We start from the raw sequence: 60,948 nt of genomic DNA on the forward strand, positions 1-60,948 counted from the left end.
GGGGGGGCAGGTGTCGGTGTGAACTGGTGGTTTTGCAGTAGAGACAGACGAGAAATGGCCAGACACACACAGACGTGTGGACGTGCATAGGTCGGTACACACGCATGCGCACACGCACATGCACACGCACATTTCCAAGCTCCATCTTTGAGAGGGCCCAGAAATAATGTCACCCCAGAAGTGACGCGCACGCCCAGATCCAGAGACCTTGGTTTCTAAACACCATCGTCCGGCAAAAGGAAGCAGAGCTCCTTGGGGAAGGCCGGGGGCAGGTGCGAGGTGGGCCTAGGGCGTCTGTGGTGACAGAAAGGGAGGGAGCCCTCGGCACAGGGCGGGCGTGTCAGGGACCAGGTGCCCACCTGAGAGCAACTGAGTGAGGACGTGGGGTCCCCACGTCAGCTGACCTGCCATGCCTGGGGGCCCACTCCTGAGACCCCCCGAGTGGGGAGCCCCTTCCCGTACACAGGCAGGGGCAGCTGGGCCTGACGCAGCAGTTTCGGGGACACGTACAGCCCCAAGCAGAGGCTCTGCCTTTCAGACACACCCAAGGCTGAAACCTGCTGAGCCACCTCGTCCCCATGGGGGCCCTGACCAGGGGAGTCACTCCAGGATGAGGCTCTGCATTTACAGTGGAGGTGACATGTGTCGTGGACGGGAAGCCGTGGACGGCAAGCGCTTGGCTTCTGCACAAACTGCTCCTGTGTTCTCAGGGCCAGGGAGATTGTCTCCCGCCCAGGGAAACGCTTCCTAGCCCTGGGGGGACAGGAGGGCCTGCGGGGTCCAGCTGAGCTCCCCGCCGCCCTGCGAGGTGCAGGGAGTCCTGCTGAGCGTGGGGGCCACGGGCCCAGACTGCCCCGCAGGATAAAGGACACGTTCATCCTTGGTGGCTCCGGGAGTGGTGGGATTGGGCCGGGCAGGCCGTGGGGATTGGCAGGAATGGCCACGCACCTTTGAGACCCACTCGCTGCCCACGGGGGTGACAGGACCACCTCGCAGCTCAGGTGCATGTTCCGTGGGCACTTGCGGGTGGCTGTGGGCGGGGACAAGGTGTCTGGGTTGTGCAGAGCGAAGGTGGGGGACACAGTGACTCGGGGCCCCCCTGCGGTGGGGGCGGGGGGGGGTGCCAGCAAACCTAACTCGATCTCCAGTGGGGCCACTTTCGACGAAGCAGAAACAGCGGCTGGAGAGCAGGTGCTTCCGCCCGAGGAGCCACCCACAGGCAGGAAGGAAAAGCCTGTCTCCAAGGGGTGACGTCACCTTACCTGTGAGACATCTGGGCTGCCGGCTCCCTTCCTCCATGGTGGCACCGCAGGCACACCTGTCCTCACCGCCTCGGGGCACGGCTCCAGGCTCTGGGCCAGGCCAGCTTCCACCCCGCAGTTGGTCTGTAGCTGGGGCCTGTCCTCGAGGGCCTTCCAGGCCAGTGGCACCTGGTGCCCGGGGCCTCCGTGGTTGGGCCGCGCTGCCTCCGGCGTCCCTGTTCCCCGAGGTCCTTCTCCCTCGGCCGGCTCTGCCCCCCTCGCCCTGCCCCGCCCTGCTCAGCCCGCGGTGCTCCTGGCTGGCCACTCCGGCCGGGGTTTCCGCCTTCCTGCCCCGGGGAGGCTGAGGACGCAGAGGGTTGCCGGCTCCGTTCGGCCAGCGGTGGCCATGGCTCTCTGTCCCGGGGAGACATGGACAGAGCAGGGCGGGTGTGGGGTCTGTTCATCAGCGGGCGCCCAGGAGCCCGGCAACGAGGCACCGCATGGGGCACTGAGGTGCCGGGGACCCTCCAGGGGTGGAGATCACCCCCAGGTCACAGCCTCCACCTTGTCACCAGGGACCAGCCCGTGCCGTTTCTGAAAATCTTCCTCCAGACTCGGTGATGGTTGCTGTGGAAACCGAGAGGGAGGGGTGCTCCTGCACAGAAGCGGTTCTTGCCCTGCGTGGCAGGGAACCCGCACGTCCCTGCAGCGGGACGGCAGCTGCTGTCGGGGGACCCCAGGGCTCAGCAGCCAAGGAGGCCTCTCCCAGAGAAGCCCCAAGAAGTCAGCAAACTAGTTCTAACTGGCTCGTCCCAAGTGGCCGGCGGGGCTCAGACAGCCCGCCCCCGTCGAAGAGCCATCTCCCTCCTCCTCCGCAGGACGGGCGTGAGGAGACCAGGTCCGCCGGGGGCTTCAGCATGGCAGCACCACGCCCCGATCTGTTGCCAGCGCCTGCTGCTCTCTGGTCCCGCCGGAGGAAAGGGGCCGCCGGCTCCTCGCGGGGCTGGGGGGGAAGAGATGCAGGGCACAGGTGTCAGGGGGGCTGCGGAGGAGGCTGGCGAGGCGAGGGGTGCGCGGCGAGGGCAACCCCTGCTCCCAGAGGCAGTCCTCCTGGGACCCTCTGAGGGGCGGGGACCGAGGGCCGGGACGAATGGTGGCCTTATTCTCCCCGTCCTCTCCTGTCGCTTGGAAAGGAAGCAATGATCAAATGCTGGCACGTGGGCTCCGCTGCAGGTGACAGCCCTGACCCTGCAGCCTGGTGCTGCTCCGGTGCCCCTGAGAGCCAGCAGCGTGGGGACCAGGGCACTCTGGACACAGCTTGTGCTTGGCACCACCCAGAAAAGGACAAAGAAAAATGACAGATCAACTTCGATCTGCCGGAACCGCTTCCTGCCAAGACGGCCCGGAAGCAGAAAAACCACCCTGGGCTCCTCGCACACGGCTGGTCCTGCACTGGGCGGTGCCGGCCCTGCCCCCTTTCTCTCGAGAAAGGCGAGTGCCCCTCGCAGCCTCTGGAAGCAGAAGGCTCTGAGTCCGGGCCCCAGCAGGGACGTCTGGTTTTCGGGGCGAGCTCTGCGGGGGCTGTGGGTGGCGCGGGCCGGGCGTCCGGGCAGCAGAGCCTGGCCGGGCCCAGTAGCGATACTCACCGGGTCAGGGTGCCGGGACTGGCTACGACCAGAGAATGAAAGCTAAGGAGAAAAATAAGAACAAAAATAAAAACTAAAAAGGACAAGGGAGGATGGAGAAACAGAAGAAAAGAAAGAGAAAGAAGAGTTTGTAGTGCTTCCGCCAGAGACGTGTGATTACAGACAGAGCGAGACGGCGTGGCTGGGGAGGAGAGGACACGGCTCAGGAATCTGGGCCGGGGACGCTGTGACAGTTCCCTGGGTCTGAGGTGACGGTGCTGGCAGCCCGGGGGATGCATTCGGGGACCCTGCACCACTAGAGCCCGGCCGCGGGTGCCGGTGGGGGGCCACACACCAGCATGCCCCCAGCATGGCAAAGGGAGCCTCTTGGGGACTCAGTTTCCTCCTCCTGTCTCAGGAGTGCGTGGCAAGAGCACCACACGGCTGCTAATGGCCACGAGAGCTTAGCTGAAGGGCATTCCAAGTGACAACGTCCCGGTCTCAGTCCCATCATGAGAATAAAGTACAGCCAACACCTGAGTCCATTTAACACCCGATGCCTCATCTGGGGCTGGGGGCTGGGACCAGCCCAATTCAGACACGGCAAGACGTGGCAACGGCACAACTGCCTGGAAACGAAGAGCTGCTTCAGCTGGGGCTGAAAAAGCAAACACCTGGCCGGGCGCGGTGACTCACGCCTGTGATCCTAGCACTCTGGGAGGCAGAGGCGGGAGGATCGCTCGAGGTCAGGAGTTTGAGACCAGCCTGAGCAAGAGCGAGACCCCTGTCTCGTCTCTACTAAAAATAGAAAGAAATGATCTGGACAGCTAAAAATACATATACAAAAAAATTAGCCGGGCATGGTGGCGCATGCCTGTAGTCCCAGCTACTCGGGAGGCTGAGGCAGGAGGATCGCTTGAGCCCAGGAGTTAGAGGTTGCTGTGAGCGAGGCTGACGCCACGGCACTCACTCTAGCCCGGGCAACAGCGCGAGACTCTGTCTCACACACACACACAAAAACCCAAACACCTAATTTAAAACTTTTCTAGTATTTAACCAAACAAATGCCCTCAGGCTAAGATACTAAATGAAACAGACATTTGACTTAGAGGAGAGACCTTGACCTCTTCGAGGCTCGAGCCCCAAGAGCTGCATGTCCCCTCCTGCCATCACCAGGCACCTGGCTGTGCCTGGCAATGTGTCCCCACAAGGCCTGTCCCCCTCTGGGGCGGGAAAGGTCATGCCCTGCACACCCCTCGGGGCTCGTTCCCCATGTGGCTTTGTGCCTTGACCAGGACGATTGCTCGGCTGTGAAGGGCCCAGCGGGGGCAACGGGGGTGGGGACGGGTGGGGGGGGGACAGGCCTGCTGTCAGAGGACAGCTGTCTGGAGGGCCCCATCTCTCCCGGCAAGCACAGGGCGTCTGTGGGCTGGTCCTGAGGCCGGGACCAAGCAGGTGCTGCCCACAGGATGCCCTGCCTGGCCCCTGCCTCCTGTTGTCCCCAGAAGGGACGAGACGGTGTGACCCCCTGGCCACTTCACTCAGCACTCGGTGGGAGCCAGTCGGTTGATGAGATCCACTCCGCAGGCGGGAGCGGCCACAGTCGGAGCCTAGAAACCACCAACTGGCTCCAAGTGGCAGAAAAAGACCTGCTGTAAAAGCCAGGAAGCCCCACAGGGACAAGGGTCTCTCTGGCGCCTCCTCCCCCTGGGTCGTGTGACTCGCGTGAACAGAGCTGGGAGACCCGAAGATGCCTGGCCCCGGTGTGTGGCCCCAGCCCAACTGCTCCTCAGCAGGAGTTTCTGGACCCGGAAGGAAGCGCTGGGAGGACCAAGACAGAGGAGATTCCTCCTGCACCCATGACGCATCTCGGGGGCGGGGGAGGGGAAGGCACAGTCCGGCTTTTAGGAATTTGATTTTTAGACCAAGGCACGTGGTGATCTTGGCGGGATCCGGTGGTTCTGCACAGCCCAGGGCGGGAGCCCTGAGACGGGACCGAGGTCGTCAGTCCAGCGCCCGGCTGGGGGTGGGGACCGGGGTGCGAGGGGAGGGGCTCCTCTGAGCCTGCACAGCGGGGTGTTGCGAGGGGCTCCTAAACCCAGGTCCAACCCTGGCCCCGAGCTCGCAGCCACCGCCCAAAACTTCCCTCTGCCCAACCCTGCTCCTGCCGCTGGCCTCTCCCCCGAGGCCCCATGAGCCATCTGTGTCCCCCCCACCACCACCACCCGGCAGTCCCCAGCGACACGACAGCCCCCGAGTGGCAGTACCTTCTCCTCCAGTTCCTTTATTTGTCTCTTCTGAGCTTCTATTCTTTCTTCTAACTCTTTGATTCTCTGCAATACCAAAAGCAAGAACATCTCAATCGCCAGAGTATTTGGGAAACCAGGTGGGAAAAATCCTTTCGAGACTTGCTCTTGTTTTTGTGGTGGACAGATAGTCACAGAGCCGCAGGCGTGCTGGGCACTGGCCCACGTGGCCCGTGGCCAACGCTGGGCACACGGGCGTCTCTGTTTGCTCTTGGCGCCAACAGGAGCGCGGAAGGCCTCCCCGTGGCTGTGCGTCCTGTGTGGGAACCGTATCCTCCTGTCGCCACAACTTCACGCCAGGAATCATAACGCCAGACACCCACGGACACGGTAAGGAGTTAATTCACCCAAACGTCACTACAGCAGAGGGACAAGAGGCCAGAAGGCCACAGACAGAGCCAGTCGCAGAGGAAACCCCCCTTGCGAGGTGACACCTGGGCCTGGGATCCCACACACAGCTGAGCTCCGACCACAGCCTGCCCACGGGACAGGGGGGCTGCAGGTGACTCTCCTCACCCCGACTGCCCGGGGACGAGAGGGGCCAGAGGCCACCGAGCAGCGAGGCTGGCAGCGTGTGCCCGACTTTCGCTCACCAACAGCCTCGGCAACCCCGTCCACTGTGCAGCCATCCCTCTGAACTGCAGTCGGGCCTTTGGGTCGGGGGTGCGACTAACAGGGACACATCCCTGAATGCCACGTGCAGGCCAGCCCGGCTCACGGAGGAGCCGTGTCCAGTCTGCAGGGCTCCTCCCTCCCACAGAACTGAGCAGGCCCCCAGGGCCTGAGGCCAAGAAAAGACCAGAAGCTGCCCCAGCCCACCAGCCGTCGCCCCCAGACACCCCGTCGCCATCGGGAAACAGCTCCTGGAAAAGACATGGCCACCAGGGTCCAAAGGAGGGGAGCTGCCACCTAGAGGCCCCCCAGGAGACCACCCTGGCAGGGCAGGCAATGTGGCCTGAGAGCCCTGCTGTGCACAGGCCACCGGAGGGTGTGGCTGTGGGGGGTGGGGTCCCGTAGGGCACAGCCATGGGAGGTGTGGCCATAGGAGGTGTGGCCATTAGAGACGTGACCATGGGAGGTGTGGCCACTGGAGGGCACTGTCATTGGAGGTGTGGTCATGGGAGGTGTGGCCATTAGAGATGTGACCATGGGAGGTGTGGCCACTGGAGGGCACTGTCATTGGAGGTGTGGCCATAGGAGGTGTGGCCATTAGAGATGTGACCATGAGAGGTGTGGCCACTGGAGGGCACTGTCATTGGAGGTGTGGCCATAGGAGGTGTGGCCATTAGGGATGTGACCATGGGAGGTGTGGCCACTGGAGGGCACTGTCATTGGAGGTGTGGTCATGGGAGGTGTGGCCATTAGGGATGTGACCATGGGAGGTGTGGCCACTAGAGGGCATTGTCATTGGAGGTGTGGTCATGGGAGGTGTGGCCATTAGAGACATGACCATGGGAGGTGTGGCCATAGGAGGTGTGGCCATTAGAGATGTGACCATGGGAGGTGTGGCCATAGGAGGTGTGGCCATTAGAGACGTGACCATGGGAGGTGTGGCCACTGGAGGGCACTGTCATTGGAGGTGTGGCCATAGGAGGTGTGGCCATTAGAGATGTGACCATGGGAGGTGTGGCCACTGGAGGGCATTGTCATTGGAGGTGTGGTCATGGGAGGTGTGGCCACTGGAGGTGCGGCCATGGGAAGGCTCTGCCCCGGGAGGCTCAGCCCTGCTCCTCACACCCCACCGGCTCTGCTGCCCCACAGCCGCCCGGCACACACCTGCTGTGCCACCTGCAGCAGCTCCATACGCTCCCGCAGGATCTGGGCGTCGCGCTCCCGCAGCTCACTCATGACCTGGCGCTTCCACTGCTCCACAGCCACCTTGAGCTTCTCCCGCTCCTCCTCCGACAGCAGCTCGGCCACTTTGGCCCCGGCCTCCTGCTGTAGGGCGTCGTACAGCATGGCTTCCAGCTCCAAGATGTGCTGGGCGGGAGGGAGACAGCTCAGTCCTCCCCTCCGCCGGGACGGGCCGAGCTCCCCGGGCTGCACAGCCCTGGCCTGGCAGGAAGGGCAGCAGGCGGCCACCGTCGGGGAGAGGGGCAGGCAGGGGTGTGCAGCGGGGAGGGCCACAGACCCGCATCCGTGACATGACCCCAAGACAGAGCTGCCCGGGCAAGTGAGGGCCAGGACGCAGAGGCCCCCGGTCAGGGCTGAAGCCGGGCAGCGGGGTCAGGGGAGGACGGAGCTATGAGCATCAGGACGTGGACCTGGAGGGCACGAGCCAGCCTGGCCACGTGGCGCTCACAGCAAGCCCGGAAGGAACTAGGCAGGGGTCCCCCCACGCTGCTTCCCAAATGTCCGATTCATGGACCGAGGTAAAACGATTCCTTTGCCATAACTCACAAGCCAAAATACACCTTTTTATAAATCCCCAGGGTTTACCGCTTTGGCCTGGAGTCCCGTTAAACTTTCTCCTCCAGAAATGTCATTGATACGACCTTTGAGAAAACTACAGCGGCCTTTTCTTACCCTCAAAATTGTAACACCTTCAAAAATTAATATTTCCTTTCCTTCAGGCAAAGTAATTACGAAAATTCCTTTGGATTCAGTAGAAATTTTGGGGAATGGGAAAAAAAAAAACCTTTTGTAGCCTCAGTTACAATTTATTGTTCTTGACAGCCACAAAATAAACTGTCCCCAGCTGTCACAACCGGCTCACACACCGCCACTTCGCAGAGCAGAAGAGCTCGGCGCCCTCACGACGAGCTCCGGCTTCTAGAAATGACTGGCGGAGCCCAGATCGGGGCAGCCTCGCACGGCCCCACACCTGCCGGGTGTCACCGCGCCCTTCCCTCGGCCTCCAGGAACGCGGCCCCCCCGTCCCCCAGATGTGGGGTCTCACTGGCCACTCTCTGGACAGCGCCTGTGTCCTTCACAGCCCCTGCGGGCCCCTGCTCAGGGCAGGACGTCCCCGGGCTCCCAGGGCTCCGTCGGCCCCACACTCGGGAAAGGCGGAAGAAACAGGGGCCAGGCTGCCGTCCAGAGGGAAGCGCCCCAGGTGGGACAGCCAATCAGGGGCCTTCCTGCCGGAACTGCAGGCGGAACCCCAGCAGCACACAGGAAGTGGCCCCCAGCACCACACAGGAAGTGGCCCCCAGCACCACACAGGAAGTGAACTCCCAGTGTCCTACAGGACATGGTCCCCCCATTGTCCCACAGGAAGCGGCTCCCCCAGCACCACACATGGAGAGGCCCCCCCCACAACCACACAGGAAGTGGTCCCCTCATTGTCACACAGGAAGTAGGCCCCCCAGCACCACACAGGAAGCGGCCGCCCCAGCGCCCCACAGGGAGAGGCTCCCCCCCAGTGTCACACGGGAAGTGGCCTCCCAGCACCCCACAGGAAGTGGCCCCTAGCGTCACACAGGAAGTGGCCCCCAGCATCACACAGGAAGAGCACCCCCAGCACCCCACAGGAAGTAGCCCCCCAGCATCACACAGGAAGTGGCCCCCCAGCGTCACACAGGAAGTGGCCCCCCAGCGTCACACAGGAAGTGGCCCCCCCAGCGTCACACAGGAAGAGGCCCCCCAGTGTCACATGGGAAGTGGCCCCCCCCAGCGTCACACGGGAAGTGGCCCCCCCAGCGTCACACAGGAAGTGGCCCCCCAGCGTCACACAGGAAGAGGCCCCCCAGTGTCACATGGGAAGTGGCCCCCCCCAGCATCACACGGGAAGTGGGCCCCCCCAGCGTCACACAGGAAGTGGCCCCCCAGCGTCACACAGGAAGAGGCCCCCCAGTGTCACATGGGAAGTGGCCCCCCCCAGCATCACACGGGAAGAGCACCCCCAGCACCCCACAGGAAGTGGCCCCCCAGCATCACACAGGAAGTGGCCCCCCAGCGTCACACAGGAAGAGGCCCCCCAGTGTCACATGGGAAGTGGCCCCCCCCAGCATCACACGGGAAGTGGGCCCCCCCAGCGTCACACAGGAAGTGGCCCCCCAGCGTCACACAGGAAGAGGCCCCCCAGTGTCACATGGGAAGTGGCCCCCCCCAGCATCACACGGGAAGAGCACCCCCAGCGTCACACAGGAAGTGGCCCCGCAGCATCACACAGGAAGTGGCCCCTAGCGTCACACAGGAAGTGGCCCCTAGCATCACACAGGAAGTGGCCCCCCAGCGTCACACAGGAAGAGGCCCCCCAGTGTCACACGGGAAGTGGCCCCCCCCAGCATCACACAGGAAGTGGCCCCCCAGCACCCCACAGGAAGTGGCCCCTAGCGTCACACAGGAAGTGGCCCCTAGCGTCACACAGGAAGTGGCCCCTAGCATCACACAGGAAGAGCACCCCCAGCACCCCACAGGAAGTGGCCCCTAGCGTCACACAGGAAGTGGCCCCCAGCGTCACACAGGAAGAGCACCCCCAGCACCCCACAGGAAGTGGCCCCTAGCGTCACACAGGAAGTGGCCCCCAGCGTCACACAGGAAGAGCACCCCCAGCACCCCACAGGAAGTGGCCCCCCAGCATCACACAGGAAGTGGCCCCCCAGCGTCACACAGGAAGAGGCCCCCCAGCGTCACACAGGAAGTGGCCCCCCAATACCACACAGGAAGCAGCCGCCCCAGCGCCACATAGGAAGTGGCCCCCCCCAGCACCCCACAGGAAGTGGCCCCCCAGCGTCACACAGGAAGAGGACCCCCTCTGGTCATCGCACATCAAGGCCGGGTCCCACAGCAGCCACTCGGCTCCCTGGTGGGCTGTGGCTGATCCACTGACGGGTCGGCTGCTGCGCAGGCCCAGGGACGGCCGTGGGGGAGGTGGCAGAGAGACGCGTCAGGGAAAGCTGAACTGCGCTGATGGGACCTTCTGAAACGTTAGCGGACACCCAGGTTTCCTGTCGGCTCGGGCGCCCAGTGGGCGTGTGCTCGCCCCGGCAGGGGAGGGGGCCCTCGCACACCAAGCGCCCCGAGCCTCTGGCTGCGTTCTGGACAGGTCAGGGAGGGGCCCCAGGACACTCTGGGGACAAGCCACCCGCCCCCTGGAGGGATTCAGGCCCTGGGCGATACTCGAACACAGTCTCACAGTGGGAATTGCGACATGTAGCCAGGACAGAAAAGCCGGGGGCCGAGGAGACGAGGGCAGCGCGGCTACTGTCTGGGTCAACAGCTCAGTTTCGTCTTTGCACCCCACACCCTGCACCTCACGGTCATGCTGGAGAGCACATGACATCTTTGGCACAATCTTGGGAAGGAGGAATTTGAAATTATGACATAAAACTTAGACCCTGTAAACATTACAAAGACTCTGCGAGGCCCTCAAAACAACGGGGGAAATCAAAGAACACCTGACAACCTAGGGAGATATTTGCAGAGGGCGGCTAAGGGTTGGCTGCCTAAATTTGCCAGGAGCTCTTGCCAGTCTGGGAGGAAAAGGCCAACAACATAATGGAAAAGTGGGGACAGGAGATGAACAGGTACAAGAAATACAAACGGCTTGGAGTTACACGCAAAGGTGCCAGGCTCCGAGATTACTGGGAGACGCACCCGCCACGGCCCCCCCGAGCGCTGGGAGCCATCTTTCCCTGAACGGGTTGGGAAGGACCCAAACGGTTGCCGTGGTGGAGGTTTGGGGTGTAAGTCGTACAAACTATGGGGAGAAAAATTTGGCAATTCCTAACAAAATCTTAAGTGTGCACACCCTTTGGCCAAGCAAAAGAACTTTTCCTACAGACAGATACCCTGATATTTGTGTGCTGAGACGTCAGAAATGCGTACGAATTGCGGGTGAAAACAAAGGTGTGGGCACAACCCGCTGTTCACAATCAAGCACTGTAGACCAGGGTATGCTCACACCCAGTCCCTCCTCCACTGGACATGCCCCTGCTGTGTGCAGTCGGGTGAAGGCAGGCGTGTTGCAGCGCATACAGACACTGCCGTTCGGGCTTTAAGGCCGACCATGCAAAGGCAGGAGAGCACATGTGTGTGTGTGGTTCCGCTGGCACCTCCCGGAAGGTGTCAAGAACCGGGGAGAGGTCCCGTCTGTGCGGGGCCCGGCGTCCACAGAGCAGGGATGGGAGGGAAACGTCCTTTTGTGCCTTTCAAATTTCATACCATTTGCACGATCACTACTTCCAATGAAAAGCCTCAGAAAGCAAGCTACAAACAGGCATAAGGGGATCCCAGTTGTGGGGAAATACCGTATGTGTACATGTTTGTCTACCCTAAGACAGAACCCCCTTACCGGGCGTGGTGGCTCACACCTGTAATCCCAGCACTCGGGGAGCCCGAGGCGAAAGGATCGCTTGAGGTCAGGAGTTCGAGACCAGCCTGAGCAAGAGCAAGACCCCGTCTCTACTAAAAATAGAAAGAAATTATCTGGACAACTAAAAACATATAGAAAAAGTTAGCCGGGCATGGTGGCGCATGCCTGTAGTCCCAGCTACTCGGGAGGCTGAGGCAGGAGGATCACTTGAGCCCAGGAGTTGGAGGTTGCTGTGAGCGAGGCTGACGCCACGGCACTCTAGCCAGGGTGACAGACTGAGACTCTGTCTCAAAAAAAACGCAAAAAACAAAAAACAGAACCCCTAGAGGGAGAGAAATCAGAATGTCCATATTCTCTCTCTGTGTGCTGGGCTTGGATGCATTTTTCTCTTTCTTGGATTTTTCTGTGTTGTAAATCAAAATTGCACATTTGTTACTTTAATTCAGAAAAAAGGCCGTATAAAAAAAGAAGTATGTTTCTTTCCTCCCTCTCCCCTATCTCAATTTTGGCTGGATCTGAAAGTCCCCTCTCTACCCTGCCCACTCACGTCCCTCTTCACCAACTCAGCACTTGCCGTGCCAGGCCTCCTGCTGCACTGGAAGGCGAGCTGGTGACAGATGCACGTGGCCCCTGCCTGCCTCAGAGGACAGACCCCCTTCTGTGCTGGGGTGGGCCCAGGGGGACTGGAGCACGTCAGGGCTCACACTGGCTGGACAGTTCCCCAGCAGGGGTGATGTGCTAGGCCAAGATGTGACACATCAGTGAGGGACAAGCAGCAGAGGGAAGGCGGGTGTTCCAGGAGGAGGGGACAGCAGAGGCAGGGGTGGCTCCATGGCAGCAGACAGGCCTCCGACTGGACAGATCCCCAGGGAGGCTGGCAGCCGGACCCCAGTCCTCCTGACTCACGCAGCGATGTGGGCTCTGATGCTGACGGGAGGTCCCTGTTCTGGAGGGTTTTCTGCCATCATGGGGGGAACCTGTCTGGGCCAGGGATCAGCAAGGACAGATGATGGGGTGTGAGGAGGCCAGGGAGTAGAGGCCAGGGGGCCACGGGGGGTGGAGGCTGGGCTAGAGCAGGGAAGCAGGGGCTGAGACCCTGCAGGGCTATAGCAGGGAGTTTTCTCTTCATCCCAAGGGTGTCTGGGAGCCCCAGAGGGTGGTAGGCAGACGAGGGTCAGACTGGCTGCAGTGTGAAGAATGGCCTGGGGGCACCGGCAGTGTCACCAGCCTGGCCGGCAAGGGCCTCAGCTCTGTGTTCAACAACGAACCCCCACAGGCCTCCTTGCACCGGCTTCCTTCTGGCCAGAGCATGCAGGGCCATGATGACTGCTAAGAAGCCAAGACCACAGCAGCCTGGGCCTGGGGGCTGCCCCCACCAGAGCAGGATGTGTGGACGTGGCCTGCACTGCGCAGGGTCCAGGGACACCTGGAGGGACGCAAGTCTCGCCACTGCTGGGGCAACTCTCCTGGGGCTGAGCTCGTAAACATTGAAGCCCAGGAGGTCTGGCCGGGGCTTTACGAGCTGCCCCACACAAGCGTGCACACACGCGGTGTCAGCAGTAACAACAGGAGGGTCATTCGTGGTTGGCCGTGGGCCAGGCCCCGTGCCACACGTTTCACAGGAATCTCCAGTCCTCACAGTGTTTACTGGCCGAGCCGGTCTCAAACCCAGGTAACCTACCTCCAAAGCCTCCCATGGATCACACTGGTTTCCATGGCAACACTGATGGGACTCACACCCCCGTCTGGGACGCCAGGTGCCAGGTGTGGCTGCTGCTTGCTCTGCAGGGCTCTGTGTGTGAGCCCCGGCCCCTCTGCGTGCGGAACTTGCACCCTCAGGTGCAGGGAGGAGAGTCACCTGTGTGGCGGCCATGGCTGTGGGCACTGGAGAGGAACACCAAGATCTGACTCCTGCCCCCACTCTGACGAGTGGCCTCAGGCAGGTCACCAGCTTCTTTGTGCCTGGCTGCCCAGACCAGCGCCTGCCACGTAGGAAGGGCTCTCGTGGGTAGGCTCTCATTGTAACACTAGCACCACCATCACCACCATCATCGTCACCATCATCACCATCGTTATCACCACCACCATCACCACCATCACCACCATCACCATTACCACCTTCTCATCACTATCAACAATCACCATCATCACCACCATCATCACCACCATTATATTCATCAGCATCATCATCACCACCATCACCCTCGTCACCATCACTATGACCATAATGACCACCATCACAATCACCATCACCATCACTACCTTCTCATCACTATCAACAATCACCACCATCACCACCATCACCAAAATCATCACCACCATCACTATTGTGACCATAATCACCACCATCATGACCACCATCACAATCGTCATCACCATCGTTATCACCACCACCACCACCATCACCATTACCACCTTCTCATCACTATCAACAATCACCATCATCACCACCATCACCAAAATCATCACCACCATCATCAACACCATCATCACCACCATCACCAAAATCATCACCACCATCATCACCACCACTATATTCATCAGCATCATCATCACCACCACCATCACCAAAATCATCACCACCATCACTATCGTGACCATAATCACCACCATCATGACCACCATCACAATCGTCATCACCATCGTTATCACCACCACCATCACCACCATCATCATCACCATCACCACCATCACCATCACTATCACCATCAAGATAGCAGAGCCCCGGATGGTGGTCACACCCGTCCCTGTCCTGCCCTGTGCAGCATAGGTAAGGGAGGCATGGAGGGACCCGAGCACCCTCTAAGGTCAGGAGACCACCTGTCCTCTCCCCCTGCTCCTGTCCCAGCCCCACTGGAAAACCCCAGCCAGCGGAGGGAGCTTCCCCAGCCCCCCAGGAAACCCACTCTCAGCTCAGGCAGAGGCCCCACCCGATGGGGATGGCGGGAACACGGAGCTGCCAGCTCCCACAGTGGGCAGCAACAGCTACTGTTGGCTAAGCCATCATGACCACTTTCGCTTTTACTCTCCTGACAGCTCCAGGAGACGGGAATTAGTACATCTCTGTACCACAAGGGGCCGAGTCACTGGCCTGGGTCTCCTGGCTGGCGAGTGGCCACACGGGCAAAGCTCAGAGCTGTCAGGCTCCAAACCCACACCCGCCTTCAGCCACCATGCGGCCACCCCCTGGGCCACTGCCCGGCTTCACTGAGCCAGCGCCACAGCCAGCTGCTGCCTGCGAGGACTCAGCAGTCAGGGGAGGCCGGCACGCAGCCTGCACGGTGGCATCAACGGACAGGCGTCACTAACCGCCAGGGAGGAAGTGCGGGCCTCGGTGCCTCTAGGAAGCCCCCAGCTGCACGGCCCGAGCCCGCGTTGTGCTAACTTGAGCTGTGACGCAAGACTCAGTTTGGGTTCCATGCACCATCTTGAAACAGAAATTTCTTGTCACGTCCTCAAAATGGTTTCAGTAAGGACCGATTCATGGTGACGGAATAAGCATCTAAGGGGCCTCTCTGGAACCCCCGTGTTCACCCCAAATGGGGCACTTGGGGTCATCGGCAGGAGCAGCGGCCGCACATGCACAGCACAGGCACGACCTGCGTTTCTCAGAGGGCCGCGAACAGAGGCCGGAGACCAGCAGGAGCGTGTTCCTTGCAAACATCCAACGTGTCTAATCAACTCGTTATTGCACTTTCAGTGAACTCCATTTTATCACCTCATTGCACATATGCGTGTGGGTCGGCTCATGTGTCTCAGAACTCACTGAGCAGGGGGTCGCGGGGGAAGGGTGGAGAGTGACCCTCACTGAGCCGGTGCCTCCCACGCAGGGCCTGAGCCGCCACGGGGCGTGTGCACGACTTGGCGCATTTCTACCGGAAACCCCAGCCCGGGGCCAGCACCCTCGTGTCTCTCACCTTGTGGGCCTGGTCCAGGGCCTGCTTCCTGTAGTCCAGCTCCTCGTCCAGGTAGCCCTTCTGCTTGCTGAACAGCTCCTGAAACACGGGAGGACGGTGTCGGCCGTGGCAGCCCCCCAGCCACGCCACGCTGCCAGGCCACACAGGGGACCCCACCGACCTTCTCGCTCTCCAGGTCCACCATCTTCCGCTGCAGCGCCGACTCTGTCTCCTCGATCTGCTGCAGCCACTGGGCACGAGCAGAACAAGCAGGACAGTGACCCCTCGGGCACCCACACTGGCACCCACGCCATCCCCTGCCCCCCGCTCCGTGGGGACCGCTGGAGAGGACCCCCAGAGGCCTGGGTCTTCCTCCTTCCCTTCCTTGGGCAGGGAGAGCTCGGCCCTTGCCGGGGCGCCGGGCTGGGCTGGCGGCGTGAGCACTGGGCACTCAGGGGCTGGCCAGCCTGGGCCCCGCCCCAGCCACTGCCTGGTGTCCAGGAAGCCTGCCCACCACGCATGCCCAGGGAGAGGACGGATGTGCCCGGGCTGCAGCAGGAGCGTATCTATGGGCAGAGCGCTGCCGGGACAGGCGGGGAGCGGGGCCTGGTTCCCCGAGCCCCTGTGTGCCAGGAGCACCCCTTCTCCTTGCTGTGGGAGGCCTGGCCCACCAGGCCTGGGGGCCGGGAAGCCCCCAGAAGAAGGCTCTGGCAGGTGGAACAGAGAACGCCCAGACCCACCACACCTTCCAGCCTTTGGGAGGAAACCGAGGCAGAGCAGGCGTCAGGGCAAAGCCCAGCTGAATCCATCCTTTGCAAACACGCGCAGTGGGTGCTGTGTGACCTGTGTGTGCCAGGTCTCCCCAGCAGACAGGACTTAGTGGACCCCCTACCCAACCCTGCACACGCCCCTCCCAGGGGAACACCTCTGAGCTGAGCTGAGCAGGGCAGGAGACCCCCGGGGCCCCACCCTCTCCCAAGCGTCCACACAAGTGCTGTTACCTTTTCGGCCAAGGTCAGGACTGTCCTGGCTTGTATGACAACCACTTGCTCCTCATTGGTCAGGTTCTGCACCCAGAAGCAGAACATGGGGACAGTCAGAGGCAGTGCCTGGGCTGGGGCGGGGGCTGAATGGTGGATGCACAGTGAAGCTGATGGGAGGGGCTGGGCCTTAGCTAGCAGAGGCTGTGACAGAGGCACCCCGGTCTCTGACGCCCCTGACTCGCGGCCTCGTTCCCTTGGGCGCTGTCCATTTCCCATCTCTCAGGTCTGGCACCAGCTGAGGCAGAGTGGCGGCTTGGCACAGGCATGTGGCAACTGTGTCCCAGCGACAGACGCTGCCCCACTCTCTGCCTCCGTCCCCGCTTTGTTTGAAGCCAGCACTCTGCATGCACAGCCACGAATTATTAAAACACCACTATGAATGGTGGAGGGAAGATCAAGTATACATGGCTTTGAAATGGGTCTAATCTCTGGTGGTTTTTGCCTTTTCTCTGCACGTTTCATTCATGCCTCCTCCCAAGAAGCCCACTGGGTGGTCCTTCTGGGCAGGGCAAGCCTGGCTTTGGGGCCACAGGAGAACCCTCACAGGCCGTGGGCACTCCCCATGCTCAGCCCCGACTCCACCTGCCCCAGGGCCAGGACTGTGTGGCCCCAACCTGTGGGACAGCCAGGGGCAGGGGTGAGGAGCAGGGTCACCACAGTCCACCCTAAGAACTTCCCTGACTCAGGACCGGGTCACTCAGAAAGCCCTGCCCTGTGGTCGCTGCCTAGAGTGAGTCCCTCAGGGCAGGTGTCTCTTGCAGGCCCCCACCCCAGAGTCAGCACCAGGGTCTCCCGTGGGCGGGTGCTGACCAGCTGCTGCAGGCACAGGCAGCTCTGCCCTCCTCCCGCTGTCAGGGCGGGCTGGGCGGGCCACAGCCTTCCCCCAGGAGCTGGAGTCAGGGAGGGTGAGGAGGTGGCTCCAGGGTGACTGGGGGACCCACCCAGACATCCCTCCCACTGGCAGCCTGGCCCTCTGACTCCCTCTGGGCGGTGGTCTTGTCCCGATGCCCCAGCCTTGGCAAAGTGCTGTCTGTTCCGCCCTCGCAGCTCTGCTCTTCCTTCCCCAGCTGTCCCGGCCCCTCTGCAGCCCAGGTGCAGGGGCAGAGAGTGCCGCTGCCTGCCAGGGAGGGTGGGCCGCTGCTCTGCACCCCCAGCCTCTCTCCTCTCCTGGTCCTGGCTCCTGAGGAAACTGAGGCAGGTAGGAGAAGCTCTGGGGCTTAGGTGTCCACATGGCCAGACTGGAGGAGGATCTGGGGACAGCAGCCACAGCACTGGCATGCCCTGGCTGTGAAGGTGACGGTCATCTGCCTCCTCACAAGCTGGGCCACTCTGTGCTTCAGGAGGGGACCCAAGAGCTCAGGCTCCATGGAGCACAGCGCTGGGTCATGACATGCACGTGACCTTTGCTCAACAACAACTGCACAGTCAGACCCGAAGGGACGCCCCTCGGCCCATGAGCAGGAGCTGCCAAGAGTATCCACAGGGTCTCCTGAGTGTAAAACCTCCAGTCCCCAACCTTCTCTGTCCCTGTCCTCAGTGAAGAATGACCTCAGAGGCAGCATGATGGCTCCAAGGAAGTCACACTCAGTAGCAACCTCAGGGGGACAGCTATAGGGCTGGGGAGGAGCCCTGAAACAGGACTGGCAGAGCTGCGTGCCCCTGACTCTGCCACTACATTGGCTTTGTTACCCTGGGCAGGCACCTCTGGGGCCTCAGTTTCTCCAGCTGTGAATCAAAGGGTGGCCCAGTAAGGTTCCCTACAACCCACGATGGGGCTGATGCCCAGGCGGGACTCCGGTGCATGTCATGCCGATAGACAACCTTGCTGTGGGGTAGTGCTTCTGCTACCTACAGCTCTGATGGAACTCCTAGGTCTCTCCACAGCCAGGAGAGCCTCCCTGCTGAAAGCATCTCTCTGCTCTGCTCTAGGTGATGGGCAGGCAAGGAAGGGAGGGACCCTGTCAACACAGGGCCCTGCACAGAGAGGATAGAAGAGGTCAATGACTGTGGGATGATGGATGGATGGAGGATTGAGGATGGAGGATAGAAGATGGCTGATTGGATAGAAGACGGATGATTGGATAGAAGATGGATGAAGGATAGATGAAGGATAAAGGATGGAGGATAGATGGATGGATGGATGGAGGATGAATGGATTATGGAGGATGCATAGAGGATAGATGGAGGATAGAGGATGGATGGAGGATAAATGGATGAAGGATAGAGGGTGGATGGATGGAAGACGGATGGATGATTGGGGATGGATGGATCGATGGATGGAGGATGGAGGATGGATAGAGGATAAGTGGATGGAGGATGGATGGAGGATAAGTGGATGGAGGAAGGATGAAGGGCTGATGGATGGATGGATGGAGGACGGATGGAGGGTGGATGGAGGATGGAGGGATGACTGAGGATGGATGGATAGATGGATGGAGGATGAGTGGATAGAGGATGGAGGATGGATGGATGGAGGATGGGTTGATGGAGGATGGATGGAGGGTGGGTGGATGGAGGAAGGATGAAGGGCTGATGGATCGAGGATGGGTGGATGGAAGATGGGTAGATGGAGGATGGATGGAGGATATATGGAGGATAGAGGATGGATTGAGGATGGGTGACTAGAGGAAGGATGAAGGGCTGATGGATGGATGGAGGGTGGGATTAAGAGGTGAAGTTACTTTGCCTACTTAGGAATTAATATTCTGTTGAGGATTTTGCCACAAAAATTAGAGCTCTGCCCCAAATGAGATTTGGGATTTATCTATGGACTCTGTTTCTTCCCCAAAACCAAGGAAGGGGGAACCCCTAGCATCTTGGTGTGTCTAAGAGCAACAGCCCCCCTCCCCACTGAGGGTACGGAAGAGTAGAAAAATAGAAATTCCAGGGACTAGGACCACGTGACTGGAGGTGTCACTGGCTGGAGGAGTTGGAGTGTACACAGCAGAGGCCCCGAGGGGCGCAGGAATGATAGGAGAAAGGAGTGGGCACCTCCCATGCCCCAGGGGTCCCACCGCAGACAGGCCTGGGCCCTGGGGAGGGCCTGGGGCAGGGGTCCAGGGAAGAATGGGTGGGGCCTGCAGGGCTGGGGGTCGGAGGGCGGGCAGGGTGGTGGGCGTGGGTGTGAGGAGGCATGCACAAGTCAGGAGAGCAACATACACTTACGGCGTTATCCCCCAGGATGTCCAGCTTCTTCATCAGCTCAGGGACCAGGATGTCCTAGGGGCAAGGAGAGGGACAGGCGGGAGGTGAGCGGCCCAGGGGGTGGGGTGGCGGGGTTGGGCGGGGCAGGGCTCACCGTCACGCCTTCGGCCTCACAGTACACCTGGAGGGGGCTCTTCCCATCCACGAAGGGCGTGTGGTGGAAGTTGATGGCGGGTGACTTCCTCTCCCTCTCCTAGGACAGAGCAGAAGGCTGGGCTTGGTGGGCTGCTCCCTTCCTGTCTCCTCCCTCCCAGGGGCCTGTGCTGGGGCCTGAGGACATGGGCCAAGCCCACCAAACAAGGAGCCGCCATAATAGTTTCTGCAAAGCCCAGGGCCAGCCATGCAGGGGCAGAACCCTCACCAGACGTGCCCCCGAGAGAGCCCAGTGGACTGGCCGGCCCCAGCCAGGCTGTGGGGTTCCGGCTCCATTTCACCTGGCTGCGTGGCCCTGGCAGTCCCCAACCCAAGGCCACTTGCTCATCCACTAGCGATTCCCAGGGCTTCTGGGAGGCTCAAGGGTCGGCTGCAGGTTGAGTGTCAACCACAGGCCTGGCCAGACAAGCCCCCTGGGACATGGGCTGGTGGTTATGCCACCATCCTTACAGCAGGACCACGTATAGGAGCCAAAGAGGCCAAGGGGACGGTCACCCACATGGGTGACCAGGAGGACTCTGGGGCAGATCCATCTGGATTCTGAGTCGGGTCCAGCTGCTGAACCGAGATGGAGGCCCTGGCGCTGTGTGGGGCTGCCGGGGGCACGGCACCTGCAGGGCCACTTCCCCCTGGCCTGGCAGCGGGAGGTGAGCGCAGTGACATGGCCACCCACACCCGGCCCCACCTTCCCCGCAGAAACCTTGCCCACCCTCCCACCCCCGGCAGGTCATGGCAGAGGGTATGAGGCCAGGGACGGCAGGGCCCAGCCAGAGGGTCCCTGGTCACTGTGTGGTGCCCGCTGTCCCCCACTCCAGGGCTTCTGTGAGCAAGAAACAAGCGTCTACTGGGCTGACGGCTGAGGTCTGGGCATTGTCCCTGCTGCGCGTTGTCACCAGATGCAGCTGCAGCCACAGGGACACGCTGAGGACACTGCCCTGGTGTCTTGGGGCCCCACAGGTCTGGACATGACACTAGTGTTGTCGTTTGTCCTGCTCTTGTTGGCCCTTCGTGGCATGAGCTCCGTGGCTTGCGTCCCCCGGGTGGCCGGGTCTTTCGTGCAAGGGACGTGCTGGTCCAACCTGGCCTCGTGGGCCCGTGTTCCAAAACTGGTGCAGGCTGGGAGGCCCGAGGACAGGAGCCCCCGTCACAGCCCACGGCCACACCGGCCCTGAGCAGGAGCACCCTGGCCGCCACCACTCCCGGCACCCAGGTACCTCGAGCTCCAGGATCCTGAACTCCAGCAGCTCGTTCTGGTCTCTCCCGTCCTGCACCTCGTGTCTCAGCCGCGCCTCCTCTGCCTCCATGTGTCTGATCTGCAGGACAGACGCTGGTCGGGGCAAGGAGGGCGCAGGAGGTGGACTCCGGCCACGTGGACGGCTGCTGGCCCCGTCGCATGTGGCCCTGAACCCGCACTCCAGCCTGAGTGCATTTGGGTCCATCCTGGTGAGGCTGGGGGACCCCCTTGGTTAAGCAGGGTGGGGGCTGGACGGGGAGGGCCGGGCACAGGGCGCAGGGAGCCCAGGGAGGTGGCGCCGAGCCCGCCAGGCTGAGCAGGGCCCGGCGAGGGGTGGTGTTGAGGATGAGGGTCTCCGAGCCACTCCCTGGTGCCCCTTGGAGCCCACGCTGTGCCCCATGGAAGGGCCGGGGGCCATTGCTGCCTTCCAGAATTTACCTGGTTAGTTAAGGGACTGTTAAACTGAACTAATAAGTGAACCTGATGTGGGAGTCCCACGCCTTCCAAAGGGTGAGGTGGCCCAGGCTCCTCGGGGGGCTCCCATGGGAGTGGGCAGCGCACAAGGGGCCCTGTGCCTGCACCCCCAAACCCCCACACCCCCTGAGCGCCGAGCAGGCCTTGCCAGACCCCCGGACGGGGCGCTGGCCCACCTTTTCCACCAGTTCCTGGTTTCTCCGATACAGCGCTTGCTTCTCTTCAATCCACTTCATATCCTTGAAAACAGAGTGGACACAGAGATAAACAATCAGCAGAAAACCGTGACGCCAACGCTTCACCTGTGCCTCGAGGAGACACGGGGGTCCACACCAGCTTCTGGAGCACCCGCCTGGTGACAGTTGGTGTCACACAGACGACGCAAACCTACGACTTCTCCGGCTTCCGGAGGGTCCTGGGGGGCAGCCCCGCCTCAGGAGGACACTGCAGGACACTGCATGGGACAGCACCCAGGCCCGCAGCCCCCGGCCAGGTGCCCAGAGGCACGTGTGGACGTCACGGTGCAGGGGACCCTGACCCAGAGCCACTGAGCCCGTGGGCTGAAGGGTCTGGACAGGCAGGGGGGACACTTTCCACAGGGCGGGTTTCCGTCCACGTCACGCTCAGTCCCGGGGTGGGCGTCGGGCTTTGTGCCCCGCTGAGCAGCCACCCGAGCTCTGTCTCGGAGGCTCAGTGTCCTGGGCACAGTCTTGCACCAAACGGCCTCACGTCCACCCCCACCGGCAGCATTTTTAAGCATGAAGTGTCATGAGGAGAGTCGGCTTCTTCAGAAACCGGGCTTCACCAAATATTTCTTCTCCCCAGAGTCATCTGTGGAATTCTGAGCAGGTTTAATGGCGTCACTTCCGCACATAAAGAGGGTGGTGCCCTCGTCGTCCTCCCCCCCTGCTCCTCCTGTGTCCCAGCCACCGGCCACTCTTCTCCAGCAGCATCCGGGAGACGACTGGAGCGTCGGATGCGCCTCAGGGACCTCACCCTGGACGTCTGGGGACAGGCCTGCTGGTCCTCGGGGGCTGCGCATGGCCAGGGTGGGTCCTCGCCTGCAGGCCCACACGTGCCCGGGGGTGGTTATGGTTGCCACGGCACTGAAATCTGGGATGGCGGCAACACAGCATGTCTGTGGCTCATGTCATCGTCTTGTCTGCCCGCCCAGCGGTTGGCATCAAGGACGGCCACGGGCCGGGCTCCGCGGGCCCTCCTGCCCCGAGGACACCCCCCCCCCCAACGAGGATGCCCCCCAGCCCAGCAGGTGGGCAGAGGCTGCTCAGGGGCCGGGCCCCCACGGTCACGGGCTCACCTGCCCCTGCTCCGCCAGCACCTTCTCCAAGTCCTCGATGCGCGTCTGCGCCCGCTGCACTTCTGCGTGGAGCTGCTCACGCGTCTGTAGGACGGGAGGAGGGACACGTCAGACTTTCCCTAACAGCCAGGTGTGGGCCACGGCGCATCTAGCGCAGACGGCAGGGGACGCCGCCTGCCTCGCTGAGGGTGACCGTTCACGCCCTCGGGAGAAAGAGAAGGAGCTTGAAGGCTTGTTCGAAGCAAGTGGTCTCACTTAGATCATAAGGAAACGGCAGATGAGCTCCGAGAGCTCACTGGGTGCGATCCTGGCTTACGGGACGGAGCAGCAAGTGAGGGCCGAGGCCGGCGTGTGCCCCGCCCGGCCCTGGCGGGTGCTGTGCTGCCGTCTCCTTGGGTGACACTGGAGTACACAATGGGGGGGGGGGGCTCTTGGAAAGGCCCTGCCGCCGGCGCGGGAGCCCCCACTGGCCCTGGGCTCGCCCCCACCCCACACCTCGTGCTCCTTCACCCGCTGCCCGGAGCCTGCCCTGGCATGGAGGACAAGCCCCCACCTCACAAGTCACCCCCAGGTCTGTGCAGTCCCTCCCAGCGGGGTCTGAGTGGCTGGCCCCTGACTCAGTTTGCTCTCGTGGGGTCCAAACTGCGGGGTTGCCCCTGCTCTCTCCAGGGACAGAGAGGGAGCAGTGTGGGGGTGGGAGCCTTCAGGGGCTGCTGGGCACAGGGTTCGAGGGTCCGAGGGCCTTTGGCGGTGCCCACCGAGCTCTGGGTCCCTGTTGGGCCCTGTCTGCGGATTGTGGCCCCTACCCCCACACCGCGCCTGCCCCCTGCCCCTCACCTCTGCCGTCCCCTGAGGGGCCGGGGAAGGCTGAGCAGAGGGGGTTCCAGCCAGTCCCAGCCCTGCACTTCCAGGGGGGGAGACGGCCCTGGAGGCCGTGGCTGCCACAGCCCTGGACCCCACAAGGGGCCACGTCCACGTGATCAGTGGCCCCTCATGCCCCCTCCACGGCCCTTTCCTTATTCCTGGGCCTCCGACGTGCGCAGCCAGGGCGGCATTTCCAATTTCAACACCGTCAGGCTGCCGGGTCCTGGGAACTCTACTTTCCCCATTTGTCTTTTTTGTGTTTTCCAATTTTAAGAATAATATCAGGCCAGGTGTAGTGGCTCACGCCTGTAATCCTAGCACTCTGGGAGGCCGAGGCGGGTGGATCGCTCGAGGTCAGGAGTTCGAGGCCAGCCTGAGCAAGAGTGAGACCCCGTCTCTACTAAAAATAAAAAGAAATTATCTGGCCAACTAAAAATATATATAGAAAAAATTAGTCAGGCATGGTGGCCCATGCCTGTAGTCCCAGCTACTCGGGAGGCTGAGGCAGGAGGATCGCGTAAGCCAAGGAGTTTGAGGTTGCTGTGAGCTAGGCTGACGCCACAGCACTCACTCTAGCCCGGGCAACAGAGCTAGACTCTGTCTCAAAAAAAAAAAAAAAATAATAATATCATATGGTACTTCTCTGCCTCAAATTTTTCTCTAAGTGTCAATTAAAAATTTTTTAAAATGCAGTTTGGACATTTTTACTCTCTAAGCAAAATCTTAGTTGTTCTTTGTTTCCATGTGGCCTTTGATCAAAAGTTTCTTTGTCCGGCCGGGTGTGGTGGCTCACGCTTGTAATCCTAGCACTCTGGGAGGCTGAGGCGGGTGGATCGGTTGAGCTCACAAGTCTGAGACCACCCTGAGCAAGAGCGAGACCCTGTCTCTACTAAAAATAGAAAGAAATTATCTGGACAACTAAAAATATATAGAAAAAATTAGCCGGGCATGATGGCACATGCCTGTAGTCCCAGCTACCTGGGAGGCTGAGGCAGGAGAATCACTTGAGCCCAGGAGTCTGAGGTTGCTGTGAGCTAGGCTGATGCCATGGCACTCTCTCTAGCCCGGGCAACAGAGTGAGACTCTGTCTCAAAAAAAAAAGAAAAACAACAGTTTCTTTGTCACCCGATGGTGAAAAGGGAAACCAAGGCTTCCTCCAGCTCCCAAACGAGGGGGGTGGGGAGGAGAAGGCCCTGCGCTGGCTCCGGCCAGTCTCACCCGCCCCGCCGTGCCCGGGCCCCTGGGTCTGATGCGGACCTGAACAGAGACTTTGACTTTTTCTTTCTCTGAGGGTTGTGCAAAAATTAAGTCAAAAAATTCAAGCAGGGAACGTCTGAAGTCCGCTGCTGGGCAGATGAATCTCGTTTCCAAGCCAGAGGAGGGGAAGTCCCTCCGTGGGCAGGTGACCCGGGAAGGGCTGGAGGGCACAGCCGGGTTTGCCTTTCTCCCGACTCTCACGACAGCTGCCCAGAAAGGCAGGAGGGGAAACCCGCCCAGGTCCCCAGGGCGGCCAAGGGGACAGAGCGTGAGGCCCAGTGGGCCCCCCGGGCAGCCAGGACGGATGTCTGGGGTGTCTGCCGACAGCGTCCCCTCGCCCCAGGAGGTCCATCCTCCACCCAGCCCACGGCGCACGACAGCGCCTCTGGCCCCGCAGGGTGGACGCGGGGAGCAGGCCCAGCCGGAACCCCAGGCCCCACAGCCACCCGCTCAGCAGACCCTCACCCGGGGGACACGCCCGTCTCCCTGAGGTACACCAGCCACGGCTCCTGCGGCAGGAGGGTGGGCCAGCCCGGGACCCCCACCCAGGGGCTCCCCACTCGCCCTTGTCCTGCACTGCCCCAGCGGCCAGCAGGGGGCGCCCGCCAGCCGCGCCAGCCAGGCATGTGGGCGTTCCCAACGCCAAGGCCAGGGCAGGCCCAGGGAAGCAGGGACAGGAGGGGACACCGCTGCTCTGGCTCAGGATAAAGGCAGGCACAGGGTTTGAGCTCAGCATTTGCTGGGTGAGCAACAATCTCAGCAAGTCTTGAGAACAGCTCAAACGCCCCCGGCCCTCCGTGTCCCCGGCTGCCTGGGAGCACCACCAGCAGGTGGGGAAGGTGACTTCCCCAGGTGCCCCAGGTCCCAGGCGGCCGCCACGGCCCTGGGGTTCTCCCAGCCCCCCACGCTCACCTGCCCGGCACCGCTCGCCCTCCCCCAGCCCAGCGGGACCCCAGCCCTGGGTTCCAGACAGGGGTCTGTGTCCTCAGCGGGCATCACAGGTCCTAAGTGACGGCAGGAGACAAGGGCCCGGCCCAAGGGGTGACGGTGCAGGTGTCCCTGCCAGGGCCACGGGGCACGCGGGGAGGAGCCGGGCGCGGCCGGAACGTGGTGGAGTAGAAGTCAGTTAGACCTTAACTTCTCGCTCTGCGTCCAGCGTCCCTCCGACCTGCTCCTGCAGCAAGGCGTAGGCGCGCTGCAGCGCCTGGTACTCCATGGTCAGCTGCCGGAACCGCAGCTCCGTCTCCTCCTTGGCCATGCCCTGGAGAGGCGCAGGACAGCACACGCAGGGACAGCGTCAGCGCGGCCCATGCCACACACCCCCCCGGACAGCGGGGCGCCCGGGCTCCCCATTTTCCCTAGTGGGGTCTTCCTGCCAGCGTGACGAGGCCATCTCCGGCTCACAGGGAGGGCGACTGCCGGGGACCCAGTGCCGTCTGGAGAAAGGCTTCCCTGGGGAAGCTGGGCCGGGGCCGGGGGCTGGGCCGGGGGCCCTGCGTGCCAGCCTGGCCGCCCCCCACACCCTGCACTGCCCACCAGGCCACATGGCCCCGCTGCAGTGTGTCTGGGGAGAGAGCCAGGCTGCATGGGGGGTAGAGCGCCGGGTGACCCAGCTCCTCCCAGGCCCATCCTCCCCAGGCGGCGCCTGCAGACTCAGCCCCTGGCTGGGATGACACCTGGGGACCCGGGGAGAAGGCAGCCGGAGGGGGGTCTGCTGCTGCCTCCACAGGCCCCAGTGCCCCCCTGCGGTGGGGAGGGCGGGCAGTGCCCAGGCGTGACCAACCAGACCCAGCTGGTTTCCTGCCCAGCCCTGTGCCCCGAGGCCATTGCTCATCTGGGATGTCCAGGCAGGGCCACGGGGCAGCCCTCAGGGACCAGCCGGGGGAGGCCCAGTCCCTGGCCTCGGCTCTGGGCCTGCTCAGGGACCTGCACTCCTGGTCCCACAGCCATGGGGCAGGGCCAGTCGGACCCGCTCACGATGCCACGCCGTGGCTTCCGGCCCTGGGGCTGAGGCAGCTGCCTGGACGGGAGGGTGGGCTTGATTCTGGAAGAAGGGGCTGCGTCTTTGTCAGAAAGAAGCTCCCACTCGACGTCCTTGTCGCCCTGATTGCTCTAGGCCTTGGGACCGACCTCCTGTGGGAGCCCCGGACCCCTCTGCAGAGGGCGCGGCTGGACGGCGGGAGGGAGCGTGGGGGGCCGTGGGTGGGAGCCAGGGCAGCCGCATACCTGGCAACACGGGAGCAGGACTCACACGGCCGGATCCCAGCCCACCTCAGTGTCCCCGAGGGCTGGCCCTGCCACGAGCCCGCTCGCCGCAAGCGTGGGACCTGCCTCGGGAAGGCCCAAGTTACCTCCTCCAAGTCGTCGTCCGGGGTGCAGGGGGTCTGGTCCGTCCGGTCCGTTTGGTAAGAGACGGAAGAGCCATCGGATTCCAGGGACGCTTCCTCATCGTAACCGAAAAAGGTCTCCACAATGACCGGCTTGTGGCCAAAACGCAGCATTAGTGCAAACCCAGGCCCAGGCGGCAACATGCCCTGTCCCACCTCTCTTCCTGTTGCCCGGGCTGGGGGTGAACCGACCGCCCACCGCACAGCCCCACCCCTGCCCCAGTCCCATCTCCGTCCCAAGGGGGTGGCGGGGAGCAGGCTGGGGCCTGGGGACAGGTGGGTCCAGGGCTCCACCCTCATGGTGGGGACGAATGCTGTCACGGGGATGAGGTCTCTGCAGCTCCCTGAGGACAGTGGCACTCGGCCATCGCCACTGGTGCCCAGTGGGACGCACAGAGCGGACAGTGCCTGGCCCGAGGCAGGGCCACGTCTCCAGTAAAGCATTTTTGTTGCAATTTTAAAAGTATTGGTCTTGACAGATTGGAATGAGAGCAAAAACAAAGATGAGTCTTCCACTGCCGGTCTGCGAGGCCCTGCCTTTGGGGACCCCCGGCCCCCTCGCCCCCCCCACCCCTGCCTTCTCGAACCTCAGGTTTCCTCACTTAGGTTTAGAAATATCACAAAATCCAAAATCCTGCACCTTCTCAATCACACTGAAGGTCCCCTTCCTTTCTCAGCCTCCGGGTCTCCCTGTTGGTTCCTCTGCCAGAACCTTCCAGCAAAACTCCTTCCTGGGGCCCCCAGACAACCCTGGGCCCAAAAACCAGCCTCTGGCCCATCTCTTGAGTGAGCCTCCCCAGCCACCCACACCCCCAGCCGCCGGCCACGTGGGGCTCCGGGGTGAGCAACCACCTGCGCCCGGGGTGGCTTCCCCTGTCCTCCAGCTTCTCCCGGACTCGGACTTGTCACTGAACCTTCCAAACTTGGGCAAACGCAGAGCACAGACTCGAGGTTCTTTATCAAACACCCAGTTCCCTCCCGGTCCCCCTGTCTCTGATTATTGTGCCCCGACCAGGGCAGCAGCCCGGCCTCCTGGTCACCACGTCCCCTCTCCCTCCCCCTGGATGCCCGCCGCGCCCTCCCGGCGCTTGCCTGGCTCCCCAAAGCAGCCTCAGTTTCTCCTCCCTGGCACACCCCGTCGAGGCCCCGTGAGCCTGTGGTGTTCACAGACGGGCCGAGGGCGTCCCCTGCCCTGGCTCCCGGCCTGTCTGTCTGACGTGCTCCTCCCTGGTCCTGGCAGCGCCCGGGCAGCCCGTGAGCAGGACGCACACGCCAGACCCCCCACCGCCCACCCCGCCTCCATCCCTCCAGGTAACTTCTAAATGCCCCCAAATGATCCTCAGGAGCGCGAGCGCCCAGCGATTGTGACCAAAGAATGTCTGGGAGCCGTCAAGGAACGTCACTGACTGTTCGAAACAAAACAACACACACATTTTGCATGAAGCAGGAGGTGAGTTCGTTCCTCTGCGACTCTCTCCAGAATCTCCCTTCATAAAAATCACAAGTTCATCAAAAAGCGTTGTACAGAAATTACCCCAGGTCTTTAGATTTCTGGGGGCGTGGGCTGGCCCTGGGGACCGTGGCGCCGCGGCCGTGACAGGAATGGCGGGGCAGACTGAGCCCAGCGCTGCACGTCCACAGACCTGGGGCTCAGACGCGCGGGCGGCGGCAGGACACCAGCCCCCAGAGCCAGCCCTCCCCGCCAGCGCGGCTGTTCGGGTGGTTATCAGGAATTCCTAGCTTCTCTTGGAAATGTAAAATAAACGTGGTTGGATTTTTAAATTTAAAATTATAGGCAGAGGCCGGGCGTGGTGGCTCACGCCTGTAATCCTAGCCCTCTGGGAGGCCGAGGCGGGTGGATCACTCGAGGTCAGGAGTTCGAGACCAGCCTGAGCGAGACCCCGTCTCTACTAAAAATAGAAATAAAAATTATCTGGACAACTAAAAATATATAGAAAAAATTAGCAGGGCATGGTGGTGCATGCCTGTAGTCCCAGTTACTTGGGAGGCTGAGGCAGGAGGATCGCTTGAGCCCAGGAGTTGGAGGTTGCTGTGAGCTAGGCTGACACCACGGCACTCACTCTAGCCCGGGCAACAAAGTGAGACTCTGTCTCAAAAAAAAATAAATAAATAAAAAATAAAAATAAAAAAATTATACGCAGAATATTTACTTTGGATCGTATTTTGGTTATTTCACAGTAACAGTTTTTGGAAATAATAAAAACTATTTCCTTTTCATCTCCAAAGGAAGAGATTCGCTCCCGGTAAGTGGATTTTCGAGGCGCCCGTTGACACACGCTCTTTACCTTGGGGAGTTTCGCCATTTTCTTTCTTTGCTTCCGGTATCTCAACAGCTTGTCTCGCTCCTGCAGAAACCAGGGCAAGAGATTTTTACAGCTGAACAGCTCCATCAGCTTCAAAGCCCCGGCTCAGTATTTCCGTGTCATCACGTGGACCGACACAGGACACGGATTCAGGCCACATGAAGCAGGGGCCTCCCCTGGGGTCCCACTCTGGAAGCCTGCGGGGCCACCTTCCCTGCCAGGGCCGATGTGGCTCTGAGCCCTCGGCCGTCCCCACCTCCCCTTCCGCCTGCGTTAGGAGGCAGGTGACCGGAGGGGCTCGCGTGGGAAGGGGCAGTTCAGGGGGCCCAGTGGCCCAGGTCCCTCGTGCCCTGCAGGACGGCGCCCACCCCTGTGCGGAGCCCAGTGGCCTGCTCCTCTCCAGGGAAGCTGTGCCAGTGAGAGTGAACCGGCCCCAGGGAGGAGCCGCGGCAGAGGGAGCCCCCAGGGGAGGGCAGCTGTCTGTCCTGGCCTTAACGATGACACAGAGGAGTCATCGAGCTGGTCCTGTCTCAGCGGGGGCTTCGCGGGCGGGCATTCTGGGGGGCCAGTGCAAAGCTTTGGTCGGGCAGCGCTGTGGTGACAGCAAAGCTACCCAGAGGCTGCTCTGTCTGCGCTACGGCGCCGTCAGCACGGAACAGGGCCCACGGGCAACTACGCTGGGAACGGGAGCGTCGCACACGCGGGGACGCCGACTGGTACTTACTAACACGCTCTTGACGTAGCCGGCGGTTTCCAGGGTCTAGAAAAGAAAACACACGTCACGGAACCACTGCCACAGGTGTAAGAGCCCCGGAGGGGCCCCTGAACCTCTGCCGCATCCTAACCGCCGAGCCACGCGCCTGTGCCCCAGAGGCGTCTTCGCTCTCCTGGCGGCCTCCGCCTTCCTCAGCCGCTGCCCAGCACCCCGGCGGGGCACCTCACTCGCGGCTGCGGGAGGAGGGGCCGTGTGGAAACAGAAACCGTGCACATTTGTGACGGCCAAGGCCGGGCCGTTCCTGTTGTTTCCCTCCTGAACCCTTGGCGCGGCTGAGACCGGTGCTCACTGTGTAACCGAACAAGAAACAAGCGGGGACCTCAGCGTGGACAGCGGATCCCCCCCACCCCGAAGCCCGTGGCAGGCAGGGGGTCCCTCTGTGTCCCATCTCACAGTTCTGTGGAGGTGGCCTCAGTCATTGAAGACAGGCCAGCGCCTCCCAGTTGTGTGTGCTGGTGACACAGAGGGACCCTGCTGTCCCTTCCAGGGGACGCAGAATGGCCGAGGGCGGTGGGTTCCGAGACGACCTCACTGCATCGTCAGTCACGATACCAGCAGGATGCAGAAGGTGCCCCAAAGCGGGACAACGGGAGGAGAGTTTCCGGAAGGACTATTTGCAAAACGGTGCTGGGTGCAGGGGCCACGGGGTGGGGTGGGCTGCAGGGTGCCCCCAAAAGATGTGCCCACAGCCTGCCCCCCCAGACCTGTGAATGTGACCCGATTTGGAAACAGTGTCTTTGCAGGCATGGCTGAGCAAGGATCCGGAGCCCACCCTGTTTGGGGCCCTCGGCCCAGGGCAGAGTTGCTAAGAGTGACAGAAGAGGACAAAGCCAGGGGAAGGTGGGGCAGAGACAGGTGAGACGTGGCCAATGGCCCTAGAGTCCTCAAGGTGACAGAGAGGATCCTCCCCCGGAGCCTCTTGGGAGAGCATGGCCCTGCCGCAGCCACAGTTTTAGACTAGTGGCCCCCAGAGCCGTGAGAGGATAAACCGCCATTGTCGTGAGTCCCCGTGTGCTGATTAGCTGCGGCTGCCCCAGGACTGAGCACAGGCAGCTCCGCTTGGGCCCGGGCAGCCGGAGGGATGCATTTTGGAGACCCAGGGAGAGGCTGGTGCAGGGACGGCCACCTTGAGCAGCAGCCGTGCGGGGGACCCAGCCCAAGTGGCCCACAAACGCCTGCCTGCCGTCCCCGTCTCATGCCAGGCTCCTGGGAGCCAGGGGTGGGCGGGCGCACAGCCCACCGCTTACCTTAGAAAGCTCATCTATGAGGTTCTGCTGCTCGACAATCTGAAGTTTCAGGAAATCAACTTCTCTTTCGTCTTGACTTTGATCGAGGTCGTTTAAGGAGCTGGGTCTCCGGATGATCCCGGCCCTCTGTCTCTGCAACACAGAGCAGACCACGTCACAGGTGGGGGGGGGGCAGCGCCTGACGGCACGTGGGGAGCTGGAGTCTTCCCCCTCCTCCTGCGGGAGCCAAACAGGTGGCTGCCCCCACCGCAGCAGGGCCGGGGCCTCCTGCCCAGCCTCGGAGCCCCGGGGGAACCCACGGGCTTTCGGGCTCCTCCCCCACAAAGCAGGTGAGACCAGACTCCCACGCGCAAGGCGGGGTCTGCGGCCCCAGCCCGGCCCCTCACCATTTCTATGTTCTCCTGGGTGACAAACTTTAACTTGTTTTCTATTCGACGCAGAGTGTGAGACAAATCTTCATTTTTCCGAGTGAGGCGTTTGTTCTTATCCAGCAACGGCTTGTACTGACTCTCAGCCTCTCTCAGACGCTTTAACTGAAAGACAAAATCAGTCACAGGAGCTGATGGTTCTAAGTGCAGAGAACGACAGGTCTCCACGCAGCCAGCACCCTGCCCGGAGCCTCGGCCACTGCAGCATGGTTACCGGCCCACTGCTTGGAAAGAGGCAACTTCCGTCCTTGCTGCCAGGTGGCGTCTGCCTGCCTGGCACCCAGGTGACCCTGCGCTCAGGCTGGGCTGGGCACGGCCAGGGGCCAGGCCTGGTCCCATCCGCAGGCAGGGGGAAGCCGAACACCAGCAGCCTGGGGCCAGCGTGCCACGTGCCACGGAGAGCCGCGGTCAACTCGCCGCCCACTGGGCCTTTCTTGACACTCTGCGCCGCTTACACACCCTCCAGGAGCTTAAAATCCCAGCGGCTGTGAGGACTGACGGTGCCGGCCCACCCCAGGGCTGTGTCCTCACGCAACCCGGATCCTGTGCAGAATAGGGGACACTGTCCCCAGCCACAGAGAGCAGGGATCCACCAACCGGCCACCCACCACCTGTTTTGCTAATAAAGTTTTATTGGCACACAGCCAAGGGACCCAGATGCCAGGCCGGCCCTTGTCACCATCACTCTTCCATGCCACAAGGAGTTTGGGCAGTGGAGGCCCCACCCCCACCCCGCAGCCATAAACCCGAAGGATCCAAAAGCCCCCCCCACTCACCAGCTCGTTCCTCTCCTCCGACAGCAGGGCGTTGCGGTCCTCCAGCTTTCGGATGATCGCGCTTAACTCCGCGATTTTCAGTTGGAAGCGCCGGGCATCCTTTTCATCCAACTGCTGTTCCTAAAACAAAAATCAACTGCAAATAACTGTTCCTAGACACAGGCGTGGAAACCCTTGCAAATCCCAACACGCTAAGGAAACCCAACACGCTGGGTCATCATGGCCTGGGCTTCCTACGGCTGCCGGGGGGAGGCAGCCCCGCCCCACGGCCCCAGCCACCGCAAGCTGCACGGTGGGGACGGAACAGAAGGAGCAGAAACGTCGAAGTTTGCAGGTGTGGAGGGCCAGGGGCGCAAACACGGGGACCTCGCGTGTGGGTCACGCCGGGGAGACGCCCCGGCTGCCCCTGCAGGAAGGGCCTGCCCTGCCCTGCCCGGCGGGGGCCGATTTCCCGGCACTGTGACGTGAGCACAGGAGATACTTGGACACTGTCAAAGGCTGGTTCCCCAAGAAGGGTGCTCCTCAGACTGAGCTGCCTATGGTCACGTTTGGAACCCCTGGGACCACGGGCACAAACCAGTGAAAACATTTAATCTAGTTTCAAAATTTCTCTGGAGTTAATGCAATAGTCGACCAAGCACCAGAGCAGGAGGGGCTGGGTTTAATTCAGTTAAGCCATTTATAATAAGATTACAAAATGTTGTTTTCTATTCTTGAAATGTCACTGTCCTAGGCCTGGCTCAGCCCAAATACAGTTTTATCGTCAATGCAAAGAAACAGGTGTCCAGGGAGGGGCTGGACGAGACTCGAGTTCCTCATTCAACAGGTGCAGGAGAGGCCAGGGGCCCAGAGACCCCGCAGGACCCCGGGGGTCCAGGGCAGGTAGGTCAGGATGTGCCAGCGCCGCCACGGAGGAACCTGGATGAGGAGAGGATGGAAGCCACGGCCATGCGGACCCCACGTCACCACGCACAGCCCGGCAGGCATGGGGAGCGGTGCGGTCACACAAAAGCGGGTGGGAGAGTGACTGGTGACATGAGTGCCAGGAGCCACCACACGAGGGGCCCCAGCCACGGATACGATAGGCAGGGAACCGCGTACGGGCCTCCCCGGGCAGAGGGCCAAGCCCGCGTGCGGGGCGGAAGCAGCGGGCGCTGAGGGCAGCCTCCTCTGCCGCCAGCCGGGGGCCGGTGGGTCCCTCAGCAGCCTGGGGCCGCGGGAGGGTGATGAGGCCGGTGCTCGTGCGGTGTGGTGGGCAGGAAGGGGACGTCTCTGCCAGCGCTCTGAGGGTCGGGCAGGGCTGGAGGGCACCCAGGGCTGGGGCTGGCTCCACCTGGGCTCTGGCCCCCGAGTGCTGCCTGAGTGGGCCGTGCGGCCACGGGGCCCATCTGCCTGTGAGTCTGGGGCCGGGGTCCTGGGGAGGTGCTTACAGGGCTTCCCGAGTGGTCTGAGGCGTCTCCTGCACCGCCTGCATGAGGAAGTTCGCGCCTGGGGCTGCCGGGGTGCCGGTCGGCCTCTCTGACCTGGGACAGCTGCTCATCTAGAGCCTCCTTTTGGAGCTGCAGTCTCTGAGCGTGCCCGGCTTGCACCCCTAACTCTCTCTCCAGCACGAAGACTGCTCTGTCTTTAAACTTTATCTCCTCCATCTACAAGGAGAACAGAACACAGTCACACAGGCAGGCAGGGCACAGAGCGGCGGTCACCATGGAAACAGGCGGGGTGGGGGGCCCCACGGCACGGCCCACCAGTGTCTCCGGCTCTGAGACCAGAAGCAAACGCAGAGGGTCCCGCACCGAGAGCCCCACTTCCAGCTGAGGAGGCACCTTCCTGAGGGGCCCCCGGGCCCGTGTGCCCCAACTCACGCCGTCCCGCTGGGGCCCCCAGCATGCAGGGGCCACACGTCCCGCAAGGCCGGGAGAAGCTGCCGGCAGCCCCTGCCTCCCGCTGCACAGAGTCACCCTCACCCCGCCAGCAGCGGGGGCGGTGCAGGGGGCTGTGGGGCAGGACCCCTGGTCTCAAAGCCCACGTGGCCCCTTCCCCAGCAGGGCCTGCTCACCGGGGAGGGCCAGGCAGGTGGGGGCCCCGCTGTCATCCAGGAATGGCCACAGGGCTGGCCTCCTGCACGGCTGTTTCCGGGCAAGCGGAGGCCTTCGGGGGAGGTGGGGGCACCCGGACAAGCAGCCCAGACGGCAGTGTCGGGGTGCCCAGGTCTGATCACCCAGGGTCTCTGCTCCCCGGCCTGGCTGGTGGCTGTGAGGGTGGGTGGCCTTCCCACCTCCGTAAGTGCAGCTCTGTGCGCTGAGTCTACTAACCCCATTAAGAAGCCCTTCCGGGTCCCAGCTGCTGCCGGCCTCAGGGCACCCTGGCCTCGTCCCAGCTGCCTTGGGGCACCCGGCCCTTGTCCCAGCTGCCGCAGGGATGTGAGGCCAGGAGGCGGGCACTGCACCCACAGGCGGAGGCCCAGCAGACCCGAAGGAGCGGCCCAAAGTCGGAACGACAGACTTGGGCGCTTGGGCGTCGTCACTGACAGCCACGGATTTACAAGAAGACGAAGTCGTTGGGGATTCAGGGGTGAACAGTTTGGCACGAAATGCTTTTCAGCACTAGAGCAGATAGGCTATCTTGCTGCTTTACATGCTGTTTGAAGATAAAACGAGCTAAGAAACTGAAGTTAGCTTGGAGGCAAGGACGGAGCTGTCTAACCGGCCCGGATCGTGGACTTCAGGCCACGCGGACAGCGTGGCAGACAGTGTAGGATGTGGGGGGTCCCGCAGACACCGGGTCCCCCGTGGCTCCCTTCCTGCCAGGCGGATCCAGCTCGTGTCTGGCGGCATCACTGCAGCCTCGACGCTCTGAAACGCTGGCCCCGGTGCCCACCCCCGGGGCTGGGGGGCAATGCCCCGTCCGTGCCCTCACTGACAGCGGTGACCAGCCCTTCCCTCCAAGCACAGGGCTTCACAGCTTGTGACCCCGGACGGCTCCGTGTCACAGCCACCTGGGACCCCTGTCAACAGGCGGAGCCCTTGCCCCCAGATGCAAAGAACTGGAACCTGAGGGTGGAGCCTGGGAACCTGCACTTCACGAGCGCCTGGCGGGTACAGCACACTGGCGGGGTCCTGCCACTGTCCCCCCGTGCAGAGGCACCCTGCACACGTGCCCTGTGACACACATGTGTGTCTTCCTCACACGGGGTCATCACCAGCCCGGGTGGGGTCACTGCAGCTGCGGCTGCTCCCTACTGGGCTGGCCACGCCTGGGTGTTGTGGACCCGGCCTTGAGTTGATGGGAGAAGGAAGGACGCCAGCGCCCAGCGCCCAGGGCGGAGCATGGCAGGGGCAGGAAAGAGCACCGAGGGGTGCAGACTGCGGGCTACTTAAGGCCACACAGGGAAGCAGAGACCAGAGCAGGGCTGCGCGGCACCAGGCAGCCTGGCGCATCCTCAGGCGGGGTCTGAGAGTGAGCGTAAAGAGGACAGATAACATTTGAGGCCAAGCAGTGAGCCCGAGCCCCCCGCCAGCGTCCCAGAGACGCACCAGGACTCGCTGCGCGTTTGGGAACTGACTCCGGGGAGTTTTCCCCACGGGTCGAGTGCCCAGGCTCCCAGTGTGCCGGGAGAGTTGGCGTCAGACTTGCCCGTCTGCGGGAAACAACTCAGGAACTGGACAAAGTGCCAAAAGAAAACACTGACAACTCGAGTTCTAGGTTCCATGAATATATCCTTCAAAAGTGAGGGCAAGGCAAGATATTCTTAGACACGCGAAAGCTGAGAGAATCCTTCCTCAGCGGACACACACTGCAAAAAACTCTAAAGGAGTTTCCGTCTGGGAAGTTTCCAAGACGAGAGCACAAAAGGGCAAGATATGAATAAATATAAATGACTACCGACTGCTCAAAGGAACATTAAAAACCATTTCTTTGGGGGTTTATAACGTGTAAAAGTGAAATATATGACAGTAACAGAAGAAAGGGGGTGAAGTTGCTGTTACAAGGTTCTTGTATTGTGGGTACGTAGCAAAATTACTAATTTATGATACAATGTAGTAATTTAAGGATACATTTTAAAAGTTCTATTTAACCACTAATGGAATAATACTAAATGTTAAAAGAAAAGGGGAGATAACCCCATTCAGGACTGGAGAGAGAGGGAGGGAGGGAAGGATGAAGAAAGTTCGGAAAAGAGAACAAAACACGAGTCACTAGCACCGGGAACGGAAGGGGCCACCGTCACAGACCCAAAGACGCTAACAGGATAGCAAGAAGTCAGGAAAACTTCAATGTCGATAACTGTGAAGATTTATATGAATTGGACATATTCACTGAAGAATCTATTTTGCCAAACTTGACATAAGAAGAAATAGAAAATCTGAATAGTCTATGTTTATTAAATCGATTTAATTCATAATTTAAAAGCATTTCACAAAGAAAACTCCAGACCCTAATAGCTTCACTGGTGAATTTTCCCAAATATTTGAGGAAGAAACACACTAATATTGAACAAATCCATTGAGGGAACAGAAAAAGGGACATACTTCTGAAATTGCTTCATGAGGTCAGCCAAACAGAAACCATACCTTGGCAAGGGCCTTATAAAAAAGGGGAAAATTCTGATGCCAGCGTATATTTATATATAAAGTATAGTAAAACAACAATATATCAAGGCTAAGTAAAATGTATTCCAAAAACGTAATGTCAATTTTACATTTAAAAGCTAAATATATAATTAATCTCATCAGTAAAGAAAAAAATGATCATCTCTAAGCAGAAAAAGCATTTGATAAAATTCCACAGCCACTCATGAAAACATGATTAGCAAAGCAGGAATAAAAGGGAATTTTCTTAATCTGATGAAGACTATTGCCAACCCCCCACACACTAAAAAAACAAAACAACAATAAACCTGCAACTCAATTGTACTCAGTGTGATACTTTCGCCCTGAGGTTGGAACGGGACAGGGTTTTTCACTGTCAGCACTTCTGTCCCAAATTGTACCTAGCTCTGCACCAGTGTGTTAAGGCAAGGAAAAGAAATAAAATGTATAAGATCAGAAAGGAAGAACTGGCTGGGCGCGGTGGCTCACGCCTGTAATCCCAGCAATCTGGGAGGCCGAGGCGGGAGGATTGCTCAAGGTCAGGATTTCGAGACCAGCCTGAGCAAGAGTGAGACCCTGTCTCTACTAAAAAATAGAAATAAATGATTTGGACAGCTAAAAATATATATAGTAAAAATTAGCCGGGCATGGTGGCGCATGCCTGTCGTCCCAGCTACTCGGGAGGCTGAGGCAGGAGGCTCGCTTGAGCCCAGGAGTGTGAGGTTGCTGTGAGCTGGGCAGATGCCACGGCACTCTAGCCTGGGCAACAGAGCAAGACTCTCTCTAAAAAAAAAAAAAAAGGAAGAATTAAATCGTATTTGTTTGCAGGTGACATGATTACATACGTAGAAAACCCTAAAAAATGTACAAACACGCTGTTAGAATTAGTAAGTGAATTCAGCAAGGCTGCAAGATACAAAACCAATATACAAAATCAATCGTATTTCTATATATCAGCAAAAAACAATTGGAAAATATTTTAAAACTTTTAAAAAGCAACACCATTTACAGTAGCATAAAATATTAAATACTTAGGAATAAATACAACAGAAGATGGGCAAGACCTCTGCACTGAAGCTCACACCGCGCTGCTGAGAGAAGAGAAGAGCCACGTGAACAGTGACGCCTGCCACGTTTGCTCGGGTTCAAGACAGCAGTCTCTCTGTGGAACTGCCAAGCCGATCGAAATTTTATCTGGAACAGTGAGAACAGTCTTGAAGAGGAAGAACAAAGCCGGAGAACTCACACTCCCGCTGTCATGACTTACTTGACAGTGTCGGAATTCAGACCCTGCGGATGATGCGAGGAGGAAAAACGGACCCAGACAGGGTGACAGAGTCTGGAAACAGACCCCCAAACACGGGTCACTCGCTACGTGGCTGAGGTGCTACTGCAGCTGGCGGGGAAGGACAGCGCTGTCAGAGAATGGTCCTGTGACAGCCGCGTGTCCGCACGTGAGCGGGGAACCCTCACCCCCCGCACGCCCGTCACCAAAGCTGCATTTGCGTGGATCGCAGAGTCACACGCCAGGAGAAAGCTACGAGGCGTCCGAGACAGAACAGAGGGGCGTCCTCATGACCTGGGGGGAGGCAAAGGGTGTTCAGACAGGACACAAAAAGCACGTACAAGAAACCGACAACTTGGGCGTCACGAGGAAATGATGGGGCCGCCACAGACGGAGGGAAGAAAGCTCAGAGTGTAAGACAGACATGTCCATTTAGAGACGGGAAAATACGTGAACGGATGTTTCACCAAAGGGGACGTGGCAGAGGCCACCAGGACGGTGGGACTTTCGTGCTTGTCGCTGTTGTAGACAAGTGACAGCACTGCTGTCGGCCAGGACATGGAGCAAGACGGAACCGGGTGGCTGGCGGGAGGTGCGAGGGTGACTCGCCCACGTTAGAAAACCGGCAGAATCTGCTGCCGTGAAGCACTGGCCCTCCGTGACCCGGCAAGTCCTCCCGCTGTCCAGAAGTGAGTGCACACAGCGCCCCAGAGACGTGATGGCAACATGGTAACAGCCGCCAATGGTACGTGATTAGAACAAAAGTCCCTCGCAGAAGAATGGAGAAACAGCCACGACAGAGTCACGCGGGAACAGGCTGTGAGCCCTGGTTTCTGTGAACGCAGGGACAGGCAGCGGCAGCGCCCTGGCTGGGAAGGGGCTTGCGTGTGTTCTGCCCCTTGACGTAAGCGGCGGTTACACGCACATGCCAAAAATCACCAAGCTTTTCCGTCAGACTTGACTTTACTCCATGGAAGTTTTCCCAAAATGAAGAGAAAAACAAACCCTGACACCCAGGCTTCACCCTCCAGAAATTCTGGTTTAGTCGGTCTGGGTAAAGCCTGTACCTGAGACTTTTAAAAACTCTCCATTTTCCGGTGGACATCAGAGCCGGAGCCAGGAGGCAAGTAACTCCTTGGGGGTCGGGGGTCTTACCCCTGAGACCCCCCTTTACCTGTGCAGTGCGAGGCACACGCACGAGGCAAGGGCTGCTCCCGGGGAGCAGGGGAGCGGGCAGAGCTGGGTGGGGCTTGGGGTGTCTGGCCGTGCGTGGCCTGGAGCCCCGGGCGGTGCTCTCTGGCAAGACCCGGCCCCCTGGGAGCCGACAGGGCTGCAGCTGCAGCTGGTCACGCCACCGTTGGGGAAAACAAACTCAGGCCCAGACTCCGCGTGGCTCCCTCGGGGATGGCGGCCTCGCACGCATTCCTGGTCGCTTACCTGAAGCAAAAGCTGTGGAAACGCAGGACGGCTGCTCCCACCCACACTCCAAAAATAGCACTCGGGGAGAAATGGACCTGATTTCTATAGCAGTCTTTCTGTGGGGCTTTAATCACCGCTGTATATTAGTATTTGACATTAACTAGCTGTCTAGACGACTGGGGCATCATAGATTTTTATGAGAAAGAAGAAATTGGTTTCTGCCTGTAATTCTTTGGATTTATGGAGTTTTTAACAACAGTCTGAGCTTGTGTTTTAGCAAATGCACTCAGGTGTGCAGTAGCTGCATGTTGACATCTCTCCCAGATGCTGTAGTAACGCAGCATGGAAGTGCCACGCGCCCTGGGCCCCCGCTCAGCCCTGTCCCCAGACAGCATCACGAGCTCGATGTGACAGAGAGCAGCCTGGGGAGAAGCCAGAGCGGCCAGCCCGCCCCGCCGCCGGCCCGCGCCCGCCACATACCAGCCTGCGGATCTCACGCTCGCACTCCTTCTTGATGCGGCCGATCTCCTCCTGGTGCAGGTGGTACACGCTGCGGATCTCCGCGGCCTTGATCTTGTCCGCCTGCATGACCAGCGTCAGCGCCTCCTCCACCTGCCTCTTGGCGCCCTTGAGCTCCGAGATCTCCTGCTGCATCTTGACCTTCTCCACCTCGAAGCCCCTCTTGACCTCCTCCTTGGCCTCGGACAGGAGCACGGTCTTGACCTTGTCGGGGCCACCGTCCCGCAGGGCGTGCAGCAGCGCCTGCAGCCGCTGGTTCTCGTTGTCCTTGATCTTGATGACCCTGAGTAGCTCGGCCTCGTGCTGCCGCAGCAGCGCCTCGCGCACGGCCTGCAGCTCCTTCATCTTCTCCTCGTGCAGCTTGGTCTTGAGCTCCGTGAGCAGGACGGCGCTCTTGTGCTGCTCGTGCTCGCGCACCTGCCGCAGCTCCTGGTTCTTCTCGCGCTCCACTCGGCTCACCTGAAAGACAGCAGCGACACCGCGGTCGTGGGGGCGCCCGCCGCTGGGGGCTTGTGTTTCGGTGTGTTTTCTGGCAAACATTCCGAAATCTCCCCTTCAAATGCACATTAACCACCGAACCCAGACCCGGCTGGTGCCCGCGTGCACGTGCAGCCGTGGCACTCCACAGACTCAGCCGTGGGCAGCGCCAGCCTGGAAGGGAGGCTGTGGACACACGGTCCCTGGAAGGTGGACCCGTCCCCCAGGAACGGGCCACGCTGGGGAGGCAGAGCCCAGACCTCTCACGCGAACCTGCCAGTGGGGAGCGGGAAGCTTCCCCGCGGACACAGCCCCATGGAGCAGGCGGGCGCGCCCACCGCAGGCCCGGTGTCCTCGGGCAGCCTCTGCCCAACTCCCCGCTGCCCCCACAGAGGCTGCCGCCCGACACGCGGCATCCGGCAAACGGGAACAAACCTGAGCGGCTGAGCTGTCTGACGTGACCTCATCTCAGGCTTTCGGAAACACTGCGATTTTTGCCTGGATGTTTTGTTCCCATCTAGATGCTTAGACCTTGGGCTAACCTGTCCTGTCACCCACACTCTGCCATGCAGTGGGTGCTCAAAGTCTGCTCAGGGAAAGATGGGGTGGTGGCGTCAGTCCTGCCCTGGGTCTACCCTGCGGCTGGACGACCAGGGCCCGCGGCACGCTGGGCTCACCCCTCGGCGCCCTGGCCCCACCCCTGTCTCAGGGCTATGCTCCCCCCGGCCCCACTGAGCAGCTAAGCCATGAGGCTCCTGGGGTCAGGCCCATGGGGTCTCCCGTCCCCTTCATAGCCTTTGTCCCCCAGGCTCTCCCCGGGCTCCCTGCTCACCGGGCAGCCCCCACTGTGCCCACAGCCCCACCCCCGGCCTCGCAGCTCCGGCCTTGGTCACACCGAGGAGCTGCCCCCGCCCACTCCGTCTCACTCAGGCCACTGAGACAACCCAGCGGGAAGCTCAGTGTCACCTTGGGGAGGTCTGTCAGGCAAAGCCCCCAGGGTCCTGCGGTGCAGGCCGGTGGCGAGTCACCTTGGGTTTGGGGCACCACCCTGCTTTCCAGGCCCTCGGGTCTCCCCACGGCCTCAGCCCCCCAGAGGTCCGTCCTGAGCGCCTTGAGGACATTCCCGGGCCTGCAGGATGCTCCTCTGGGCAGAGCCGGGCGGGCAGTGGGGACCTGGGAGGGCGTCACAGGCGGGGGGCCCACCTTGCTCTTCTCCTGCTGCAGCTCGATCTGGATGTCCGTGAGCTTGGCTCGCAGCTCCTCGTTGGCCGCCTGGAGCGCCGCGAAAGCCTCTGCCCTGTCCCCCTTGGCTCGGCCGCCGGCCCCCTTCTTGGACATGGTGAGGCCGGATGGCGGACGGGGTGTCGGGGTGGGTGCTCCGTCTGGGCTGGGGTGTCCACGCCAAGCTCCAGCAGGCGTCACGGGGGCTGTCGCTCCACTACATTTTCTCACTCACCTGCAGGGGAAGCACACAGCAGGTGAGCACTGCTCCTGGCCGGCCGCGGGGGCTCGCAGCCTCTCACCTGCTTGGCCCCGTCCCAGCGCAGGGAGCCAGCCCGGACCACAGGCATCAGCCCCGTGCAGTTTCCCCAGACAGGGACCCCACGTGTAAGACCCCGTCTCCACGCCGAGCACAAAATGAGCACTTGATAAGTGTCAATTCTTTTCCTTCCTGGGAGTAAGAGATCGGGCACCCAACCTGAAACCCAGAATGTCACACCTGCGTGTGACACAGCAGGATGGCAGCCGTGGGTGGACCACGAGCTGCGTCCGGGAAATACCCGGAAGCACAGAGAGCCGGGTCTCGGGAGACATTTGCACGCTCAGGTCCGCAGCGGCGTCATGCGCGACAGCCAAAGGGGCAAGCGCCCCCCTGTGCCCCGACCATACATGGATGACTCCATAGAAGGGAATGTCGCTTAGCCTTAGAAAGGAATGAAATTCAAACACATACTACAACACAGATGAATCTTGAGGACACAAGGCCCCGTGAAATGAACCAGTCACAGAAGGGCAAATCCCAGAGGAGTCCACTCAGACATCAGGTGGGGAAGGAACACGCCACCAGGCAGACGTGTCCCGGGACTCGGGCACCAGCAGTGGCTCACACAGGTGCCCAGCAAGGTGGGTGGCACAAGAGCGGTCCCTGAGGTCCCAGGCCCTGGGGGTGGAGGGAGCGGGTGGGCCTGCCCAGCCCTGCGGGCCACGGTGGGCGGGACCAGAATGGCCGGGGCAGCTGGCAGTGCTGGCCCTGCCTGGGGCAGAAGCTGGGCCCACAGGCACCACCAAGGGAGCCCTCGAAGTCCCCCCAGACCCCTCCCTGGGAAGACACGACCCACCAGGCATGTTAGGCACCAGGAGACCCCAAGCCAGTGTGGGGCGGTCTCTGGGCTGCCCGCCCTCCCCGGGGCAGCAGAAGCAATTCTGGGACCGTGTTTCCCAGCGAGAGGCCGGCTGAGCCATGTGCAGGGTTATTTAAGGAACTGAGGTCCTGCCGCTTGGAGAGAAGGTCCCGTGTGTCCCGACCACTGGCCTCCCTCAGAAACCCAGAGGGCAGGACACGAGCAGGGGGCAGAGACTGCCTCTGAGCGGCCCCCGAGGCATAATTCAGGCCAGGGTGTAAGACAGTGGGGACGGGTCTCAGCCCAACGTGACAAGAGCTGTCCGCAAGCCCAGCAGGTGGAAGGCCTGAGTGTGGCCTCCCAGCCCCCCTAGCCCCCCCACCCCCAAGGCCACAGCTGGGTGTGCAGATTGGGGACTCGGGGCCCGTGAGCACAGCAGGGCCAGCCTTCCCTCCCCGCCACATCAGCGTCTCACTTGGTAGGGGCTGCGATGGGTTGGCAGAGCCATGAGGGGCACAGGTGTGGACATGCCAGCCACGCCCCTGGGCACCATCGGGAGTCAGCCCAGCGCCGGCTCCTCCTTCGTCCCAGGCCCACGGGCCGCTCCGTGGCCGGTGCAGGTCCTCAGTTGCCCTGGGGCCCCGCCCTGCTCCCCGACCCTGAACCTGCCAGGCCCCCAAGGTGCTGAACGTCTGGGCTGGGGCCATCAAGGCCCTGCCCCCCTAGGGTCCACTGGGCCTGGGCCTCCACCACCCGTGCCAGGCCTGTCCCAGCATCTCCAAGCTGCCCCAGGGCCTGTCCCTGGGGCCAGCAAACAGTAGGCCAAAGGCGTGTTTTTCCCCTTTGTTTGTGGAGAGGATCCATACGGTTCATTCTATTCCAGCCAACTCGATTGCAAACACTTCAGTGGGCAGGGCAGGGCAGGGCAGGCCACCCCGCCTGCTGGGCCGTGTTTAACGTGGAGCTGCTGGGCTTGGCTCGGCCGCCACGTGACGCAGAGGACCCAAGAAGCCGGTAAGAGCCACCAGCACCGAGCAGCCGTCAGCGCAATCCTGGGTGTTCCCCGCACGCCCGGGCACGAAGGGCAGGGTCTTCTGCAGCTTTGGCGACTTGCAAAACTGACACCATCGACCTGGGTTCTTTCTGGGTTAACTAGTTTGTCTGCACAGAAGGATGAATGTCATGATTCCCTTCCACGGAAATCCAAGCTGCGGCAGCAGGGGGAGGGGACGACACGGAGCCAAGTTCAGGGCTGCAGCTCCCTCCTGGCCAGGGTCTGGCAGACGCCCACGTGCGGCTCTGCCCGGAACACTCCAGGGAGGAGCAAGGAGAAGACTCAGACCAGGCAGCCCAGGGCCCCCCACCCCGGGCAGGGCTTCCCGGGCACCCACAGGCCGAGCGGCCAGCAGGGGGACCGTGGGATCTGCCGCTCAGTCCATTCCTGATGCTTGCCTGTGGGGCGGGCCAGGCGTGGGCCTCAAGGTGACCCCGAAGGTTTGTGCCTCACCCACCCCATAACACTTATCTTCTTGAAAAACAGAAATACGGCTCGGGGGGAACCGACTGGCCATCACGCCTGGTTTGAACGTACTTGATCATAGTGCCGGGTCTGCACTCCAAACCCCGAGAAAGCTGCACCTCGCCTGGCGCAGCCGGGAGTTTCCTGAGCGGCGCAGCAAGGAGGTGGGACCGGGAGCAGCGCGGGGGCCGGGTGCCCGAAGGGCACAGGGAGCCCACGGTCCTGTCCCGGAATCCTAGAGACCCGGCGCCTGCTGCCCGGCTCTGCCTCCTCCCCAGCATGGGGAGCTGTCCCTACTTGTCACTTCAGCCATTCTGACAGGAGACCACTGGTTGTGGCTTCACTGTGCATGTCCCTTGTAACTAACAAGACACCTTGCACGAGCTGTCTGCCACGCGCCCACCCACTCCGGGGAGGCGTGTGTGGCGGGGGCGCTGCCCTCGGGCCCCTGGCTGGAGAGACGCTTTCCGAGGCTGTGTCTGTGCCCACTGGCACTTCTGAGTTGCCACTCCTGAAACTCCACATCTGGGACATAAAAGGGTCTTCAGAAAGTTCACGGAAAATGTGTGTTATGAAAAAACTACTCATGGATTTCAATTCTTTTGCACCAAAATAAACTGGTCCTAACTGGACGTAGCGTGTGTGAACAGGGCCTGGTGTGAGGCGCTGGGAGGGACGAGGCGTCAGTTTGAAACGAGCCCCATCGGAGCCACACGAGCGCTGCTAAAACTGAAGCAAGAACGAGCATCACGTTAGTACAGAGAAGCTGGGGTGGAAGGATGGGGACGTCACCGAGCTTCACGGGAAGTTTATGGGGACGGTGCTCCGAGGGAGGCAGCAGTTTGCAAATGGGTCACTGGTTGTAAGAAGGGGGAGACGGAGCTGGAGACGAAGCCCACGGCGCAGACCACCGACGTCCGTTGCAAGGAAATAGACTCGTCTTGTTCTTGCCCAGGTGAAGACTACGGACGTGACAGCCAAAGCCACGGCACCTCGGCGGGCTCAGCCTTCGCGGTTCCCACGGAAGCACCGGAGCTGAGCAGACTTTCCGCCGATGGCGTCGGAGCCGCTGTGCCCAGGGCAGCCCAGATGGGCGCGGAGCGTTCAGCGGAGATTTTAAACACGAGGGAGCACGGTCCCGAAGCGTCTCTGAAAGAACCGTCGCGGGAGACGGGGCGCGGGGCCACCAGAGTGACCCTGAGGACACAGCACAGTCACAGCAGCGGCCGCCGCGCGGTGCACGTGCCCGTCAGAGCAGAAGCCGCCTGTGGAGAGCGAGGGTCCTGGCGGCAGGGACGCTCGGGGCACCTGCTCGCTGACGTGCTGGAGCCAACAGACCTGCCGTGAGAGTGCCGAGTCGGCCGCGGCTGCCGCGGGGGACACCTGGAAGCTTCCGCAGGGGCCGTCTCCACCACGGCCTCCTCCTCTCGCTCCTCTCGGCTCATGGCCGTCCACCCTCCGTCCTGACCTGGCTCCTCCTGGCGCCTTTTGTTTCCCGATTGTCACCAGTCTTTCGAGGGTGCCCTTTTCTCCAGGGGATGATGAAAGTGCCGCAGGGACGCGGCCACCTGCCCAGGGCCCTCGGCTCCCAGGACGGCCAGACCGTCCGTGTCGTCACCTGCAAAATCTCGTGCTCGATGGGGCTTATGTTGAGAAATAAAGTGTACATGTTTTAGTTTTATCTTTTAATTCCATTTCTCCATGGACTTTTTGAAGTCCCCTTGCAGGTGGCAGAGAGAAAACCCAGGGGACTCATAGCTGCGCCTTCCCTGGTTCCCAGTCCCCGCTGGCTGCTCTCTTCCCACCCTCCAAGCCTCCCACGTTTGTTTGCAGGGAGCGCCTGCGGTTTCCGCTGTCCTACCGGGAGGAGCAGGGAAAAGCCCGTCTACTCCGCCTTCCCAGAGGCACCGGGCTGCCGTGACTTTTTGATCAAAGAAAAAACCCTCAAACCTGCATTTACCGTTACTTCGGTTATTTCACAAGTGCAATTGAAACCTCGCCAGTGCGCTGCTCACGTGGAGGTCAGGTAGCCAGACAGCGTCAGGTCACCGCCGCCCCGTGCTGGGGAGAGAGCCACCGTTCCAGCACCTGAGTGAACAGCTCTCTTCAGAGGGGACACACACTGCAGAAGCCACCTTCTGTGTGGTTTAGGGTTGCCAGGTTTAGTTCAGGGAGGAAGGCTGAGGTCACATGAGTAACTAGAAGTCTCTTTTGAGATATAAGAATTGGCAGGAACTACAACTTTCTAAAATGAACCATTGAGCATTTTATATGCTTTCCAAGTGGCAGCCCAAGTGTTCTGAAAACAACAGAACTAAAAGATCAAAACTGTGCGTGGTTTACGCACAGCTCAGCTTCTACACAGACCGACCATCCGCCTCCCTGATCTGGAGATGGGTAAGGACCACGTTTCCAGCACAGGAAGGGTCTGAGGAAGGGTCACCCGGCCAGATCCCCCACTTTTCAGACAAGGAAACCGGGATCCAGAGGAAGCGTTCTCTACCCCAAAGCCACAGGGCTGCCTCCCGGGACAGCGTGCTCCTGGCCTCCCTGCTGGTGAAAGTCTGAGCTTGTAACCCTCGGGGCCTGGGGTAGGTGCTCAGAACGGCACTGCCTCAGTAGTGGGCAAATCAGCCCCAGACCAAAAGCCGTTTTGGGTCCATCTAAGAAATCTTAAAGGCAAGCTCAAAGGATAAAACTCTTTCCCAACAACTCAAATGTGTCCCAGAACAAAACTCAAAAATATCTAAAGAAATGCAGGCCAGGTACGGTGGTTCACACTTGTAATCCTGGCATGCTGGGAGGCTGAGGCGGGAGGATCACTTAAGGTCAGGAGTTCGAGACCAGCCTGAGCAAGACTGAGACCCTGTCTCTACTGAAAACAGAAAAATTAGGCAGGCGTGGTGGTGTGTGTCTGTAGTCCCAGCTACTCGGGAGGCTGAGGCAGGAGGATCGCTTGAGCCCAGGAGTCTGAGGTTGCTGTGAGCTAGGCTGATGCCACGGCACTCTAGCCCAGGTGACAGACTGAGACTGTGTCTTAAAAAAAAAAAAAAAAAAAAGGCAGAAAAATTCAGCCCCCAACAACATATAAAATTCACAATGTCTGGCATCCAATCAACAATTACCAGGCGCACAAAGGAGCAGGGAAACAGGACTCATAGTGAGAAAGATAAAACCAGTCAATAGAAACAGACACAGATGTGATTCAGACAATGGAAGCAGTAGACAAGAACATCAAAATCAGCAGGAAAAATAAAACCCATGTGTCTGAGAGGGCAGAGGAAAACAGCAGCGTGTTAGGAGGCATGGAAAAGTTTTAAAAGACCCAAATTGACAACCTTGATTAAGACTAAGAGATGCTGAATTCTCTGTGCACCGTGGCCCCTGTGCGTCAGTCAGGGGTCACATCGTCCTCTGGGACTCCTCAGAGAGGTCACAGTCAGCTCAGCAGAACCACAGACCCAGAGGCTTGCCGACCTCCACCGTGCACCCCACGGTCTATGTGGGGGCCCCAGGGGCCAGGAAGAGCCCAGATGACCTTGCTGAGGAAGACAGACCTGGAGACTCGCACTGTGAACATCAAGACATTTGCGAGGTTGTGTTAACAAAGATGGTGGCAGAGAAAAACCAGACCAGAGTCAGAGATTGACTGGAGAGCTCAGGAACGGACCGACACAAGAGCGGCACTGGTTTGTGGTAAAGGCAGCGCACTGCACGGCCTTTTCACCAAGTGCTGCTGAGTTACCTGGACGTCCACAGGAAGGACAGATCTCGCTTCCCGCCACAGACAAAAAGCAATTCTCCAACGGATTGCAGACAAAAGTCTGAAAGGTGAAACAGTAATCTTTCAGAAGAAATAAACCCTCAAATATATTGCTTTATAAATAAATATGGGCTCATATATAAATAAAAATAATTGACAAAGGTGCCAAGACCACTCAATGGGGAAAGCACAGTATTTTCAACAATTGGTGTCAGTAAAACTGGATATCCACATGCAAAGATGAAGCTGGACCCCTACCTTACCCCACAGACAAAAATCAGCCTAAAATGGATCAAAGACATAAACATAAGACCTACAACTATAAAGCTCTTAGAAGAAAATAGGTGGGGATGGTTTCTTGAACATGACACCAAAGCACAGGAACAAAAGTGAAAATAAATAAATTGAACTTAATTAAAACCTTTTGTGCATCAAAGGGCATAATCGATAGAGTGAAAGGAAACCTATGGAATGGGAGAAAATATTTGCAAGTCATGTATCTAATAAGGGGTTAACATCCAGAGTATATAAAGAATTTCTACAACTCAACAGTAAAAACAAACAAACAAACAAAAACCAAAGCCTGATTTTAAAACGGGCAAAGGATTTGAATAGACATTTCTCCAAAGATATACGAAGGGCCAGTAAGCACATGAGAAGATGCTCAACATCAGCAACCATCAGGAAAATTCAAATCAAACCATGTAAGATACACCTCACAGCCACTGCCATGGCTGCTATCAAAGAACAAGAAGCAGCAGGTGTTGTCAGGGATGAGAAATTGAAACCTCGTACACTGTTGATAGAAATGTGAAACAGTGTAGCCGCTACGGAAAACAGCGTGACAGCTCCTCAAAATACTAAACACAGAACTACCATGTGATTCAGCAGTTCCACTTCTGGGCCATACCTCCAAAACAACTGAAAGCAGAGTCTTGAAGAGATCTTTGAACACCTGTCTTCGTAGCAGCATCACTCATGGTGGCCTGGTGGAAGCAACGCAAGTGTCCGTCAACAGATGGATGGATAAACAAAATGCGGTGCACGCGAAAGACGGAACATTATTCAATCTTAAAAAGGAAGAAAATTCTGACACATGTATGAACCTTGCGGACACTGTGCAAAGGGAAATAAGTCAGTTGCACACAGACAAAAACAGCCCAATTCCACTTACGCGAGGTGTCTGGCGTAGTCAGACTCACAGACAGAAAGCAGAGGGGTGGTTGCCAGGGGCTGGAGGGAAGGAGGAAACACAGAGTTGTTTGTGGTTGCAGAGTTTCACTTTTACAAGATGAAAAGTTCTGGAGATTGGTTGCTCAATAATATGAATATACTTAATACCACTGAACTGTGCACTTACAAATGAATAAGGTGGTACAATTTATGTTATGCATATTTTACCACAATTAAAAATAAAATTTAGGTCAGGCGAAGTGGCTCACGCCTGTAACCCCAGCACTTTGGGAGGCCAAGGCGGGAGGACCACTGGAAGCCAGGAGTTTAAGACCAGCCTGGACAGCATAGCAAGACTCCATCTCCGCAAAAAAATTTTAAGAATTACACAGGTGTCGTGGCACCTGCCTATAGTTCTAGCTACTCAGGAGGCTGAGGCAGGAGGAGGATCGCTTGGGCCCAAGTGTTGGAGGTTGCACTGAGCTATGATTGTGCCCCTGCACCCCAGCCTGGGTGACAGAGTGAGAGCCTGTCTCTGAAAAAATAAATAAACAAATAAAATGTAAAAAGTGGTGGCATATTCATTTTACGTATCACAACCTCTACTCTTTATTGTGCATAAATAACGGTCAACCCTCCTGGCTCAGTTTCCATCTCGGTAACCATGTAGCCAACTGTTGGCATGCGTGTTCAAACAAACACCTTTCAGTCCTAAAAAACACAAAAGCAAAAACAAGAAAACATGGACTTTGGTCCCATGACCAGAAGCAGCTGAATCCTGCGACAGCCCCAGGGGCGAGAAGATGACCCGGAGCCTCCGGGGACGGGGCAGCCGGGCCGACACCCTGATTTCAGCCCACCGCCAACTGCTGACTACAGGACTACACGACAACAAACTGACTTGTTTTAAGCTGGTGAATTTGTGCCAATCTGTCGCCGCGGCAACAGAAAACAAGCACAGACCCCCGCGGCAGAGGTGGCTGCAGTGCCGCCAGCCTGCGGTTCCAGGTGGCGTCTGCGTGCTGAGCAGGACCCCAGCGTGCCCGGCCCGCATTTCCTCTTCCTCAGGCCACGGCTCACAGGGACTCCTGCGTGGCCACAGGTGCAGCGGGAAGGGTGAGGAGGTGGCCGGGGGCCTCCAGGTCACGCCTCACGCAGCTCAGCTGTCCCTTCCGTGCCCGCCCCGGCGCCGTGCGTGCCCATGTGACAGCTTCGTGAGAGCCAGACAGCACCAGCCCACGGTGGGCAGCTCAGGCTGCATAGTGACCCGCGGTTACCATGGTTACTCATCCAGGCTTCCGTGAGGCCCAGCAGCAGCCACAACGTCACACTGTCGCAGCAGTGACAGAAGCGATGGCCAGTGAGTGCTCCTGAGGATTCCGGCGGAGACACCCAGGCCTGCGGGGAAAACGGCAACTCGGTTTTGAACAGGAACATAATTTCTCTAGTCTAAGTAATGCAATTTTACTAAACTGGGGGGGGGAAACCCTCATGAATGGCTAGACGATTGAAAACGATCACAGGATCCAGAAACAGGCCCTGTGTTATATACAAGAATGTGACATGTCACGTTCAATTGGACGGGAAGGACGTTATCCATAAATACTGGAATAACCGGTAGGCTAAGTATGCAAGAAAAATAATGCTACAGATTACAGCCTCTCTACAGTGAAATTCTAAGTGGATTAAAGAGAATTAAGGGTAAAGAAGCAAAGCATTAAAACTACTGGCAAAAAGCAAAAATGAGCGTTTATCAAATCTCTGGAGAGGAGAAGGCCTTTCCAGGCTGAAAGAAAATAAAAGGGATTCACAAAAGGAAAAAATCAATAAATTCCACCACATTAAAACTTTACACATCTTTAGTTTAAACGTGTGATGCAATTGGGAGGCTGGAAACAAGTTGAAACAATATTTGCGTTAAATACAACAAAAAGTTAGTATTCTTACTACATTAGAAGATTGTGAAATTTAACAATGAAAACTATAAGCTCTCACTAGATAACTTAGTAACTATCAAAAGACATAACTTACAAAAAAAGGGAACAAAAGTGTATTTAAAAAACACAAGAAAACCTCCTTGCTTAAGATGTAGAAAATCACAGGAAAAATCACTTGTTTCCCAAAAACAAAAAAAAGTCACGTAACGGACAAAATCGTATCTCTCTCTCCGTTAACGAGCTCAGGGCACCCAAGAGGGCTGAATTCCAGTAGTGACAGCGGTGTCAGGCGCACGGCCACAGGCACTGCACTTTGGCAGAGCACAGGGGCCAGACGCAGGTAGGAAGAAATCACCTGCAATTTTAAGAGATTCCTAGGGGCCAGATGTGGGCTGACGTGTGTGTGTGGAGTGTTGGGATCACGTTCCCGGCTTGCACCGGCACTCACAGGACAGACTGAGAGCACAGGTTAGCAGAGCACCTTGCGGTGCAGGCCCCTTGGGTGCAGGTGCAGGACGCCCCCTGCCAGACCCTCTTTCAGACAAACAAACGCTTGAGCCACTGGGCAGGGCAGCCAGCCCTCTCCTCCCAGGTCACCAGGGGGTGACAGCAGAGGCCTCCTTCCTTCCTGGATCTACTCCTTCTGGGCTCAGAGTGGAAGCAAAAACCATCTGCCCCAGGGGAGGGGAGGAACAGCTCTCGGGCCCAAGGTCCTACACCAAGATGAAGCAGAGGACAGCAGCCACACGGGGGAGCACCGAACTCACACACACTGGGGACACCAATGGAAAAGGTTGCAGGTGCTTCCAAGCAGTGTGGGAGTCCCTCATGCAGGTACACAGAGTCCCTCACGCATGTGCGCAGGGTCCCTCACGCAGGTACGCAGCGTCCCTCACGCAGGTACACACAGAGTCCCTCACGCAGGTACGCAGGGTCCCTCACGCAGGTACACAGAGTCCCTCACGCAGGTACACAGCGTCCCTCACACAGGTACACACAGAGTCCCTCACGCAGGTACGCAGCGTCCCTCACGCAGGTACACACAGAGTCCCTCACGCAGGTACACAGAGTCCCTCACGCAGGTACACAGCGTCCCTCACGCAGGTACGCAGAGTCCCTCACGCAGGTACGCAGGGTCCCTCACGCAGGTACACGCAGCGTCCCTCACGCAGGTACACAGGGTCCCTCACGCAGGTACGCAGAGTCCCTCACGCAGGTACGCAGGGTCCCTCACGCAGGTACACAGAGTCCCTCACGCAGGTACGCAGCGTCCCTCACGCAGGTACACACAGAGTCCCTCACGCAGGTACACAGAGTCCCTGACGCAGGTACACAGAGTCCCTCACGCAGGTACACACAGAGTCCCTCACGCAGGTACACAGAGTCCCTCACACAGGTTAATGCAGAGGGGCCACATGACCCAGCAATTCCACTCCTAGGTATGTGCCCAAGAGAAATGAAAACCTGCGTCCACACAAAACTCGCACGTGAATGTTCACAGCAGCATTATTCACAATAGCCAAAAAGTGGAAACAACCCAGATGTCCGTCCCCTCGTGAATGGGTAAACAGGATGTGGTATCTATCCGTACAATGGAGTATTATTCAGCCAAGAAAAGGAATGGAGTTCTGACACCTGCTACAACATCGGCAAACATTGAAAACATCGCGCTAAGTGAAAGTTAGCCACATAAGACCACATGTTGTATGATTCCATTTACAGGAAATGTCTAGAACAGGCAGATTTACAGAGAAAGAAGGTGGGTTATTGCTGCGGTGGACTGGAGGCAGGGAGGAATGGGAAGTGTGCTAACAGTTTCAGAGTTGCTTTGGAGGGTGATGGAAATGTTCTAAATTTGTGGTGATGGTTACACAACTCTGTCAATGTACTAAAAAATCCTGTGAATTCCCACTGAAATGAGTGAATTGTGAGCTATGTGAATAATACATTATTAAGGCTGTTACCAAAGGTAAAAAAAAAAAAAGGAGAAATAAAGACGTTTCCAGACAAACAGAAGTTGAAAGGCTTTATTGCCAGAGACCTGGATTACAAAAATTGTTAAAGGAAGCTCTTCAGGTGGAGCAGATGTTATCAAATGGAAACTGAATCTACACAAAGAAATGAAGAATGCTCAAAATGGTAAAAATAAGGGTATATATAAAAGACTTTTTTTATTTTCAATCCCTTTGAAAGATAGCATGTTATTCAAAGCAAAACTGGTAGCAAGGCATCATAGGGCTTATAATATATAGAGAAATAAGCAAAACTATATAGGAAGTTTATATATAAGAACTATAGGCCAGGTGCAGTGGCTCACACCCGTAATCCCAGCACTTTGAGAGGCTGAGGCATGAGGATTACTTGAACCCAGGCGTTTGAGACTAGCCTAGGCAATATGGTGAGACCCACAGTCTCTACAAAAAATTAAAAAATTAAGCAGGCATAGTGGTGCGCATCTGTGGCCCTAGCTACTTGGGAGGCTGAGGCAGGAGGGTCACTTGAGCCCAGGAGTTCAACGCTGCAGCGAGCTATGTTCTGGCCACTGCACTCCAGCCTGGGCAACAAAGCAAGACCCTGTCTGAAAAAAAAAAAAAGCTAAGTATGTAAGAAGTATGTAAAAAGCAAAACTAAAAACAATGCATTATAGGGTTTACAACAGATGTAGAAGCAAAACATCTGAAAACAATAGCAAAAACAATGGGAGGAAAGAAATGGAAGTAACTAACGACATGTGAATTAGCATGATTTCTTCAGGAAGGATTGTGAACAGCTATGGATGACACTGAAAGCCCCAATACAAGCGATGAAAAGTAAACAAAAAGAGAAGCATGAGCAAGCCAACAGCGGAGGAAAAATAGGGTCCTAAAAGGAGCTTAATCCAAAGAAGGCAACAAAGAGGACGAAGGAGAGATCACACGATGGCAAACGAACAGCAGAAAGCTGCAGTCAAATGCGGCCACGGCACTGAACACTAAATGTAAATGGCTACACAGCACAGGTCAAAGGTAGGTTTTCAGATTAAACTTTTTTAAAAGGTAAGAATCTACACTGTCTATAAGAAACTACTTTATATATACATATATATATATTAGTTGGCCAGATAATTTCTTTCTATTTTTAGTAGAGACAGGGTCTCACTCTTGCTCAGGCTGGTCTCGAACTCCTGACCTCGAGCGATCCTCCCACCTCGGCCTCCCAGAGTGCTAGGATTACAGGCGTGAGCCACCGCGCCCGGCCTGAAACCACTTTAAATATAAAGGCAGAGGTAGGTTAAAAGTAAAAGGATGCAAAAAGTTATTGGAAGCAAACTCTCGTCAAAAGAAAGATGAAACCGTATCAACCATCTCTAGCCTGACTGTATTAACGCTAGACGAGGTGACCTTCAGGGCAAGCAGCGCTGCCGGGGTAGAGAGGCCCCTTACGAGGATTGAGGAGCCGCACACGTGGATAAGACGTGCCAATCTTAAATGTGTAAGCATCGAAATACATAAAACAACAACCGACAGCAACAGAAGCAGACATAGGGACATTCACAGTTAGAACTGGAGACTTCAGCACTGGTCTCTCGGTATGAGGTGACAGAGCCCACAGCAAGCTAGGGAGGACGCAGACGATTTCAATACCACTGTCGGCCCATTTGAGCTCGCTGACACCCGTAGGATACGCCACCCAGCAACAGCAGGACGTGCAGCATTTTCAAGGACATATAAAACAGTCAGCAAGAGGGACTATATGCTGGGTAACAAATCTCAACAAACAAAATAATTGACATGATCCAAGTATGTTCTCTCGCCAAAAAGAAACTGAACTACAGCTATATAATAGAAAGATATCACAAAAAAATTTAAATATCTGGATTTTTTTAAAAAGAACATACTTCTAAATAACCCGTAGGTAAAAGAAGAAATCATAAGGAAGTTAGGAAAATATTTAGAACTGAACGAAAATACAAGCACAAGATATCAGAAGTTATGGGACGCAGCTAACGTGGTCTAAAGAGAAAAATGCTTACATTGGAACATAAGAAAGGTCTCCAATCATAATTCAACAATAGTCTAAGCTCCCGTTTTAAGAATATAGAAGAAAGAAAAGTAAACGCAAAGTAAGCGACATGGAAATAATGGCGATGCCCTGGTGCCGTGGGGAGCCGCGGATCCCGGGCCGCGCTTCTGAGCCCGTGGCCGGCACCGCGAGAAGAAACCAGCTCTTCTTCCCTGAGTTCGCTCCAGCCAACGCGACAGCTGCCCTAACATCATGACATGTGCTCACCACGACCGCTGAGCTCTGGTCACGTCACACAAACATCCTGCAACACGCCAAGATGGGCGATGAGGCTGGTCGCAGAAGCTGGGCTCCCCCTCCTCTGGGCTCACAGGGACAGACAGACAGACAGACAGACACACACACGCACACGCACTCACACGGAAGGGCGGCCTTCCGGAGCAGGCTCCGTCTGCTCTGCGCAGTCAAGATCACACACGGCAATTCATGATTTGAGGACTAAAACGCAGCAGGGTGTAAGGACAGCTGTCAAGGGGACAACAACATCGTTTAGGCAGAGGCTAGTCCAGGTGGAGACACCACCGGGCATTGCTGCCTGAAGCCGGCAGGGATGAGGAGCACCAGCAGGGCCCTGTGACGCCATCAGCCACCTGCTGGTGTTCAGGTCTGGCCCAGCGGCGACAGACAAAACGCACTCCCCGTGGCTAGGCGAGCACTCAAAGTTAAGACAGAACTGGCGGCCATGGCTGGGGAGGGAGCGGCCACTGTGTTCTCGGGCAGACGGCGTCTGAGTGCAAAAGCGTCACAGACCCCCGTCCTACCACCAGGCCAGACCCGCCCCACTGTCAGCGCCAAGGTGAACCGCAGCCAGAAACGCCCTCCCTCTGTTTACTGGGATAGAGCCTGTTTCCTCCAAAGTCCTCCCCGGAGAACTTCTGTTCACACGGCCCCACGGCCCTTCCATGGCTCTGGGGACACTGCAGAACTCTCCCCTCGCTTCGGGCCCTACCAGGCTGGGCAACTGAGGCCCGTCTGTATTCCGTGGAGCAGACGCCACACTCGGGGGCTCCGTGTGCACCTGTCACGCCCAGTGCCATGGGTGCCCTCTCACGGGGTGCCGGGGAGCAGCTGTGCAGCCACGGCCCGGGAGAGCTCCCAGGGCTGCCGACCCCCCAGCCCAGAGTCACCACGGCGCCCGACTCCTTTCTGCTACCGCGGCCCAGAGTCCTTCTGGCCGTGGGTTTCCTCTTCTTCCCACTCTGAGACCAGAGCTGTGGTGTCGGCTACTTAGCGCTACACACCTGCCAGTTCTGCTTTTTAATAAGACCCTGAAAGGGACGTGGCACCCGGCCACCACAGGGGCTGACCACGGGAACCTGCACTCAGAGGTGGACGCCAGAACTAGACGTGTGGGACCATTTCGAACGTCCTCAGAGCCTCAGGGACAGTCCAAGTCTTGCCTCCTCCTGACTAGAGCCCACCACCGAAACACGCGTGAGCCCACCACCAAAACACGTGTGAGCCCACCACCGAAACACGCGTGAGCCCACCAAGCAGGGCGTCTGTGGGGCCTGGGCATAGATGGTGGCTTCCAAGTCCCTGTTCTGACCACGGACCCGTCATTGTCAGGGTGACGCTGGGTCTCAGCTCAACACCAGACAGGATGGCGTGCACCTGGGGAGAGTACTCTCGGGGCGTGACACAGACACAGCGCTCCCGCAGAGGGGACGCAGCGAGGTCCCTGGGCCACACACCTGCCTCCCAGGAGGCTCCCCCAGCAGCCAGCCCTCCCCTATGGGCACCCAGGCGGAGCTCCGTGGGCAGGAAGACCTGGGGACTCTTCAAAGTCAAAGTGATGCCGGGGTAGCCGACCGGCAGGCAAGGCAGACAAGCCCACCGCCCGCAGAGGGCGCCGCTGGGCGGGACTCTTGCTCCGACTCCGGGCGCAGGGCGGGGGCATCTCTGTGGCGCCCGAGGCACCTCCTGCCGCTCAAAGCTCCGCTGGGGTGCGGGGCCAACAGTGCCATGGTTCTAGGGGAGACACCTGCCCAGAAGGTTCACAGAGGAAGACGGGGACCGACATAGGCTTTTTCAGAAAGACACATGGTCTCCGCGGCTGTGTCCCAGACTCTTCCAGTCCCTGTGCAGGGCGGTGTCGGGATCCGAATGGAAAATTCACCAGCGCCCACAGCACACCTGGCTCACCTGTCTGGAAGCTGAGGAGGCTGGAAAAGTGAAGCTGTGGCGTCTGTCCCGAATCGATCCCCAGTGCACAGAAGGCCACGGTCAAGAAGAACCTTCTAAGAACGTCTACAGGACACACACACTCAGAGAGGTGGTTCCACAACGCGGCCTGAGGAGTTGCTCCGACTTCCCCACAGCCCCCTCGTGTGGGACCACCGGGCTGTTGAGAGGCTGGACGTGGAGGGCTCCTGAGGGCCGTGTGGCAGTAGCAGGAGCTAACGTGTTCTCCACGGTGGCGCGTCCCTCGGGTGTGACAGGCGTGCTCGCCAGTCGTAAGAGAACCAGGGAAAAGGCGATCTAGGTGCAAATACGCATGCTCAGGCGTCCCCCAGCCTCGAGTGAAGAGCATGGTGCACCGTCTTCTACGGGACACAAACTGTCCGACCCACAAGCTGACCTTTCCCTGAAGTGCCGCCGAGGCAAAGCTTGGGTCCTCCCGGCGTGGCTCCGGTCCCCGTCCCCTCAGGAGCTGCAGCAGCTTCCCACCACCGGTCTGCTCAATGGCTTCGGTCTGCTGAGAATATTCTCCAACCTACAATTCCGATCTTAAATGAGAAATACCTGCTCCGTGACTAGTTCTCCCACACTGTGAACCAATAACGAAATCAAAGGCAACAGCAAGTATCTACACCCTTAGCTGCCTGCACGCTCTCAACAAGTCTCAGCAAAACTGTTTATCCCCAGTCACCGTGGCAAAGTACACGGCCCTGGCAGCCCAAATCAGCAGTGGATTTTCTTTGAACAACTAGAGAAACTGAGGCACAATGTCATGATAATGGCTTGTTTCCAAGAAATGTGATGGAAGTCAGTTAATAAGCTGTTGTTTCCCCAGAATACTTGAGTTCCTTGCATAAGAAGTGGTGTTAATAGGCAATTTGTGATTCTTGATTAAGTTTTAAGGAGAAGACACCATCCAACTGATGCGCAGACAGGTGATGAGGACAGACAGGTGACAGGACATAAACATGATCTATCCTTTTGTTTGGTTTTGTGAGACGGAGTCTCACTACGTCACCCAGGCTGGTCTTGAACCCCTGGCCCCAGGTAATCTTCCCACCTCAGTCTCCTGAGTAGCTGGGACTATAGGCATGAACCACTGCACCTGGTTTGACCTTTCCTTTTGTCTTGTGAGATGGGGTCTCACTGTGTCCCCCAGGCTGGAGTGCAGTGACATGATCATAGTTCACTTCAGCCTTGAACTCTTGGCCTCAAGCCATCCTCCTGCCTCACCCTCCTGAGTAGCTGGGACTATAGGCACACGCCACCACACCCAACTAATTTTTCTTATTTTTTGTAGAGACAGGGTCTCACTACGTTGCCCAGGCTGGTCTCAAACTCCTGGCCTCAAGTGATCCTCCTGCCTCAGCCTCCCAAAGTCCTGGGATTATAGGCGTGAGTCACTGCGCCTGGCCTTGACCTATTCTTAAAAAACAAAACAAAAAGCAAAGAAATGCAATCGATTATTCCCATTCAGCCAGGAAAGAGACAGCCCCGGAAGCCTCCCAGGCTGTGCAGAGCAGCTCCCTGGATGCTGTGTTCCCGAGACTGTCACCACCACCAGGGCCAAGCAGAGTCACAACTGTCATCCCCACCCCACCCCACGGCTGCCATGTGAACAAGCACCGGCTTTAAATCTGCAATAAAATAAACACCCTTGTTTTAAAGGAGAATCTGCTGCCCTGAGAGGCAGGCCCAGCCCTCCTCCAAAATGTACGAGCACGAGTACAAAAAGGGACACGTTAGGCATTTTCTTCTGTGACATTCTTTGCACACTGAAGATGCCACATTCTCCAAACTGCTAACTTCCCAGCCACATATGCATGCTAAATATAGGTGAGAATGCAAGTTGAACAAACCTGTGCAGAAAGGCAGCCCAGGCTGACAACAGCAGAGCCTCTGCAGCATCCGGAAAACAAACACTCACGTTCCCAAACCCTCACGGCTCCTGCTCTTCTCTCTCCTTTTTCATCCCGGCTGTGTGGCTCTCTCGGCTTGCCTGAGACTCAGTCCGGCGTCTGCAAATCAGCTCCGAAGGTTCTATGACTCAGCAAAGAGCTCAGCTTTTATTTTTCAGATGGAATTTACCACGCTGTGACTACATCCAGGGGGAGGGACCATCTCCCCGAGCCGTTTCTAAGCAGAGCCCTTGAGCCAGGATCGCGGAAGCTCTGCCTGCGCAGGCTGACGCCACACACACACAGGCCATCTCGGCGCCAGGGCTGCGCCCGGCTCAGCCGGTGCAGATGACCCTGGGGGCGGCCGCCCTGCACGCCGGCCAGGGGCACAGTCTCCAGCCGGGATGCTGGCAGCGCTTCCCCCGTGCTCAGGGGAGGAGCATCCCGGGCTCGGGGTTGGTTGGGCCACAGTCTCACGTGAAGAGGAGCCAGGAACGGAGGCATCGCGGACAGCCCTGCCACGGCGCTCCCTCGGCTTCCCGGCTGCTCCGGCAGACGTTCTGGCCTGCTTTCCTCCTGCTGAGAGAAGCCCCTCAGGAGTCTGCGTAGCCATAAGGTCAATAACGGGCACGAACCTCCACTCTGATGGGCATCTTTCATTTTAAATGGTGAGATGATAAGAGGGATTAGTATCCGTTAAGCTCTGAAGAAAGAAAATGTAGGAATGAGGCCGGGCGCGGTGGCTCACGCCTGCCATGCCAGCACTCTGGGAGGCCGAGGCGGGTGGATCGCCTGAGCTCAGGAGTTTGAGACCGGCCTGAGCAAGAGCGAGACCCCATCTCTACTAAAAATAGAAAAATTAGCTGGGCGTGGTGGTGCCTGTAGTCCCAGCTACTCAGGAGGCTGAGGCAGGAGGGTCACTTGAGCCCAGGACTTGGAGGTTGCTGTGAGCTGGGCTGATGCCACTGGAGCC

The 60,948-nt window shown here is 58.8% G+C and overlaps 1 protein-coding gene and 1 long non-coding RNA gene across 2 annotated transcripts; both read right to left on the minus strand.

The window, feature by feature from the left end:
* Positions 1 to 1,701: 1,701 nt before the first annotated feature.
* JAKMIP3 (Janus kinase and microtubule interacting protein 3) lies at positions 1,702 to 42,500 on the minus strand. Its single transcript, XM_045569080.1, has 22 exons — positions 42,304 to 42,500; positions 40,585 to 41,082; positions 34,242 to 34,457; positions 32,812 to 32,931; positions 31,994 to 32,140; positions 31,608 to 31,739; positions 30,310 to 30,345; positions 29,568 to 29,627; positions 27,226 to 27,354; positions 26,007 to 26,135; positions 22,754 to 22,837; positions 21,612 to 21,674; positions 20,942 to 21,040; positions 19,669 to 19,767; positions 19,530 to 19,589; positions 16,329 to 16,394; positions 15,509 to 15,577; positions 15,349 to 15,426; positions 6,949 to 7,152; positions 5,134 to 5,199; positions 2,489 to 2,929; positions 1,702 to 2,244 (listed from the first exon to the last, which is right to left on the minus strand). Exons 1-22 carry the CDS (start codon positions 42,436 to 42,438, stop codon positions 2,026 to 2,028), a joined length of 3,150 nt encoding a protein of 1,049 aa, XP_045425036.1. The 5' UTR covers positions 42,439 to 42,500; the 3' UTR covers positions 1,702 to 2,025.
* A 7,183-nt stretch (positions 42,501 to 49,683) lies between these two features.
* On the minus strand, positions 49,684 to 60,005 carry LOC123650002. Its single transcript, XR_006739206.1, has 3 exons — positions 59,937 to 60,005; positions 49,899 to 49,957; positions 49,684 to 49,710 (listed from the first exon to the last, which is right to left on the minus strand). It is a non-coding gene; the product is annotated as an uncharacterized LOC123650002 (long non-coding RNA).
* Between the last annotated feature and the right edge of the window lie 943 nt (positions 60,006 to 60,948).

Source organism: Lemur catta, chromosome 14 (genome assembly GCF_020740605.2).
Source record: "Lemur catta isolate mLemCat1 chromosome 14, mLemCat1.pri, whole genome shotgun sequence".
In the NCBI taxonomy this organism is placed as follows: Eukaryota; Metazoa; Chordata; class Mammalia; order Primates; family Lemuridae; genus Lemur; species Lemur catta.

Bases quoted from the DNA above. Each gene is read 5' to 3' on its own strand.
- JAKMIP3 (XM_045569080.1), bottom strand. From the start codon at position 42,438: ATGTCCAAGAAGGGGGCCGGCGGCCGAGCCAAGGGGGACAGGGCAGAG. The intron at 29,628-30,309 runs GTAAGTACCAGT...TGGTTTCTGCAG, and splicing joins GCTACGTCAAGAGCGTGTTA to GAGCGAGACAAGCTGTTGAG. The intron at 21,675-22,753 runs GTGAGCCCGTGA...TCTGTTTTCAAG, and splicing joins TGCTGGCGGAGCAGGGGCAG to GATATGAAGTGGATTGAAGA.